This window comes from Nelumbo lutea, chromosome 2 (assembly GCF_056320005.1).
Source record: "Nelumbo lutea isolate HS-2025 chromosome 2, American lotus-T2T, whole genome shotgun sequence".
NCBI lineage: Eukaryota > Viridiplantae > Streptophyta > Magnoliopsida > Proteales > Nelumbonaceae > Nelumbo > Nelumbo lutea.
This window is the reverse complement of record NC_142685.1, coordinates 24522504-24594315: the sequence shown is the minus strand read 5'-3', so window position 1 is coordinate 24594315 and position 71812 is coordinate 24522504. Positions and strand designations below refer to the sequence as shown.

Below are 71812 nucleotides of genomic sequence, written 5' to 3'. Positions count from 1 at the left end.
AACAATGGATATGGCACTAAATAGAATGAAATGGTGAAACAGGATTTATGTGGCTGACCCCATATAGTTGGGATAAGGCAAAGATGATGATGATGATGCTAGACACATACATTCAATTGCTATTAATACAATTTTAATCTACATATACACTCCTGTTGGACAGCATGTCATATCTGGAAGTCTTCTTTCACTTCTATTAGTTAAAATGTATACACATCTTGTTTGAAACCACTCCAAAATAAGATAAAATTTTGTCAGTTAAGACACACCCATGTATCCCCGTACAGCTATAACTTTTCATCTAAGATGTGTATAAGCATGTCTTGTACTTCCGGGTAGGGGTACAAATGGATTGGATCATGATTTGATCCAATCCTATTTTGTCGGATTTGGATATCCTCTATCGGATTTTTGGATCGGATCAGATAATGGGATCGAATTCGAGTCACCCCCTATCCAACCATATGTGTGAGTGTGTGTTTATATTGCACTTTAATACTTTTTTTATAAAAAAAACATGTATATATATGATGAAAATAGTTGAAAAAATACTTGTATTTTCTGTTTTTCTTTATATAAATTGTTATGTTTTTTCCTTTTAATAATTTATTAAAATTTTCAGAAATCGGATTGGATCATATTCAGATATCCAACAACCATAATGGATTTGGATTCGAATTCAAAGCAATGTTTGTGAGATCCGATCGGATCTATGATTTGTATTGCCAGATCGAATCAGATATACCCCAATTCAAATCCGATCCAATCCGTTTGCATCCCTACTCCGGGGTTCATCTAACCAGAAGAACCCCCACCAAGTTCATATTACCAACATTTTTTTCACTTATATAATTTTTCCTTGCACATTAGCATATTCTAATAATAAGCCCTTCTATATTGCATGCTTACATGAACTAGACTATTTTAGAAGAATGAGTTACAGTACATGGTAAAAAAAGAACTATATGGTCAGATGGTTAGTTTGTTTCTAACACCTCATATAGTGAAAACAACTATGCAGCTTGTTGACTAGAGAATTAGACATTCTTTTTGTCTTTGAGATGTACATATACAAATTTTTTCAGTCTAACCACTTCAAGCACACCTCAACAAGATATTTCTACTTTGACATACCCATCCATAATGAATACCTAATTTTTCCTGAAAATTCCCCATATGCTTCTTCAGCACCTAGACAAACACAATAAGAGTTTAGATGGTTATGGCAAGGAGTTGATTTTGGCTCAAGAAATCTCCTTGACAGGTGACCCATTAGCATGATGGATCTCCATCCACTCTTCTTATGCTTTGTCAAGGAAATGTTCAACCTAAAAGCTTAAGCTATTAGGCGAGGTGCCTGAAATAGGTTTTTATTCAGTAACACGCCCTCTCATGCAAAAGCCTATTGGGCTTGAAGCGTGGACAAGCACAGGCTGACCCGTACCTTGTGCTGAAACTTAATTAATTATAATGGAGATGGCAAGGATTGAACACTAGACCACTTGGTCAAACAGGCTCTGACACCAAGATGAGAATTAGAGACAAGAAAAAATAAAACAAAAGGTTTTAATGGAAGAAAAAAAGGTAGAGAGGTTCAAAAGTTTTTTTCTTTTCCTCACTACAATAAGCCATCTTTTTTTTAGGAAAAGCTTTATTTTTTTTATCGATAAGGAAAAACTTTATTAATAAAAAAGGAGGGGGCATAAACATGACCATCTCTAAACACTAAACTATATTAAAAAAACTCAAGAAGCAAAAGGGGGTGATAACCTTTGTTTGGTTTTAACAACTATCAAACTGCTTCCGATTGATTGTTGGGTATCATCTCCAGATCCTCCTTAGACTTGCAATTCTTTTTCTTCTTCTCCACTGCCACACATTCTTGATTTGGATCATTCTTTTCCTAGGATGTACCTTACTTGATAGGTTTCTCACTATTGTGACCAACGTCTCTCGTAGGAGTGACTGCACAATTAGGATTTTAAGGTTTGTTTGATAAGTTTGAATGCCAAAATAATGAGATTGGTTAAGACCCTTTTGAAGAGTTGCAATAGCTCCAATTACCATGTCATCCCAACCTCTTTGCTTCACAATGGGCCAAACATATTTTGGCCTTCCGTCACCACACTTAGTTGATACCTTCAACAATCCTGTTTCTTCATTTTTTATTAGAGTGTTCTAAAGTACAGCATTTTCTTCTCGAAGACTTTCAAGGTCTTGAATTTCTTTCCCCTTCTTGGGATCCATATCGACATTTTGTTAAGCACCAAAGACACCTTCCTCATGGTTTGTTGTAGGTTGTTCAAAGACATGTGGATTCCTATTGCCTTGACTTCCAACACCCTTGTTTGATTGAAGAAAACCACTATCATCCCTCATCTCTAAATTGACGGAATGTAAATTCTCTTGAGGATCCTTTGGATCTTTTATACCATCCTTTGTAAGAGGAACAACAACATTTTGTGTAGGCTCGCTAACAGCACTAACTAAATTTTGAACCTGGTGTTGTTCCTGCTCAAGTGTTTGAAAGCCAATCTTCTCTAATAAAACACCTTCCAAAGATACTTGTAGAACATCATCACCCTTCTTCGAGGAAAAACCATTTTGGACTTGATCGATTTGTTGCTCAGCAGCACCCCTATCAAGATCAATCTCAATGACACCTCTTGTAGGCAAAACCGCTTGTTCTTTCATTTTGTCAAATTTAGATTGTTTACCAATTTCATATGCAATAGCATCTCTCTTTCCTTCCCTTTTCTACCTGTTTTTTCTTCCACCTACCTTCGTTTTCCTCATGTCCAATTTTGTTACAATGAGTGCAATAAATTTTCATATAAGATCTTCTACCAGTAACCTTCCTTATGACCTTACCCATAGCGACCCAAACTCAATTAGGATGATCTTTTAAAAGATCAACTTTGACATAGATCCTAGAACCCATTGTTCCTGTTAACTTGGCAGTAGTAAGATCAATTCTAAGAACCTTCCCAACCACCTATGCAATAGCCTTGAGAAAATTGTCATTATAAAGATTAATTGGTGAGGAAGATTGATCCAAACAGGAATAATCTACGGTTCCCATCCAAGATAAAAATAAGGGAACCATTTGAAGACACAACAGAAAAAAACTTTGAGTAAAAAGAACACTTTAAGACATAAAAGGAGAAATTCTTCCTCGTCCGCAAACCTAGTTAAGATATGTTATAGGTCGAGTGTTGTTACTATGATAGCATTCGAGAGCTTGAAGGTGCTAATCAAAAAACCTTGATCTCCTCAAACGAAGGCCCTATGTTTTAAGTGCAAGGCATGGGGTCAATTTGCGCCCGAGGTGCAAGGCGAGGCACGCACGCACGCCTTTTTGAAGCAAGGCACAAAAATTAAAAAAAAAAGTGTAAAAAAAATTAAAAAGGCAAAAAAATAAAAAAATATTAAACGTAATATTAATAAAAATATAAACTTAAATTTCAAAATAAATGTTTTAAAAACCTATAATCTAAAATTAAAATACATAAACATAACATCCAAGGCATATTCAAATGAGAATTTAAAATAAAATCAAACATTTTCAAGCATGAAAACCCACAATCTCTTTTTTTTCCTCAATTGCATTACTTTAAGTAGCTAATGTGATGTAAAACATATTACATTCCTGTTTCTATGAGACGCCTTTGTACCACCCCCTCGAGGCAAGTGCAAACAAGTCCATGTTAAGGTCTTAAATTCTTAGTTCTCACACAAAAAATAATCATTTTATAATTTTATAAGTAGATACTTTATTAGGTTGAATGAATGAACGAGGGTTTGGGGGTGGAGCCCCCGGCCCAGCCGCTAGGTTAAAAAAAAAAAGCATCAAATTTTCAAAAGGCGCACACATGGGCTGAGGTGCAAGTCGCACAACTAGGCACCCAGGTGTGCACCTTTTGAAAGGGCTGCGCCTAGGACCTGGGCAAGGTGCTTACCCTAAAATGCGCCCCTTGATCTCCTCAAACGAAGGCCCTATGTTTTAAGTGCAAGGCATGGGGTCAATTTGCGCCCGAGGTGCAAGGCGAGGCACGCACGCACGCCTTTTTGAAGCAAGGCACAAAAATTAAAAAAAAAGTGTAAAAAAAAATTAAAAAGGCAAAAAAATAAAAAAATATTAAACGTAATATTAATAAAAATATAAACTTAAATTTCAAAATAAATGTTTTAAAAACCTATAATCTAAAATTAAAATACATAAACATAACATCCAAGGCATATTCAAATGAGAATTTAAAATAAAATCAAACATTTTCAAGCATGAAAACCCACAATCTCTTTTTTTTCCTCAATTGCATTACTTTAAGTAGCTAATGTGATGTAAAACATATTACATTCCTGTTTCTATGAGACGCCTTTGTACCACCCCCTCGAGGCAAGTGCAAACAAGTCCATGTTAAGGTCTTAAATTCTTAGTTCTCACACAAAAAATAATCATTTTATAATTTTATAAGTAGATACTTTATTAGGTTGAATGAATGAACGAGGGTTTGGGGGTGGAGCCCCCGGCCCAGCCGCTAGGTTAAAAAAAAAAAGCATCAAATTTTCAAAAGGCGCACACATGGGCTGAGGTGCAAGTCGCACAACTAGGCACCCAGGTGTGCACCTTTTGAAAGGGCTGCGCCTAGGACCTGGGCAAGGTGCTTACCCTAAAATGCGCCTAGGCGTGCCTTTTAAATCATTGTGATGGCCTTTTGTGTGGGCACTTGGCTATCAAGACGAACTACAATGACTTCAAAATTCCTTCTTCAATAAAACACATTGCACCCCCCCCTTCAAAGTAGGAGCCCTAGGAGAGACAATCATTTTAGGGATCACCTGGTGGATCTATAGAAGGCAAGGGTTTTTCCATGGAAGCACTAAGGTTCACCAAATTAGGCATCTCTTTGCATGTCTTCTATAGTTTTGATCACTAAAGCTTTCTTTCTTTCTTTTTTATAAAACAAAATTACACACATTGGCGATTGGCCAAAACCCACTTAAGGAAAGAAGTGATTGCGTAGAGGGGTTCGGAAGTAAGAGTAGAGAAGAAGGAAGAAGAACGGTTGAAGGAGAGCACTATACATCTAGAGCTGAATACAACCCTCATCTTTCATTATATTCAACTGAATGTAAAAGGACAATACTAGTATACTACCCTTAGTAGGGTGGCTATTACATTAGAATAAAAAAGTTAAAAGAATGATGGGCCTATGATAGCCCATGACATGTGGCCTTAGTAGGGTGGATGCTACATTGGACAACCATTTATTACCTATGATACCCAGACCCCTGTGCATGCTTAGTGTATCGTATCATACTCAATTACTCATACCCAATATGACATAAGATACTGCATGGAGACCAACTAAAGATACTCTATAGCATTACCTACTAAGAAAAGACACTACAAAGCATTAGCATTTTTATAAAATACCTGCATCTTGAAAATTTAATTAAATTTGGAAAGACATAAGTATTAAGGAAAATACATCCACAAGCACAACACAAACAAGCACTAGAAAACATATCAAAAGGTTCCTTGCCAACACATAAAAGCACCTCATAGTATAAAACAGAATATCATAATTCCCAACTCCAATCAGCTTCAATCTACATTAACAAATGAGAAAAGAGCAACACAATTAATACATTGGTGCCATAACCTCAAGTAACAAAAATGTAAGCTCAAAAACTAAGAAAAACCCAGCCAACAATCAATACTAATATATCCAACATTTTCATTTTTAGGGATTTGGCTGCCAACCTCTATGATCTCTTCCTCTCAATTTTGAGGCCTGACTCTCCCATGCAATTGAAGGCTAAGGTCAAACCTGGTCTGAAATATTGGCTCAAAGTTGAGTTAAATATGTGCTTGAGCTTATATAATATGTAGAAAAAAGGTTCCATGTTGAGGTCAAGTACAGAGCTTCCCTAAACAACCTACCCCATTTCTGCATGGGAAGGGGCAATGTGGCAGATATAGACCATCCATCACATAGGAGAGCCTCTGGATTGACCAGGAGTGAACAATCCAATTCCAATCCACATCATCCCTATGCCCCACCTTATATTGATGGATTCCTCAACAAATATTAGTTGTTTAAAGTTATATTTTGAAAATAAAACTTTATCCAAAGGAAAGGTTTATAATTGACACATGGAAGATTCCAATCTAGTTTGGGAAAATTTACTAAACAACCTGACTAGCAGACCTGCTCCCATAGTTTATAGGAAAAATTACTTCTTGTTACCAAGGTTCAAAGTATCAATATATTCATCACGATAGTCCTTTTTTTTTTCCTTTTTTGGTCTGACAACTTACAGACCTACAGCACAGCATCATTACTCTTATTTAAACCTTAACCATAACCAGTTCAAAGTATTCAAGGTATCGGTGACCCTGAAAACCAATATATATTGTATCATTGATACTTTGAACCTTGGTTGCTACATAATTGTAGGTTGGGGACAACTCACTGCCTGAAAATTTGAAAATGTCCTATAACTGCCTCATTCTGAACAGCCATCAAGCACATCAAAAGACACAAGTTCAATCTCTTAAACTGACCAAACTACCCATGTGTAAGTAACTATACTCCTAGTTTGGCTTCAGCCTGAAAGAAAGAAATAATCTATTCTAAGTTCAAAGTGTACACACAGCACAGGAGTTGGAAAGAGGCATCTTTATTACAATAGAAACAAATGAAGTGTTTAATAACCCATTACCTATTGTAAGGGCTCAAGAGGGAAATTTGAGAAAAACACAGGTGCACATGGTTAGCAGAAGCAACCTTGGAAAGGGCAGTGGCTACACCATTAATTTGTGATAAACATGATGAATTGTAACCTCCAATGGCTGATCAAGAAACTAATTTCTATTTTCTTTGATAAATAAATTGATTTATTAATGTAATAAGTAGAGCACTGATACAAGAAACTAATTTCTATTAGGAAATAGAATGCACTCTTGAGTACTTCTGTTAATTGCAGGTTCAGGAAAACCCAAGTACTGCAAGCTTCAAGGCAAAAACTCATTATGTCAAAAAGATAGAAGGCACAAGTGATGATATTGATGATATATTAGTCTATTGTTGTCCAATGTTCTGCATAAAAGCTAAGCCCTTATTTGATTGCCATGGAGTTGATCCAGAAAAACATGAGACAGTGTCGGAAAACGAACAACTTATTGGGGAAAGCTTGAATTTTCCAGATCAACTTTGAGAAAGGGGCATTATGAATTTTGGATTTGCACCTGGTTTCTAATGGTGACTGAGCTACAGCATCTCTTTTGTTTGGGGTAAATAAAGATGAAGATGTGGGAACTCTAATTGCTTTTATGAAATGGACATGTTGGCCAATTCAAGAGACAAATCTTTCATTTCCTAATTTATTAATGGATTAATCAGAAGGTATCTGCAAGATGCAATTCTGAAACTCTAAGGTAGCAATTTTTGAAGACAAATTCAAAGATTGGAACAACAATCCCATGAATGGCAATGATTATGCTAGTAAAGTTGATATATGAGAAATAGTTTTCTTTTTAGCAAACAAGCCAGTTGGTCATCTAGAATCTCCTTGGACAAATTGTAATGATGTTAATTATTTTCCTTGAGTCTTGAAGCATCTTTTTCAAGGTGAAGTTATATGTCCTAATGACTGTTTTAGTTATCTTTAACGACAAGCTTCAAGAGGAGCACAAGTATCTCAAAAGACAACTTCAATTGTTTGCTATACATCTAATAACCATTGGAGTTTGTGTCATTAAGCACATTACAATAAAACAAATGTGTGTACAACCACTAACCAGAATATGGGTAACCAACATGGAGTAACATAATTGCACATGGCCAATTAAGTCAGCTCAATGCACATAAAGTTCCCTCAATCAAAAGAAGATGGATATTGACACTTTCCTCATGAAGATAAGCAAATAGAATTACCAAATTTATTTTCCATGATAGTAAGTTGAACATATAGAAGGAACAAAACATCTAAGGTTATAATTTCAATAGAAGACCATAATTTGATGTGCACATCTAAACTCAAAATTTGAGAGTACAACCTTGTTGGATTAGGCTAGATAGCTTATCTTTTCTAATGGGATAACTATTACATATGCAAGACTAAGCACTAAGATATCATAATAACACAATATAATTGTAATAGATACAGAGGGACTTGATCAAATTGGTACTGAGTTATGTGCTCTCTTCATTCCAAACCAATTTGATTCCTCACAAACTAAACAATATGAGATTTGGAATATTATACCATTTGGAACAAATGCTGCAATTAGCAACCAGAAAACTCACCTTGTTTGGGTGAACATCATCAAAAACATGTGCTTGTCCTGCATAAAATATAGTCATTTGCCGACTAGTAGAGGTTAATCCATGTCGACTGGCCAACACAACAAACAAATAAAAGATACATCAGTTTTCCTTAAGATTCCAAGTAGAGCAGATTGAAAATGGAGAACATAATAGCAAATAAATTGCAATATAACTTTACCTAGGTGGATTCGAAGATTCAGGGTCAGCAGTTTGAGGTCCAGAATTCAGTCTGTTGCAGCTCAGAGACACTCCAGATGAGTTCCTCTCAGTGGTTCCACTATTGGCATTAATGGCACTCAAAATTCCATTCCCTTTAATGCCTGTTCTAGAGCCTTCATCAGCAGCTGGTTGAGAAATTAGTGATGGACCTGCATTGGCCTCTCTGTATCTGTTTGAAGAGACCTTATCCACAAAGGATACATATTGCCCCATAGGCGGAGGGTATTGTATCACGGGCCCCACACTCATCATCATAGATCTTTCCCACTTGGAACCAACAGAATCAGGTCTATTGCAAATAGGCTGTTGCAATAAGACTGGAGAATTAGAAGATGGCCTTGGAGGTTGCATACCAAAGAACAGATCCTCATCATGAGACCTTCTTGGTTTCTCTCCCCCAGCTCCATTTCGGAATATCTGGATACAGATGCCTCAATTGTTAATGACAGAATATGAATGGACCACCATATTTTAGCCATGTTTGGCTTAAATGGAGCCAGAGAGGAACAACATGAGCAAAAATATTCCACAAACCTTCAAGAAGTGAGAACCTTCAAGGGAGTCTTGTCCTAGTTGAGGCATTCTATCCTTTGTTGACCCCATAAACATAGAATCTGAATTACTCCTCTTTCTTCCTGAGAATCTATTATTCATCTCGGCCGCAGAGAAATCACTCCTCGAGCCATAAAACGGAACCCCCTCAAAATGGTTACCCACCTGCCTTTCTACCAAGAACGAAAACACAAAACCAAACTCCAATTTCACTACATCAAACCTCTATCCAGGAAATATATATTCTTAACAGTTTATAGTTTCAACAAGACAACCAGTCAATTTCAACAATATTTGTGTCCATGAACCCGAAATTACAGAGGAACCCAAAAAACAAATAAGACAGATAATCTGAAATGACCAGTAAGACATTAAAAGGGTAAAAAACAGCACATTTTGGAGTAATTTGTTGGTTTGGAATCAAACATTAAAAAGAAAAAAAAAAAGAGTAAAGAAAATTTCATAGGGAAAAGGATATCTAGAGGACAGAAGTTGCACTTTACAATCTTCTCTCTCGCTACCTTCAAACTAAAGATGAAGTTGTACTTTATAAGTTCCTTTTAGACCAAATACAGCAGGTGAAGAAGAAACAACAGACACATTTTGGAGTTTCGACCCACCAGAGATCACTTAAAAGAATCCAAGCAGGAAACAAAGTAGGTCTCAAAAGAGAAAAGTGAAATATGCATATCCAGGCAGAGAGAGAGAGAGAGAGAGCTACCAAACCCATTAACGGCATAACTACCCCATTAACAGAATAAGGCAAGTTAAATGTAAAAGTGAGCCAAACAATTAAAGAAGGGAAGAAGATGAAGAACTCATCAACTCCTACAAAATCCATCAAATTCAAAAGTACCCACTAAAGAAAAATAGTAATACGAAAAATGACTAAATTTAAAGGTTGAATATAAAAGTAGGAACTAACCGGAACCCAGATCAGAAGTGGCAGAGACCCGGCCATGTCCACCAGAAGAAGCTCCAACAGAGACAGAAGCCGAGGCAGACGCCTCTGATGGACGGCTTTCCCCACCAAAACCGACACTCTTCACCGCTATAGGAGGAGGCGAATCGGAAGCACAGCTCATGCCTAGAAAATCATGGAAAATTGGTTTTTCTTCCTTGCTGTTGCTGCTGTTGTTCTTGCTGCAACTGATGTTGTTATTAGCCATCATCAGTACAGCCATTTCATCAGGAAATCATGCTTGGGAGCTCGTACCAAAATCCGCCACTCCCCCTCCCTCAAAATAATAATCAAAATAATTTACTAACAAATTAAAATAAAAAAGAAAGGAGAAAAGAGGAAGCTCGGATTCCAGAAAAGATAAAGCAGTGCGTGTGTGAGAAAGTGAAAGAGAGAGAGAGAGAGAGAGAGAGAGAGAGAGAGAGAGATTTATGTATATATAGAGTGAGAGAGGTGAGAGAGAAGAGCATTAAAAAGCAAAAGTTGGGTTTCTTCACTTTCTCTGTTTCATTTCATGGGTTCTGTGTTCTGTTTTGTTCTGTTCTGCTCTGCTTGTGTAGTTTGTTTTGTGGCATTTTTGTGTTCTTGGCTTGTTGCAGAGAGAGAATACGAGGGGTTTTTTTTTAACTGTTAATGTTAATTAAATTATTAATATTGAATGCGGGACCCATGAGAGTTAAACACGTGCGGACGTTAACAAATGCCACGTGATAGCTGGGAATCGTTTGGGTTGGTTGGTTGGTTTTGGTGAGTAGTGCACCGCTCCAGTCTGGTGGTTTTTGGTTCTGGCCTTGCTTCTGGGTGTGACTTGTGAGTAGAGAAACTGGAGAAAGAATTTTTCTTTCGGAGCCATAGCATTGATTCGCCAAGTACAAATGGTAATTGGTAACTGCTGTTTTGCCCCCTCTTCAGTCTTCACGTTCCCCTTTTCCCGCCTCAGCCTTCTTATTGTCTACAAACGGGTCGGATTGTCTCCACTTTCGACCCGTACATTGCTTCAGATCCGTGCCTCCTCTTGTCCATCTGTATGGTCAGTCTAGGATTAAAGTCTATACTTCATACTGGATCTGACCCCAAATCAACTTTTTATGAACCTAACAACAATCTGACCCGAGTAATGTAACCCGAATTTGATCTATTCATAACCCCCCACCCCCACCACACACACACACTCCTTCAACATTCTCTTACAACTCGACCCTAAATTTTTTTTTTTATTCTACCAAAAAACCCTAGCTTTTTTAATACCTCTCAGGTACCTCAATTATTTGACATTTTTTAACTTTTCTCCTGTCAACTTTAGAGAATGTTTGGTAGTGTGGTGTCTCTGAATCATAGTTTATTAACTGTTTTCTACTGGGGTGTGATTAAAATCAAAGATTAAAATATTGATATGGTACGTATTAAAATGGTATTGATGTATTCAAATATGTTTGGATATATCAATATAAAGAATTTGTTTAATATCTAAAACTTTAAAACTAAGGCTCAGTTTGGAAGGAGTATAAATGCAAATATATAGAGTGCAAAATCTTATATTTTGTGTTATTTTATATGTATCTTGTATTATATATATATATATCTGCATTTGTACTCTTTTCAAACTGAGCCTAATGAATAGGACCCTCTAATACCGAAAAACTAAAGAAAATATGTAATATTGTTATTTTGGAGAATACAAAGAATTACCAAACACCACTTAGTAACTATAATAGAAGTGATTCACATGTACTATTGTTATTTTTAATGACAAAACTTGCCTTGATCAATTACTCTACCCTATCACTAAGTTCTCTCTCTCTCTGAAGGCAGGGACAGAGCAGGGATGCACATAAGACCCACTGCCGATAGAGCAGAAAGACTAAACGGTCAGTGGGTTTGAGTTGATCTATTTCCCTGCTCCATATCCATATTTGATGGATTTGGATCTCCATAAGGAATCGCATTTTTAAAATAAACCCAACCCTCAACTTGGAGGATGGAGCCAATGGAAACTTCAGATCGAACCTGTCTCATACCCTACTACCTCACATGGCAAAGTGGTGGAAGCGCAATCAGTGGATAGCTAGCTGCAACATATATACATATCAACGTCCAGATGGAATCTACATGAAAAAGCAGAATTTCTGCTTGGGAGGTGGGATGATAACATGGGCAGTGTCCTTGCCAAATGGGGAAACACAAAGAAATAATTTGATCAGAGAATGATTGTAGACCGACCCACAACCCCTTAAACTAAGCCGGAGCACCAAAAGAAACAAAGATGCTATAATACCCAAGTACAGACCAGGATCAAGATCATGGGGGATCATGATGGCTCCTTTAAATCCTAAAACGACATGATGCTCTCCAACTAAGAATCCAACTACAGGGTTGAGTAGGAGGCCACTGGTTATATATATTATACCTTGATCCACCTTATTTTCTATCTAATCCTTTTAAAATCAAATAGCACTTTTGAGTTCAAGCTCTACACTAGTCACTAGGCTTTGTTTGGATAATTTTCTTCTTTTACAATTTTGGGCTGTCAAAGAATAAGATTGAGCCGAAAAGTGTTTTGAATGTTTGGTAAGAGTTTAAAATGCTTTTAAAAAACATAACAATCTGAAGCCAAAACCCACATTTATGCCCCAATGCACAATGCTTAGAATTTGGGCTTCAAAACCAACTAATGGTGGCTCAGTTGATAAGTTATCTAACAGAAATCTAGGATGTAGGATCAAATCCACGGCCACCAGGGTCGGGGGTTATGGGTTTTGGAGGATGGGCAGACCCCATTGTGTAACCCCATGAAGTGGCAACCTAAATTTATTACTAAAAAAAGAAATACTTATCAAGAGAAGAGGATAATAATAATAATAATAATAATAATAATAATAATAATAATAATAATAATAATAATAGGCATTTAGCATTCAAACATTGAGATAAAAGATTTCAATCTAACATCATTCTTTTTTGGTGTAAGACTCTTATCCTTACTTTTAAATCTTATCTTCTTGACTAGAGCCTTTTAACTTTTGGGGGTTTGAAATAGAATAATGATACCAATAATATCATAGTTTGAAATGAAAATTTTAATTTGGATTTTCCTTTGCAGGAATATTCCAAAGCAAAATATCCAGCTTGTGGGCCAATTTCTAGGTCCATCATGTGTGAAACTCTAGTGGCAATTGGTGGGTCCATCTCTTCCACGTGGCAACTTCAGCAATAACCTTTCTATCACATGTCAAAAGAATCATTCTCTAGTCTTCCCTATTTAAAAATGGTAAAATAACAATTTTCAAGGGCCAACCAGTGGTGCAATAGAAGGGCAATACAAAAGGAATCACAGTGCTGCAATAGGCAAGTATATTGAGTCAAACTAAATGATTTCATTCCAGTTTTGCCAACACTGTTATTTGTGTTGTTTTTAATGTTCAGATTATGAGAACCTTATAGAGTGGCCATGTCTACAATTCACCTACTCAATCAGCTGTATGAACAAACAAACATCTATTGATTTTCTTGTCCATCTATTTGATCAAATAACCTTCTTTGCTTCTGTTTCTCTACATGTTTTGGGAGTCACCCATTGAATGGATTGATCAGGAGCTATCTGGTTTCTTGTCTGTTTCTGGTTTCTAGGTTTATAAAGTTGCCAACCAGGCAGCCTGAAATTGAATCCTAACCTATACCATTACTTGGGTAAAGAACATTGCAACAAATGAAACTAGAATTTGGAATTCCATTAATTTGTAAAGTCAGAGAGGAAAGGGATCAATTTTCAAGGCTTTGGGTACCTAATTGAGGGTTATGCACTCCAGTCCATGACTTATCTCTCGGGTTGTACTCTGTAGAAGGCTAGACTAGATGGCTTAAGTGATCAAATTAATTAGAGCCAGAACTGTGTGTAGTCATGATGACCAAATCATCTTGGAAAATGAATTGGTTCTTCAATAAAAAACGAATTATATTATAATTCGTTTTTTTGTATTTTATTTAATTCGGAAAAAACTCCAATAATTAAGAAATGGGTCATGTTGTGGCATAGTCAGAAGTCAGGAAAACTTGGTTTGTGTTTGGTTTTGTTTATATTTATTGGGTAAACGGTGCCATATAGGCACCCCATCTAAATCATATGTGCCTATTTCTCGTTTCAAGAAGCTTCATTTTGGAATTTTCTGAAATGGGTAGGCATTTATTGGCACTTTGCTGATGTGGTGCCTAATGACGCTTATGTATCATAAATGATCTCATTAATTACTCTTTTCAGTTTTGTGGTCACATAAATACAAACATTTGTTCAATAAACATAAAGGAAACCAAATACCCTTTTGGTTGTAAGTATTTTAGGTCTATTTGGCCGACGGGACATTCAGATTGCAGTCGTTTGATTGGGCAGAATGGGATGCCCATTCTAGTTCCCATTTATGGTCTCTCCCTTGGGAATGAGAATTTCATTCCATCCAGGATACGGCGATGCCAACCCTTCTTGAGGATCATACATATTTTACGCCAATTCTCATTCTTGTCTAAACCAAATGAGAGGAATGGATATTTTCAGTTCAATTTTAGGGATTTCAATTCTGATTCCAATTCTGATCATCTGATGGACAGATGGTAAATCAAAAGGACCCTTAGTTTTGGAAGTATGAATCTAGAAGACCAATCTATTTAGAAAATGGTGTGAAAAATTAGAAGGAAAGTTATTTTATTGACCATTAGTATTAGGGGTGTTCATGGTCCAGTTTGGCGTGGTTTAGAGTAGATCTTAGAGCAAACCAATAAATTGTGGTTTGAGAAATTCCCAAGCCAAAGAAAACTGTTTTGGCATAGAAACCAAACTAAGTCAAACCATTGTATTATGGTTTGGTGTGGTTTTTGATGTGGTATTGGGACTTTGGACCATTCTATGATTCTATTGGGCTTTTAATTCAATTAGAAAGCCCAAATAACATCCCTAAAAATTAAAACTTAAATCTTTTATTTTATTATAAAATAAAATAGTTTTATTATATATTTATAATTTTATACATTCAATTTAGATATATTATATTATATTTAATATTTATATATATATATATATATATATATATAATTTTGGTTTATAGTTTATGGTTTGGTTTGCTCTATAAAATCCAACAAATCAAACCAAAACTGTAAACCGCAATTTAGTAAAATATCAAACCGAATCAAACCATTTTTTAAGTGTAGGTTGAAGCAAACTGCAAATTCGATTTGGTGGTTTGGTTTTGCAGTTTGAACCATTTAATTAACACCCCTAATTAGTATTGGTTATTTTGAAAAATTTTCTTTTCGACATGCATTTTACATACAATGATACAACCAAATAAAGAAATAGATTTTCAAAAAAAACAAAAAAGAAAGAAAGAAAGAAAGAATGGAACTATAATAGATGTACTACATTCTAAATTTCAAAGTGGGAAGAAACAACGGATTCTTCTATTCTATTTAAGTAACTTTGATGCATTAACATCATCACCATCTAAAGCCTTTATCCCTATTATATGAGGTTGACTCTATAAATCTTGTATTATCATTCTATTCTATTTACTCACATATTCATTATTAAATTATGAACACTTAAACCATTTATTACTATTTCTATTCATATCCTTTTTGGTCCATCTATTCAAGATCCACCATGAGGGTTTGGTAAAGGTTTTCATGCCCACAACCAACATGATATAAGACAAGTTCACGCTAATGGAGTTCTTAAACTATTTCTTGTCTTATCATTCTACTTTGTTTATTCTCATATTTATTATTAAATTATAAACACTTAATTTACTATTTTAACCCATGTCCTTTTTTTGTCTGTCTATTCAAGATCTACCATGAGGGTTTGGTAAAGGTTTTAATGCCGACCACCAACTTGACATAACTCTCTTCTCATAACTGGACTTAGGACCAGCATTATAAAACACTCACACCAATGGAGTTCTTGCTTATCTCAAAGAAATTCTTGTCACCATGATATTAAAAAAGCTTTTGAGTTGGGCTTCAAAAACCATAGGAGAACATCACACAAGGACTGGAGAGTATATATGTAATTATCACAATGTTTTACAAAAATTATAATCATGAACATCATTATCCAAGTCTTATTCCAACCATATAGGATTTGCCATATGAGTCATGTTTCGCCAATTGCTACTCCGTTTTGTTTAAAGCCATATCCATTGTTAAATTATAGGGCCTTTTGAAAATTTTATGAAGATCAAAATTAAACAAGTAGTTGCACTAGTTTGCTCTTTATACTTCTTTTTCTTTGTGTCATGTCATTCTTTGTTTGTTTTCTTTGTATTAGATTCAATGTGTGTATGTATGTGTGTGTAGCTATGTATATATCATTTTCAGAGCCTATTTGAGAGGGTATATGCATTGATTGAAGGGCTTTGAAAGAGCTACCAAAACTGAGGTTTCATTTGACAAGTCCTTTTGAAAAGATGTTCTAGCAACCCAAATGGCCAAAATATGTATTGAGATTTTAGAGTCTTGTCTTTAAAGAGAAAGACAGTTGGACAAGCTACTTGGTCTACTAGGCTTTTAATAACACATTTAGAGGCTATTTATCATGCAGAAAGACTAGAAAACTTCATTTGAAGCTTCTTGAAATTCGGCATTTTTAGTCTTTTTAGGTTTTTTCGTGTATACATTTTCTTATCCTACCAACTTTGGGTTATCAAATGGAAAATGACCAATTTTCAGTCTTCTAAGCTTTCTAAGGCTCTGTTTGATTTCACTTCTAAGAAGTACTTATTCTCATAAGTACTTAAAAAGAAGTGCTAGGACCACATTAAGTGGGAAAAAAAACACCTATACCTATTTAGTAAAAAAGTCAGGTATAAGTGATTATTTTCATAAAAAGTACTTAACAAATAAGCACATTGAAAGTGGCTTTTTTTTAATAAGTGCTTCTTTAAAAGTATGAGACGTTCTAGCCCCTTAAAACATTTCAGAATCCCCAAAGTACCCCTGCGAATGGAGAAAACCCGTCTTCTCCATTCGCCTGGTTCGAATAGGGCAGCGGCAACTAGGACGGAAGAGGCGATTGGCAACGACGTTAGCAGCATTTAATCGGCTGGTGGGTGAGTCGTTTTTTTTCTAGATGCATTTATCTTCGTTCCTATTTGACTCTTGTTCGTTTTTAATTTTTTTTTTTTTTTTTATATGAGATGTTTCTTGCTTGGCTTGTCTCAAATCTGAAGTCTTGGATGGAAATCCTACCTAAAACTCATGGCAATGATAGGTAAGGCCCCCCAATCCTATTACTTTGGGCGTTTCAACTTTCTTAAATTTTCTTGTGCATTTTAGTGATATATATATATATTGATTTTCAGTGATATGAAATGAAAAATGGTGCATGTTGTATGTATGTTTGGCTCTATGATTGTTTGTAGGAATATCTAGATTTTTTTCTCATTTTTGTTGAATATTACACAAATAATATGTAATTATTTGAATTCATTTTGTTATGTTATTGCATATTTTGAATTTTGCTTCATTTTTTTGAAATTTTAATGTGAACAAAATATGTTCTTGCATATTGTTGTTGAATATTACACACATTTTTATGTTTGTTGATTTTTAATATGAATATTGTGATTACATTCTTATTGATTTTTGTGATGTATTTTACATTTTTTTATTAAACCGAAATTTCATTTATCTTTTAATGACATGGAAAATTATTATCCTACTTTTGTTTAGTTTCTCCTTTAAAATATGATGTGTTGTATATTTTTTATTAACTTAAAATTTCAGTTATTTCCTTATTAGTAATATGAATTAGAATTATTATCCTATTTTTTCGTAAATAAAAGCATTGTTTATAAGTGAGGGCTAAAATTGTTATTTATGCCAACATAAGCAGTTGTGGGAAAATCAGTTCATCAAACATCCTCATCCCAATAAGAACTTAAAAAACATAAAAGTGATTTGACAAGTGGGTCACCAAATAGTCTTAAGTGGTTATTACAATTAAATACTTGTGCAACAAATACTTATTTTAACACCCACTTATTCATCAAACATAGACTAAAGCCTAGAAGACTGCCAAAAAAAAACTTGTCAAATATGGCCAACCTGTTTGAGTTAGCAAACGGAAAATAACCAATTTTTGGTCTTCTAAACTTGCTAAAGCCCAGAAGATTGACAAAAAGAATTGTCAAATGAAGCCTAATTTCATAAAATATCCGATTTTTCATTTCAACATATTTTTTATTTTTCTGGATTTTCACCAAACACAACTTATTGAATTTCTATGTAGAACCTACCTTGAAACGCCGGAAAGAGATCGGCTTCGATCAGGGCAAATCCGAGCTTACACTTTCCCAACAGCCTCTTGCATCCGAAACATCTCCCCACAAAATAAAACACATAAATAGAGAGATATTTCCAATACAAAACCGTAAATACTGCTCGAACGAGCGTTGCCCTCACGGAAGCCGAACTCCGCCAGAAGCCGTTGCAAAACAACCCTCCCCGAACTGGGCAGTCGTTATCCTCCTTACAACACCATGCATTGGTGTGTATTCCCCTCCGTCCCCATCTTCCAAACCCAACATTTCATTCTCTATCTTCCTCCTCACCTCGTTTCCTATTTCCTGTCTTCCTGAAATACCGGATTACTCGAAACAATGCCCCTTTAGAATATGGCAAAACCGTAACTTGGTAGGGGTATTTTTGTCCGTGTAGGAGGAGGAGATCACTGCTCAGTTCAAAAGCCAAAGGCAGCATACCAGATACCAGATAGATGCCGCCAGAGCCAAGATGAAGATGCATGTGTACGGGTGCGGGCCCCTCTTCCTATACACCAATGAGTGGGTCCCACAGGAGAAACTTCTCTCCACCTTCCGGCCAAAACTAAAAGCTTAAAAATTCAAAATGGCATCCGCCTCCTGTGCATCCCTGTCCACACTGTCCAGATTATCTAATCTAACACTCTTGGTGGGTCTATCTGAATTCTGATGGTGGGTACCTTCCTACTCTACAAAACAAATGAAAGTGGGCCCCCAGGCCCGTCTCCTGGGGTGGGCCATCCTACACTTTTTTCCCCCATGGGCCAGCCGTCTTTGTAATGGAGTTACAAAATCAAAATCGAAACAAACGACAGTAGGCCCCAGGCCCATCTACCGACTTTCTAACTCCAATGGGCTTCGATTTGTTTGTAGCGCTTGCAAATCAGAGTCCAAACAAATAACAGCGGGCCCCTGGGTCCTGACCCGTCTGGTGGCGTTCAGGCTCTGGCATCCAAGGCCCCGCCAGGCCTGTGACGGAGTTGCGAATCTACTGGGCTGCCTGCTGGCAAATGAAAACATGTGAAACAAGGGCCCATTTGTGAGATTTTAACAAAAGCAGCTTTAGTGGAAGCGGCTCTGAACAGCTCAAAAGTTGAGGCGAAGCTTCTGCCTTCCCATTAAAGCTGAAAAGAATCCAGGAATTGAAGAATGAAGACTGATTTTTTTCCTATCATCACCAACATTGCTCAACTACTTTACGTACATTGAAAATCATGAAAGCCCAGAACTGTACTCTGTAGACCGTGGTGCTAATAATAATCATCTCAGCTCACTACTTTGCTGTATTACAGGCTCTAGTAGGTCTACACTACGAGTCTGGATCACCTGCCAACAAATCACCTTCCAACCCTCTACCAACATAATTTCATATATATGGCGGGTCCCACTTTTATAGTGGATCCCAGTCTCATGGTGAGATGTGAGATGTGAGATCAAGATCAAGTTGGTAGAGGGTTGAAACATGTTTTATTGGCACAAAATCCCAATTCATACACTACACACAAGAAAATATAAATTACTTAAATTACCCTTGAGGTTTTTTGACAAATACTTAAGGGTCAGTTTGGAAGGAGTAAAAATACAAATATATACAGTATAAATACATATAAAATAATATAAAATATAGTATTTTATACTCCACAAATTTGTATCTATACTCTTTCCAAACTGAGCCTAAAGTATTCCTAAGGTTTCAAAACCTATTAAAATACCCTTTACAAAGTTAAAACATCCATGTAACATCACGTGACACTTTTAATTTTTAGAGCACAATGAGAACCTCAAACTCCTCCGGTGCCTTTTCCGGCCTCCAGCCTTCATCCCTCTTGAAATATTGTCCATCCTTTTTTTTTTTTTTTTTTCTGGTGAAAGAAATATTGTCCATCCAATGTATCCCCTTCCATTCTTTTCTTGTCCAATTCTTATCAAGATTGTCTACTTAATTAGTTTTCTTGTGAATCATGAAATGTGAGAAAATGTAAATGGATAGCCGTTAAAATGGTTAGTTTGAATTCATAATATTAGAAGATTGTGTGGTAGGGTTGGAGTCTTCTACGTTAACGTAATAATCGAAGATTTATGGTTGTTGTTGTGGATTATATATTTTGAATTAGTAGTAATAATAATGACGGGAGGTTTCCTCTTTTTCGGAACCTCAAACAAGGACCAAAGCATCTGTACGTATTGGTGCATATGGATATGGTCGATATTCTACTATTTTTCTTATTTTTTATTTTTTATTTTATAAGCATTAAAAGGATACGTTATGATGAGGGGTGATTTGGCCGAACATAATGCATGGACACGTGGAGGCGTTGATTGGGCTTTTGATGAGGGCAGATTTGGCCCTCTAGTGAAATTGCGACACGTGGCACCTTGTGACAACTAGGCAAATTCTTAGGCAACAACTTATCAAGTTGGTGTCCCACCCGGGCACCAGTCTGGCCGGCCTGGCGCGGCCTGGCGTGGACTACGCGCGGCCTGGCGTGGCCTGCGCGTGACCTGCGTGCGACCTGGCGCGGCCTGCGCGACCTGGCCAGATCAGCCTGGCACATGATCCGACCTGGCCGACCTGGCCGACCTGGCAACCCACAAGACGCCCACCGATGAACCATAACGGCATACCCCGTGAGCTCGGTAGCTCACCAAAGAGCTAGGTAGCTCTCCAAGGAGCTCGCCACTAAGGAGCCAAGCAACTTGGCAAAGCTCGCCACAAGCAGCTCGGCATAGCCCAAGGAGCTCGGCATAGCTCCCCCGGGCAGCTCGCCACTTGTAGGGTAGCTCGGTACAGAAGAGTAGTTTGGCATATCGTAGGAAGATCTCCTGCCTGACAACCTAGCCCAGACATCGACCCGCCGACTGACACAGGTGTCGACCTGACAACCTGGCCCAGACACCGACCCGCCGACTAACACAAGCACCGACCTAACAACCTGGCCCAGACACCGACCTGCCGACTGACACAAGCGCCGACCTGACAACCTGGCCTAGGGGCCAACCTGGCCACCTGACACAAGCGCTAGCCTGATAACCTCGAGGAGTTCACCACCGTACCCTAGTTCTGACGGGATATGACAAGTCTTACTGTTTGAAGGTTTTCACCCACCTAACCCACGAGGGCACCACTATATAAGGACTCCAACCCCCAAAGCCAGGGGATAGGAAAGAAAAGGATGGTAACCCCTGCTCTCTAGCTCTCTCATTTCTCCCCAAGCTCTCTGTAATCAGAATGCTAACTTAGGCATCGGAGAGTCCCTACCGAGAAAATACCCCTGGGTCCTCTAATTCAGTTCTCACAGGTCCCTCAGCTCCCGTCGCCTACAAAGGAGAGGAAATCACCTCACGCAAAGGGTAGTCGGGTTGCGCTGCACCAGGGAGCTCCACCATCCTCTAAGTTGTAGGCCGCCTAGGAGCAGGTCAAATGACGAGTCCACTAGGGAGCTTGCCACCAGGCAGTTCACCACCAAGCAGTTCGCCACCAAGTAGCTCTCCACCGGACAGTTCTCCACCAGGGAGTTCGCCACCAAGCAGTTCGTCACCAAGCAGTTCTCCACCAGGGAGTTCGCCACCAAGTAGTTCATCACCAAGGCACGTCACCACCGGGTCAAATAATGAGGTACTTAGCCAAAAAAAAATTATACATCACAAAAAATTGGTACGTGACCAAAAACAGTTACATCAATTGGCGTCGCCTGTGGGAACACGCTACAAAAAGCTAAGTTCTCATCCTACAAAAGCTAAGTTCTCATCTTACCAAAGCTAAGTCCTCACTTTTTAGAAATTGAAGCTATCGCTTTATAGTTTACATTTTTTTATGAACTCAAAGACTATGTAGGGAGCTAACAGACTAAGTAGCTCTACCAACCTTACTTTCAATTCATATAATGCCTCATCAGTCCTCTCCGCAAGGTCCCCCCTATAAAGATGAGCTCTTCATGGCTTCCGCGGGAGTTGGCGGCCAACAGACTACATAGGCACCCTTACCAGTCGAGCCTTCCAAGGCTCCCGTGTGAGCTGGCGGCCTAAAGTTAGTAGTGCTGCCCCCGAAGGTCGAGCTCCTAGTAGCTTCTTGTAGGAGTGGGTGACCAGCATTACGAAGCTGATGTAGCACAATCATAGCTCGACACCTCACAGGCAAAGCCTACGGGCCACATTAATGCTTAAGACCTGATCGCCTCTCCGGCATGGGCAAAGTCAAAAAATAGTAGACTACGAGTCACTCCCAAAGCCTACGAGCCACATTATTGTTTAAGACCCGGTCGCCTCTCCAGCACAGGCAAAGTCAAAAAAGAGTAGACTACGAGTCACTCCCAAAGCCTATGGGCCACATTACTGCTTAAGACCCGGTTGCCTCTCCGGCACGGGCAAAAGTCAAAGAAGAGTAGACTACGAGTCACTCCCAAAGCCTACGGGCCACATTACTGCTTAAGACCTGGTCGCCTCTCCAGCACGGGCAAAACTCAAAGAAGAGTAGACTACGAGTCACTCCCAAAGCCTACGGGCCACACTATTGCTAAATATCTAGTCGCTTCCTCAACAGGAGCAAAATCAGCAAAAGTGAACTATAAGTTGCCTCAGAGCCTAAGGGCTACACTACTGAACTGGCGGAGACCCCCTCACCTTACTGGCATCTCACCACATACAGGCAGCTCCCGAAGCCTAAGGAATTGGATCAGCACTTACCAACTCGTCGACTAACGGGCCAAAATAAATCCACTCCCTTCGCTGAGTTACTCTCAGCTCGAGAGTGGGGGGCAATTGATGAGGGCAGATTTGGCCCTCAAGTGAAATTGCAACACGTGGCACCTTGTGACAACTAGGCAAACACCCAGGAAACAACTTACCAAGTTGGTGTCCCACCCGGGCATCGGTCTAGCTGGCTTGGCACGACATGCACACGGCCTACGGGCGGCCTGCACGCGGCCTGGCGCGGCTTGCGCGCAACCTAGCTCGGCCTGCGCGACCTGGCCGGATCAGCCTGGCACATGATTCAACCTGGCCGACCTGGCAACCCACAAGACACCCACCAATGAACCATAACGGCATACCCCGCAAGCTCGGTAACTCACCAAGGAGCTCGCCAAGGAGCTCGGTAGCTCACCAAAGAGCTCGCCAAGGAGCTAGGTAGCTCTCTAAGGAGCTCGCCACCAAGGAGCCAGGCAGCTCGGCAAAGCTCGCCACAAGCAGCTCGGCATAACTCCCCCGGGCAGCTCGCCACTTGTAGGGCAGCTCGGTACAGAAGAGTAGTTTGGCGTATTGTAGGAAGATCTCCTACCTGACAACCTGGCCCAGACACCAACCTGCCGACTGACACAGGCGCCGACCTGACAACCTGGCCCAGACACCGACCAGCCGAATGACACAGGCGTCGACCTGACAACCTGGCCCAGACATCGACCCGCCAACTGACACAAGCGCCGACCTGACAACCTGGCCCAGGCGCCGACCTGGCCGCCTGACACAAGCGCCAGCCTAACAACCTCGAGGAGTTCACCACCGTACCCCGGTTCTGACGGGATATGATGAGTCTTACCGTTTGAAGGCTTTTCACCCACCTAACCCGCGAGGACACCACTATATAAGGACTCCAACCCCCAAAGCCAGGGGATAGGAAAGAAAAGGATGGTAACCCCTGCTCTCTAGCTCTCTCATTTCTCCCCAAGCTCTCTGTAATCATAATGTTAACTTAGGCATCGAAGAGTCCCCGCCAGGAAAATACCCCAGGTCCTCTGATTCAGTTCTCGCAGGTCCCTCAGCTCCCGCCGCCTACAAAGGAGAGGAAATCACCTCACGCAAAGGGTAGTCGGGTTGCGCTGCACCAAGGAGCTCCACCATCATCTAAGTTGCAGGCCGCCTAGGAGCAGGTCAAATGACAAGTCCACCAGGGAGCTCGCCACCAAACAGTTCACCACCAGGTAGTTCACCACCAGGGAGCTCGCCATCAGGGAGTTCGCCACCAAGCAGTTCGCCACAAGGGAGTTCGCCACCAAGCAGTTCGCCACCAAGTAGCTCTCCACCAGGGAGCTCCCCACCGAACAGTTCTCCACTAGGGAGTTCGCCACCAAGTAGTTCGTCGCCAAGTAGCTCTCTACCAAGGAGCTCGCCACCAGGCAGTTCTCCACCAGGGAGTTCGCCACCAAGTAGCTCATCACCAAGGCACGTCACCACCAGGTCAAATAATGAGGTACTTAGCCAAAAAAAAATTATACATCACAAAAAATTGGCACGTGACCAGAAACGGTTACATTAGCTTTGACTCAACACTTTCTGCCACTTCAACAGGATAGGTCACCTTGGCCAGGACGGAGGTCCGAGTGGCTCATGGTGCCTCAAACTGCCAAAGTGACACATAGCCAACTTCTAAAAGCTAGCCAGTTGTCTCCAAGTTTCACGGGATCACGTCCCACGTTCTTAGGTCTTATCCTCATCCCAACTGGATCGGACGAACACGATAAGCCTTATTATCTAGCACGAAGTCCACCTCCTGGTGCAGAACGAACTCCTAACAGCGTGGGCCGAGGATCTCAGAGGTGTTTCGTGAGGCCCACAACAACTCATCTATATAAAGGCACCTGCCCTAGTGATACAAGGTACACATGATTTAGTGCATTCTAGTTCTCTTACTCTTAAGCTTTCAGCTCGCATACGCTAAAATACTAACTTAAGCATCGAAGCACCCACACCGGGTCCTCTGAGCCCTACTTCCTTGCAATTCGACCGACTAGCTAAGCAACCAAAGTCTGAGCTACCCTCTAGCTAGGAGCAACTAAGTCCCTACCCTAATCACTTTCTCTCAGCATATTACTAATGGCATCATCCAACAACACCGGAAAGAGCATTGAGATCAGCGTCACTGGGGGGTAGGACCCACCAACATTCAACCCAGAAATCCCCTTAGTGACCATCGGTTCGTTCACCATCCCCCTCACCATTCTGGGGGTTTCGACAGTCTAGAGCCAGGTGTTTGTTACCCAGTCAGTCTAGAGCCTCATGTGAGTGTTGGCATCCTAGTCGTTGAACAATCTGTGGTTCCTCCTAGGATAGAAGCACAACAGTTCCATGAGCTCGTGCAGGGTGTTCGGGTCATGCAGCTTTAGATGCAGTAGATCCACCAGTTACAGCAGTACTAGCAATGTTATTACTACAAGCAACACTTCCCTCCCCTTCAACAGAATTAGACCCAGAACCGGCATAACGTACACTGATCTCCTCCCTGGGGCATAGGGTCGTCTCAAGTCCCAACTCCTTGCGGCCCAACCCCACCTCGGGATCCAGAAGCAGGTCGACGTCCGTCACCACCTCAGCTGGTGGTGGATGAAAGGAATCAGTCACAACGCAGTCAACAGAGCAAGACCGATCAACAGCAGCGATCGCGTTACGAGCACCAAGAACCTCAGGTCAGTAATCAACAACTCAGGGTAAGAGGCGAGGACCTTGTTTGGGACCCCTCTGCTCCCCACAACAGCCAACGCCCTCTTCGTGAGAATGTCAACAACAAAGACTAGCCTCCTCCTCCTCATGGCAGTGTCCGAGATCAGGAGAACATTCGGACTGAAACACCGGCCAACATTGAAGTCAACAACACCAACCAAGAAGCGGTAAAGAAGTGAAGTCATCGCAAAGCACGCTGCACCTTGGGAAAGAGCACTGTTCCCCCAACGACCATAGAAGAGAGACAATGGGAAGAAGTGAGCTCAATAGTTGCACAACCGGCTCCCATTTTGTTGAGCCGGCCTTCCCCTCTAGCATCGGAGATCCTTTCAGCCCCGAGGCCAAAAGGTTTCAAGACCTCGACCCTGGAGATCTACAAAGGAAAGACGAATCCCAATGACCATGTTGATAGCTTCCAGTCCCTGATGCTGCTCGTAGGAGCCGACAGAGCTAGTTTGTGCATGGCCTTTTCTATAACTTTGAAGGAAGAAGCGAGACTGTGGTACCGGACTTTGCCTCCAAGATTGATTAAGAGCTGGAAGCAGTTCGCCGACCTCTTCATAGCTCACTTCACCACCAGCAAGATTTGCCCGAAGTCGATGACGAGCCTCCTCAACATAACCAAAATGAAAAGGAGACGCTGAGAAACTACATCAAGAGGTTTAACTCAGAAAGGTTGCATATTCCAAATCTCGACCCCACCGTGTAGCTCGCCGCAGCCAAAAGAGGAGTACGCCAACATGATCTGCATTGGCACCTTTAACTGAACCCCCCAAGTACTATGGGGGAGATCCTTGAGGAGGCTGATAAGTTCATCAAAGCGGAAGAGGCTCTAGGACTTATCGGTGCAAGTGCAAGTTTATGAGTAAAGCTGTGCAACAGTGCAAGTGCTCGACAAAAGGTAGCCAGAGAGAGACAACATAAAGGGCCAGAACAGCGGCCCAGTAAATCTTGCCCCTCAAATCAAAGGCCATGCCCTTCCCACTTTCCACTCACCAAAAGGTCTGGGACTGGAAGGGTTGAGCTGAAGATAAGCTTTGATTCAGCTTTTCTGAGGTGGGCTCTACATGCCCATATTGGCTGTCATTAGTCATTTGAAGGGCTGTCCACTTCAGCCTCTATGATAGCTTATCTCGCCCCGGAGTGCTTCATAGCAGCTGCACCAGCTTAGCTAATCTTCAACTCAACCCTCACAAGCTGACACTAACAAGTCAGAGAAGTTAGATAATCTTGGCAAGATGGTCAACGTAAGCTATACAATAAGAGCCCTTCAATTAGCTGGTCGACAGCTGATTTGGCTCTTGAGACTTTTCACCAAACCTAACTACCCAAACGGGCACTCAACATTAAAAACAACTTCCATGAAATCTAGTTGCATGTGCAATAAAGCAATATTTATAAGATAAAGTTCAAATTTCGCAAATTTTGATGGATCGAACAAGAATTCGGATTGGCTTTTAATTGTAGACCAGGCAGAATTGACCATGTTGTTGGGTGGCAAGCTTACTCGGTTCTAGTTGTTAAGATAAGCTTAAGGACGGAGCCAAGTATATTGGTGGGGGTCCTTGGCCCCCCAAACTTTCTGTTCTTATGCTTTTGATATTTGTGATTTTATCTGCTTTAATTTTGATAGTTCTTGGATCTGTTTCTGTTCTTATACTTTTGATATTTGTGATCTCCCCTATCCAGAAGAGATCCAATCAAAAGGAATTGGAAATTGCAACAGATTTCTTTAGTAAAGACAATGTGATTGGTACCAGCAGATTGAGCACTGTTTTCAAGGGTGAAGTTGTTTGGTAGACACTGGTTCACTCCGAATATAAAATAGTGGGTCCTGCAAGAAAAAAGTCAATTAAAATTTTGTAATATTCATGCATTTATGCCTTATTTGTATCAATTTGAGCCTCAAATATCGATGCAACTTTGGTATTAATACAATTTGCCCTAGTGTATTCATGCATATCATAATCATTTCCTTGTATTCATACATTTTCATAATGCATCCTAATATATATCTTAAAATCTCCTTTTAGATGCTCTTTAAAATAAACCCCCTATCCAAATAATTTTTTTCAAAGATCTTAAAGCTTATAATATATAAACTGGGTCCCACTAAGGTTCCACATGTTTCTCTTCACTGCACCCCAAATTGGTAATATAGTGTCAGAGCTGTTTGTGCAGATTTTTAATCACTTAATCAGGTGAGATGTATTTAATTGTGAATCCAGACCCTGTTTGCAAGGACACATAATGATTGAACAGAGGGCATCTTACTACAGTTATGAGCCAGAGCAACCTCATTATGGCCTGGCTCATTTAAGTATAAGTATTGCAGAGCAATCATCAGCAAAGAACAAATTAAAGAAAAAGACTACTAGTAAAAGAAGATAAAGAATTGGACAGATAGAAATTCGCTACCCTTGATTTCTTATGGCTTGCAGCTTGAGTTTTTCCTTGGATCCAAGAAGAAAATAAGCTGGCTTGCTGATCATAGGACTAAACAGAAACAATAAATCCAGAAAGTGGAAAAAAGAATTTACCAGTGAATGGAAAACCATTCAAAAGAACAATGATCCTTAGATCTGAATGGGTGCAGATCTCCTACACTTTCGTGTTTATTTATTCTTTTGGTAATAAAATAAAAAGATTTTATTAAAACAAAAAGAGAAGATACAAGGAGAGTGACTAGAAGTCAAGAGAGAGCGATAAACAAGGCAAGAAAACAGATCCCACAAAAGATCCACACTATAGTCGAGCTCGCTCACTGCTTACAAAAACAAAGGAATTTCCATTTGGAAAGGGGAATAAGGAAGGGAATAGCACGCGTGCAATAGATCTAGCTCCTCCATTATTACATTGATTGTTCCAAATTTACCAAAAAGAAATCCACACTACAAACCCAAAAGGAACAAACCTGAGAAATCCACAATCCGAAACACGAGGAAATGAAGAACTCGCTAAAACAAACCTGCACCACAAGACAAACAACCAAGCCCGAACATAGACTAAAAAAAGAATTAAAACTTCAACCCAATTCCACCCTTGAATGTGCCACCCTTACTACTATGACCCAAAGCAACAACAAGGGAAAAAAACACCCCAAGACACAACTAAGCCCTCCTTACTTCTTTGATGTTCACTTGAATTTTAACATCTTGTTTGGTCCAACCCCAATAAGACCCCCTTCAGTTTCAGCAATTAGGTAATTTTCCATCTGACACTTTTCACCAATTGAGGCACAATCTTGATTGGAACAGCAATATCCACCTCTTTTGTTCCCATGAAATTGAAAGAAAATGTCAACTTATACAGCCATATTTACAAACAACTCAGAAGAAATAAGAAATCATCTCAAGACAGGGTAGATCTTCTGTATGCTTTTTCTCTATAACCCTGTGCGGTGGCAACAGGAGCAGCGCCAGCGAAGAAGAAAGGTAAAGAGGATTGTTTTGTTTCTTTCTTCTTTACCTCCACCCTTAGACCACTAAAATCCAAACTTGTTAGGTTCCCCTTTTCTCTTTTCTTAACAAATGCTAAAGAGTTTATTCTCTTTCACTGACTTCTATTGGATCTCATAATCGTTCAAACATCATAAAGTTCTATAAGATATCCGCCTAAGGGTGGTCCAAAGTGGCAGGACTTATCTCGTCCCCCCCCCTCCCCCCACCCCATCACACACACATATATAATCATTCTGAGTGAAAAAAGTAAGGACAATCACATAGTCATTTAAAGAGCCCTTTCTTTTCTGACCCCAAACACTAAAACATCTATTATTTCATGTTCCATTAACTCTTCTTTTTATATCCTCCACTAAGATGTTTGCACTCTCAACAGCATTATTAGATGAGCACCTAAGCTTTCTGAGTTTCCTTGGATCTTTACAAGTTTTCAGAATGTCAGACATTGCTTGGGCTCTCCGCATTATTGATGATCTGAACTCATGTGACCCATCTGTTCCTTCTTTATATCTGTCTGGCAATTTCTTTGAATGTGGAATAGAAGCCATTCGAGCAGAAATCCTTCGTGCTATCTCTGTCATTCCTGATTTCTTTAGTTCTTCAACCAGCTTCCGATAAGTAAGGTACTGAGGCACAATCCCTCTGCGGATCATGTCCTCAAACTCCTCACCTGCCTCCTCAAATCTATGTAATCTGCAAAGCAAATGGACCAACATGGTGCTTGTGGCAAGGTCTGAATCAAACCCCCTGACCATCATTTCCTTCCTAACTTGAACAGCCAAATCCAATCTCCCCTGTTCACACAACATCTTGATCAATAGATGGTAAGTGAGACGATCTGGCACATAGCCTGATTCAGTCATCTTAGTGTACAGGTTCATTCCCTCTTCAATCTTTCCAAATCTTGAGAAATGCCGGAAAAAGTAATTGTAAGTAGTTGGGGTCGGGACAAATCCCCTTCCAATCATCATTTTCAATGTCTTACTTGCCCTGACAAGATCTCCTGCCTTGCAGTAACCCTTGACCAGAGAATTGTAAGTTGAGACAGTGGGACCTGAATCTGAAATTGAGAGTCGTTCCATCATTGCCAATGCTTCTTTAAACCTCCCAGCTTCACTCAAAGCATCAATAATTGGGTTACAGACAATGCCATTGGGCTCAATCCCTTCTCTCCTCATTTCTCCAATTAATTCAATTGCCTGGTCAACTCTAAGCATCCGGCAGTACCCTTCAATAATGGTACCATAAGTTACAACAGTTGGAGCCACATTCTCTTTTCTCATCACTTCCCATAATCGTTCAGCCTGCTTAAGCTTTCTTGACCGAAACCATCCATTAAGGAGAATATTGTAAACCCTTATTGTTGGAATCCACCCAGGTTCCAGTTGCTTCCTTTGATCAAGATACGCTGAAGCAATCCTGGCATGTCCTTCCTTGCAAAGGGAATCTAACAATACATCAAACAAGTCCAAATTCAAATCCAACCTATGGACTGTGTCAGATTTATGTGCAAATTCAAAAGTTCGAATAGAGGCCTGGGGCATATCTGCACGAGCATAGCGTCTCATGAGTATTGCAAAGGTATCACTAGAGATCAATGATGGGTTCATGTTAGAGTTAAGACAGTCAAGCATCAGAGACCAGACTAAATCGAATTCTCTTGCCTTTGCAAGGATATCAATCATGGAGTTGAAGACAGGAGTAGTGGAGCAATAGGAGGGCTGATGCTCAGCCCAGCGAAAGAGAGTGTAGAGTGGTTTAGGGGAATAATCTAAGTGGTTGAATATTGCCTCTAACAAAATTGGACTTGGTTTGATGCCAGTTTGGTTTAAAGCAGCTTCGAAAGTTGGACCAGCAGAGAGGTTAGGGTCCCTAAGCAGGTTGCAGATGGTGGCACAGTCCTTTTGGAAAAGGTTCGAGTCAGGGTTTTCTCTTTGATGATCTGTCTGCTCTTGTGGTTGGCAGTGCTGTTGGAAGGAGGTGGATGGTGGCTGCAACAAGGGCTGTGTTTTGGCGTGTTGTGATTGTACAGGCCAATTCATGGGGGGATTTAGAGGAACAGAGATCCATGATTGGTCGTAGAGAAGCCTATAAGTAGTGGAGAAGTTGAGGTTTCTTCTGGTTCGAAGGACGGTAAGAGCAGTAAGACCCAACATTAATCCCTACAAAGCAGCAAACTAGCTCACTAGTGCATCAAGTTTCGTTCTTATTTCCTCTTAGGTTTTGGTTTCTTCCCTCGTAAAGCAAGTAGAGAAGGTAAAAGGATAACAACGTTACCCAATGCTTGGTCCGTTATCTGCAATTTGGTTGAGCATGAGCATGGAAATCTCCTCCTACTCGTATAACCAACCAACATTCGCATGCTTTATGGACAAGATTAGCACCATATCCGCCACCAGATGGCATTACTCCTTGACATGACAAACACCACATAGTACGCCCATAAGACTTCAGATTGAATCCATCGTTCAATCATTTCTTCAAGCATGTCCTATGCCCTCTTCATCCATGTCTCCAAGCTTGTCCAATGCCTTTCGTATATATTAGCTAAAGCAAGAATAACATTTGATCAGCAGCTATCTGCATCTCAAACGTCGTATGAGAAGGACTTGTGGGAGGTACTCTGTAATTGTAATCTGTATTCAACGTGTGAGAACTGTAACATCATGGCTGCAACTACTCTGTATTCAACGTTTGGCAGCAGCAACCGACAAGCAACGAGTCCGACGACGACTCGACGAGCCCACGACGTTTGTTTAGTTCACTTTAAACCTGCAGCTCAAGGGATTAGGTTTACTGAATAAGGGAATAGAGACAGAGGGTCAGGGAAGAAGTTCGTTGTTCTTTGTTATCGGATATACAAATTCGATTACCTAAGGCTATGTTTGGTTTGAAAGAAAACATTGGGAAAGGAAGCGAACGATAGGAAAACCTATACAATAATACAACCTTCCTACCTTCTTTCAAACCCAACACAGCCTAACTGATCATGTCTTCAAACGGATATCCGAACCCGGTATAACATATCGAATCGAAACAGATTGATATCCGATCCATTTGCACCCAATTCGGCATAGCTAGCCAGCTAGGGCTAAAAAAAGGATTTGATGGATATTGGTAGACCCAAGTTCGAATCGTTTATATTCGAATCAGATTGTATCAATCGTACATACAGCAAAATTCAAATGGGATCGAAAGGGATTGATATCAGATGCGACGCAATCTGGCTGTCCCCTAGCTAGAGATGATTTGGCTTCCGGTAGACGATGGACGTGGTGGATTTGCACAGAGAGAATCAGAGAATCTGGGGGTGCTTGTCCGGTGAGGTCTCTCCGATGCTTAAGTTAGTAACTTGCGAGCTGGAGGTAATTAAGAAAGCTAGATAGCTAGTGAGCAGTGATTATGCATACATTTGCCCTCAAAGGGTTGGGGTCTTTATATACTGGAGTCCTCGTGGGTTTTTCGGAGTGGTTTTGGGATTCTTGCCGTAATGAGGCCCGTTGCCAAATTAATAGGAGATAACGTCACCAGCCGATAAGGCATTTCGCTGCCATTCGAATCGATCGGAGGAGATAAGGCCAGCTGTCACGAGGTGTGATCCCGTGAAACGTGGAATACGATGACGAGATCTTTGAGGTTATCATGTGGAGGTCGATCAATATTATTCGAACTAATGCCACATGGTTCAACTTGTTATGAACGCCGAGGTGGCTGGTAACCGAAGTGATCTTAATGCAATCGTGCCCTGAAGTGAACTTGTCCCCAGGTGGATTTGCTTCCGAGGTGGGCCTACCCCGAGGTGGTTCAGTTATCCGAGCTTGGTCCATCACTGACTTAGGTACATCGGGATGAGCTGTCATTCTGTCAGTTAGGTCGTATCCACGTGTCCCTCTATTATTAGGTCAAGCCAAATCACCCTACATCAATATCCGATCCCATTACATCCCATTCAGCATAGGCTGCATCTGCATAGCTAGAGCTACAAACGGATCGGATGGATATAAGTAGATCCAAGTTCGAAACGTTATATTCGGATCAGATTGTATCCATCGGACTCAAATCGATATTTGATTATATTGGATATTAAATTGTATAAATGAATTGGACTATAAGCAATCAAAATATATTAATAAAATATGCTAAAAATGACTTTAATATTATAGTTTATGAATACAATAAACTAAAAATTATTTGTATAAACCTATGGCAATTAGGGTGTCCATGAAAAACCAAAAAAATCGAACTGAATCGAGAAAACTAAACCACAAAATGCGGTTAACCGAATCAATCGGTTCAATTTCGGTTCTTAATTTTTGAAAAACCGAAGGACATTCGATTTTTGATTAACCTATAAAAAAACCGACGGTTAACCAAACTGACCGGTATATATATTTATATATATAAAATAATATGTCACATATTTTCTATGTATTTTATATAAATATATATTCATTATATATAAATATATAAATATATACTTATATTATATTTATAATGATCTATTTACAGATATATTATATATTTTTTAGATATTTATAATATATTATATATCATTTATTATTTATAATATAATATAATACATATATTTATATAATATATTATAAATATAAAAAACCAAAAAACCAAACTGGTCAAAAACCAAAGCCGATGGACCGATTAACCTGTGGTACCGGTTCAATTTTGGTTTGGCGAAACGAAAAAACCAATACCACGATTCGGTTTACAAAAAGGGGCCATGGTTCGGTTAACCGAACCGTTGACACCCATAATGGCAATTTAATGAAAATACATCCAAGCCAACTTTACTCATACTAATAATATAAATATTATATTAAAAACGGGCCTATAACTTGCCACCTGTCCACTCCGACAGGGCAACTTTTTTTGTTTGAAGGCAAATTTTGGATTTTTCAACCCGTATAGGTACGTGTATAGATATGGTATTGGATACACCCAGAATAGTCCAAACTCAACCCAAAACACTTTAGGTTAACAATATAACCGAAAAGCTGGTGCAAGTAGGTCATCTGTAACCTAACTGGTGCTTAAATAACTATCTAATGTCACAGAGTGGACTCTATCAGAGAGCTTCAGAAGATTAGCCGCTTCACTATACTGAAATAACAAAAGGCCATACAGACTCCAGGCTTACCCAGTAATAACTAATAAGATCTCTTCCATTTAGGAATCCTCTGCAAAGGAAAAGGCAATTTATTGACAAGAAGCAAACCACACACTTAGGCTATGTTTGGTTTTGATTGTTTTCTCGAAGTATATGGACAAATCAAATTAATTGTCTACAATGGAATGTTCCCAAGTCCCATCCCTTGCTCTTCCAGGTAAAATGTGTGGATAATGCCATCATGATTCACCCAATGAGGAAAAGGATTACGACCCAAAAGTACAAAATCTCCAATCATGAATGAGCTATCAGTTCATTTTATCAATGTCCAAGCTAGAAGATTCTACTCCAGTATTTTCCTTTACAGGACTGCCGGCTCCATGCACCTAGACAAAAAGAGTATAATCCAATAGTTCTACAGGATTTTCCTCTCCAGTCCCGACTGTAGAGTTTCAGTGCATCTTATCAATGCCTGGGATAAAATAGTCAACTTTGGTCTCTGCACTGTATAAGGTATAAAAATTCTTTTCCCCACCAGATATTCACTTTATCTCACGAAATGTAGATTGCCAAAATTAATTTGTTAAAAAAAAGGACTAAAACTTGATGGAATACTTTAAACTCCAACAACCAGTGGTCTATCCCCACAAAAAAAATCCAGAAAGTGGTTTCTTTTACCAAGTAATGCTAGCCATCAAAATTCAGAATTTAATTAAAGAGAATGATTTGCAGAACCACATGGTCTGTGGTTCTAGAGCTGTTCATATGAACAGAGTATGATGTGGCAAATATATGATGTCCTTTTGGTCCCATCAGCTAAGCTGCAAGATGGAAATTCATGGTCAGATATGTTTCCTAGGTGTAATTAGGAAAGAGTGAACAGATTCAATTAGTTCATAATTTACTGTAAATGATATAAATGTCATCATTTACCATTTGCGTCATAATCAATAAGATATAATTAAAGATTGAAAATTAATATTGATTATATCCATTACAAATGAAACTCTACATGTATAAACTTTCCTCCGTAACAAGTAATGAATGCAAAAATGGCTCTCTTCCAAAGCTCCTCTCTAAATCCACAGAAGTATAGCTGATAATAATGGTAGTAGCCCTTGCTGATTCCTTGAGCAGATTGACACTTCACTTGATCCTACATGAAAAAACATAAGAAATTCAGTGATTCAGTGAGTAGAGAATCAATTATTTATCTGCCAGCTTTCAGTATAGAAAATAATGTTTTGAACTATATCTCCTAAAACAATAGTAATAGTAATATTATATATACCATTTTTCACGGAAACATTAGAACTGGGGCTTATACCATTTGTCGACAAATCATTAGAACTGGGACTTGGAGGTGGACTGCCAAGGCGTAGCCCAAGGGAGGAACAATCTGCTCCAAAATAGCCTACCAAAAGAAAAGAAAAGAAAAAGAACAATTTGACTTGATGAAAATGTATGATACATTTAAAAACATCACGTAATGTTATCTAAATAAGAAGGCAAGAGAAGTGTCTGGTGCTAGGATTTGACTCTTCAAATAAAATATGTACAAGATCCTAAATATTCTACCAATTTAGTGTAAAAAAGTCCTACGTATAATCAATCTATTAGTTGTTTTGAGACAAAAGTGCAGTATCTGAACCTTTTTTGACTTGATGTTGTTCAGTAAAATAGAACTATTCTGTAATCAACATTTTGTCACTAGTACATTTAGTTTAACGGAAAAACTAGGAAAAAACCTTACATTGTTTGAAACAGGCTAAGGCTGTCATATTCAACAAGTTAGCTGATCCTTCATTGCAAATGCACATGTGCCCAGTTCCATTTGTTATACACCTCCCATCGCCACACCAAATCAAGGCGCAAGCTACAAAATGTAAAATACAATTCTTTTTTATAAGAAGGAACAAAAGAATACAAAAAAATCAAGGCACTACTATATTTTCTTTTTAAACTTGCAAGACATAAATTGTAGAACCATTTAACAAGTAATATGCCACTACATCAATGAATGAATATTCTAATTCATTCGAGTAAATTAGAAAACAGAAATAGCATATGAAAGACTTAACACAAATTCATTCTGGAATCACAGAATGAACATCAAATTGTAAATATTGCAACTTGATCTCTGTAATGTTGTACCCCATATATCCCAATGCTGTAGCACTCCACCAGTGACAGGTCATAACACTAAATTGCTCGCTGTGCAACATTTAAAGCTTGAAGCACATTCCATGGTACTTGGTACCAAAAACTGTGTTTTCGTACCATAGAATTGTTGGTAATTTCAATAAACACTATGTTTGAGCCCGAGCTTCAAAATTATCTAATTGTGTATTTAGGCAATATATTCCATAACTAGAAGGCAAATTAAATGAAAATATGCTTGTGTGTGATGAAATTACGGTCCAAAATATGTGGTTCCCACACAGATGTAGGAGAAGAAGGTGGTGGTGGCGGAGGAGATGGGCCGCTGCTGTCACATGTAAAGTCAATTGTACCTGCAAATTTTCCCAAGATTACACCATCAATTTCTTTCTCCCAGTGAAACAAAATTAACTAGAAAATCAGATTTATGTTGTTAATTCTTAGCTGAACAAACCAATGTAAGATTCAAGAAGCAATAAGGAAATACGTCTTAATAGGAAAGTTTTATCCCTTTTTTGACAACTTGGGCATTGAAGTCATCTATGAACCTACTGAGATAGTGTGATGTGATGGTATCGTCCAAATTGATGGTGCCTTCTTGTATCAACACAGATGGGTCTCTCCAGGCAGCACGGGAAGCATTGCCTGTATTATAAGGACTGTCAAAGAAAGCTTGTTTGTTCTTTTGCAAACAACCAGACACAGTTCAGGCTATCTCTGTCTTGGTAAATGAAGGGAATAAGTAGGATCTAACCAAAGCCAAAACATGGAAATTAAGAAAAGGCCTTAAACCCAGACTCAAGTTAGCAATTGATTGCATCAATAAAATAGATACCAGCCCACATGAAGCTTGGTGTAACAACACTCCAGAGATTGAAGGCCTAACAAACTTTTTTGGCTCTGCTACCATACATGAATAATTGAATACATACCAAGGGAATCCAATAAAGCTAGCAATCTTTTATCTAAGCTTTTCAATGATGTAAATAATCTTTTTTGTTTACGATCTTTTATCTAAGCTAGCAATCTTTTTTTTTTTCCCGGATGAGCCCTCCAAAGTACTGCAGATGTTGCCTGACATAAAGTTTTCAGCTTTGCCCCAAAAAAAAGAAGACTCAAGAATAGGGACCCAAGTTTGTAGCTCAGTTGGAAAGTGTTATTTTATCAATATCCACATACCACAAATGTAAGGTCTTATATATATTGAACATTTGAATCCAGTCTGCATTTTCTTCTACACCTTGAAACTCAAAACAGTGGAGAAAGGACAGCTCCAATGCTGATAATGCTAATAAATGGGTTTTGTAGTCAAATTATCTTCGAATGAAGCTGGTGCAGGGTCTTCTTGTAATTATAGCCCTTGCCTAAAAAGCCAAATAAGGATTTGGTGCTGAAGAACTGTGATTGGCCGAGGCAGCGAGAGATGCTAACTGGGCCAATCAGAGGTGTTCATCACCCTGTCTTCAACAGCTGATGCGGTAGAACTCTCCGAAGTCTTATGCAGTACAGAACTCAGAAGGACCTAATCCATGGGCAGATGGGCTGACGGTGTGTGAACAGTGAAGCCAATTGACCTTCCAACCAAGTTGTCTTTCTTTCACATTTGCAAGTTTTTGAGGTGTTAGACGAACTGCTAAACTCAAAAACTTCACACCTTAGTTGTTAGGTAAAGCCAACATGCAATAAATATCCCTCGCAACAATTTGGACGGACCAAACCAAGTCCGGTCTCGTGTGCCAAAGAACTGTTGTTTGATTTTGTGTAGCGTGTGCCAAAGGAAAATTTTGAAACGGTTTAACAATTAATCTTGCCTAAAGACTGATTCAGTCTCAATTAATGGATTGATTGTGTTTTGCTTGAGAGAGAGAGAGAGAGAGAGAGAGAGAGAGAGAGAGACTCACAGTTGGGGATGATGCAGGAAGGAAAGGACATGGGTCCAATCTGGAGCTTCTTCCATCCAGGATTACACTCACAGTCGAAACCAAGTAAGGTACCATTCGAAGCCTTGCAAACTCCTTCTCCACAGTTTACTAAAGCGCAGGAGATATCTGCTTTTTTTAAGTGCACAATAATCAAACAACACCCAGAAGATCAGCATCATTAAACACACAAAATGAAGTTGTAATCTCCACATCACCCAGTAGTGCACAAAAAGAAATTAAACATTGTTAAGGAGGAATTACCAATCACAGAGTCCTGCAAGTCGGCTCTGTAAGCCCCAAAGAACGAAACGAAGAGAAGAAGCTGGAGGAGATAGAGACCCAGGTAGCCCATGTTGGAAAATCTTCTAGGACTTTTAGTTTGAACCCAGAAATTAAAAGAAGGAGAAGAAGAAGAAGAAGAAGAAGACGGACTTGCGTTGTGTTGTTCTTGTTGGGACTTACAAAGTGACCAACTGGGTCGGTCGTTGAGATTTGTTAGATGCATTTATGGAAGAGTTAATGTATAACAAACAGGATTCGTCATCCACGTCGGTGTTAGTAGAGACAAAAAACGGTAAAAAGTTGTAGTCCGGACTCCTGGAGAAGAGAACCGACGGTTGTTTTACCAAGAACGACGCCATCAATCTCTCTCCCTGTTCCTCTTTGTCAAAGGTTAGGCCGTTGGTTATGTCAATATTAGACTGATTGGATTATGGCACAGGACGCATTTCCCACGCTAACCTGAGCTTTTCAGGGGATTCGTTTCGTGTGATTCCCATTTTCTCATTTATGAGGCCAATTTCCCACGACAGAAAAAAGCTCATAAGCCCAACCAGATGAAATGGGTATTTAGTAACATTTGAGCCCCGTTAGAAGTTGCCACTTGTCACAAAGTTACAAAAAAAAATTGATGTATACTTTCAAAAAAGAAAATTATTGAGGGATACAGTATTTAACAGGGGTGGTTTTTAGAAGGATATTTAATGCCTGATCTTCCAATCCAGGTTAACAATCTTGATTTGTAAGATGGTCAATTTGTTAGCCAAATGAACATTTATCTAAGTACATTTGAATGCAATGATATAAAAATTTTTTGTAATATTTAAAATACTGGAGGTCTATTACCCAAACCCCTAATTTTTATAAAATAATAAATTAAAAATCAAAAAATAAAAGCGGAGAGCAACGGTCATATCAATATGCATTGGAAATATCGATATTTTAATTCTAGCCTAGGCTATACGTCATTTTTCATTTGACTTGAAAATAATGAAAATTTAGTGAACATTTAAGAGCTATTTGGAAACAGTTGAAGTGCCGACTTGCTTTATCTTTTAGTGGATAAGTTGTAAGCTCATTAATGGATGAAGTTCACGTTGGGTTGATGAGAGCTCAAGTAATCAAGTTAATCAGTTCATGAATGAAGTGACCAACTGACTATTGAGGTCAAGCTCAAGTTGGGTCGCTCTATTGCTCATGCAGTTTAGTATATCCTTCGTCTCAACCAATAAAGATAAAGAAATTGGGATGTTTATTATATAAACATTTATTCATTAAAACCAAAACACAAAGCAATAAGTCATTATTCAGTACAAGTATCAGCCATCATCAAACGGCCCTTTACATACATTACAGAGGAAATCACAATGGCCATCGATTTAAAGTCAAGTCAAACAGAAGAACAGTTTTAGAAATACTTGAAACATCATATGTGATCACATGCTGACAGCAACTAATGGCATAATAAATGAGGAATGATTTTTGTCAAGCCATAACAATCAACTGGGGTGGCTATTTGGTATATAGATTTCAGAAGTTCTTACCTAATGAGGAATGATTTTTGTCAAGCCATAACAATCAACTGGGGTGGCTATTTGGTATATAGATTTCAAAAGTTCTTACCTTTGTTTCTATTATTTTTCATTTGCCTCCGTTTGAGAGTGTTTATTTTTAAACTAACACCACACCAATAACCACTTACATGTGTTGGGGAAATAAGCCCAAATAAGTGTTTTTTTTTTTCAGGAAATAAGTCCATTTTGCAGAAACTAAAAAAATTTGGCTGTTTTTCAAGGAATTTGTTTTAAATGTAACTTATTGCGTTTCTTGTCTTGGCCCACCATGTAATTTTCAAAATACCTAACAGCATTTAAAAAAGAAAAACACTCATAACAGTGCTTATTAAGATAATCACTTATTTATCCAATAAAAACTCCCAAAAAGGGGCTTTTATCTTTTAAATGCATTTCCTCTTGCTAGGACTCTTTATACAATCGGATGCCTATTCCTACTTAAAAGAATCTCAATCTAGTAAGCACACAATCAATTTACAACACGTCAACACCTCCTCTCTTTTGTTTTCTTATTGTGACTAATCAGATGGCAAAAATATGGAAGAGCTTTAGCAAAGGTCAATGTCAAATGTCCGAGCGTGGAAAAAGGTGCATCCACTACCAATTCTTCCCCTTTAATAAAAGAAAAAAAAAAAAAAAAAAGAAGAATCAGAATCAGATCCTTACTTTTAGGGCGTGAAACAGTGAAAAGGATGAAATGAATCCCATTACCAGTAAATCAATATCAATTAATAAAGTTTGGAACACGATTAATTACATCAAAACTTTCTCCATTTCCCTTCTTTCTCTTTCCGGGAGACCAATACATGAGTAGTTTAGAGATACAATAGAACAACACATTTATATCTTTTCAATGAAAAAATCAGAGTACCAACACCAAAGATACTGGAAGAATCAAGAGGAAGGAGCAATCAACCAAGATCGACATTTACTGGTTTTATGCTGATCCAAATTCAGAAAACCACTTCTCATGTTTTTCAATGTCAGCTGCAGATACACTGGGTTGGACTTTGGTTATAGCTTCTTCAAAGTCACACATAGCAACTGGGTCCTTTGAGATTTCTTCCTTGGACATGTTCTTGATCTCATCTCGTGTCTTACCTGCAATCTTGCGCCTCATGCCATTTAAGGAAGCATCCCGGCAAACATTGGTGAGATCATCTCCACTGTACCCCTCTGTTCGACGGGCCACTTCATCAATATTTACATCCGGAGCCACCTTATCAGATCAGAGAGAGAGAGAGAGAGCAAATAAGAAAGAGTTATCTATTATAACACATCTTGAAACAGAATCAAGATTGATAAAAAGTACTAAATCATGAACTCTATTATAAGCATTAACTCTCCCCTGAGAAGCATTTTGCAAACAGCAATAACTCGCCAAAGAATCTCATGAATATCAGTTTGACAATTTGATGGTGCCTTAAATGGCAAGGTACATGGTTTACAAGTTGCTAGTTGTTACTCCGAGCCTGAGACAGAGATAAACTTGGGTTTGTCAAAATCCCACTCTCCACACTACATTTTGTGAAGCTCCACAATCCCAACTACTAATTTGCTTTAGTGAACCAAAATATTGGAATAAACCCCAATAGTTACTGTTTTGAATCATGAAAATGTTGCTAAACCACAAAGATGGCGGGTTATCTATCATACGTCTTCCTTCTAAAAAAATTGTGAAATTCTTTTGGAATAATACCTCAGAAAGAAACAGGAGAGGACCAAAAGTCTCAAGGCAACAACTAGGCAATAAGGTGCCCATGGAGGGTTGCCTCGCTTCATCACCAAGGTATTTTTTAGTCTTTACACAGTGCTCTTGGATATTTTTATATTCTTAACTTTTTGATATATAATAATAAAATTGAGATTATTAAACTAAATTATTCAATTTGAGTACAGGTTTGATTTCAAAAATTAGCTCATGGTTCAGTTAACCAAATCGTGAGCACCCCTAATCACAACACTTTCTTGCAACCCTACACTAAAACATAGAAATGCTAACAATCAATTGAAAAACCAAATAACCAAAGGAGTGTAATGTCTTTCTCCTACCCTAAATGAGACAAAACAACCTGCTAACATATGAAAAAATAGAGACTACCTCTAAGGTCTACTACCTTACTATGACAATCAAGAACTGCCAAGGTAGACTAATATATGTATGATGTGTTCACATCGTCACAATACTTTCTTGTGACTCTAATAAAACACTAACCTATAATCAATTAAGACCCCATTCATTTGGCAGTAAATTACTTACCTAAGCAAATGCATTTAGCCAGTTAAGTGTTACCTGGTAAAATGTTAACAGGGTAAGTACATTTACACATGTTCTTTTGCCTGATGGGTAAATGAGCAAATTTCCTAAAGGGTCCTTTTTTTGGGGTTCTGGCAGGGACATTCTAGTCCAACACAGTTTGGCCAATTTTCCCCTTCCATGGGTGAGTAACTTACCCACCTAGGTAGGTTGCCAAAAACTTACCAAGGTAAAGTTTTGTATCCATGGGACCCACACTTGACTAGTAAAAGAACGTGGGCATTGACCAACTCCCCTCCCCCCCCCCCCAAACAAACGGGGCCTAAAAGAAAAACCAAATCACCCGATGAGTGCATGCCTAGGTGATTTGATTCTAATGAGTTCATGTGGTCACAACACTTTCTTGTGGCCCTCCAATAAGTCGTGGACATGCTAATAATCAAATTTAAAACCAAATCACCTTGTAAGTTCATGCCTAGGTGATTTGGTTTCAATTAGTTCACATGGTCACACCACTTTTTTGCAACCCTCCAATAAAGCATAGGTATTCTATCAATTAAATGGAAGACGAAATTACCCAACGAATGCATGCTTGTTGTTTCTACCCCAAGTGATGCATGAACTACCCGCTATCATACGATAAAATGGAGATTACATCTAGGATCAAATACCTTACTAGGAATTAGGGGTGTCAATTGACCGGTTTTGGTTTGGATCCAATCCAATCCAAACCTCATCAAATCGGATCTGGACGGTCCATTATAATTATTGGATTGGGCCAATCCAAAATAAATTGGTTCATATTCTTATTGGTTTGAATTAGACCTAAACCAAATTAATCCTTGTCCAATTTGAAATCAATCAAAACTGAAAACAGCATAAAATCACTTTTATGAAAGTAATTTTACGAAAACATTTTTATAAAAGCACTTTTATGAAAAGTATTTTATGAAAGCACTTTTACAAAAGTACTTTTACAAAAGTACTTTTACAAAAGTACTTTTATGAAAGCACTTTTACAGTAGTTTTATAAAAGCACTTTTACAAAATCACTTTAATAAAAAAACTTTTACAAAAGTACTTTTACAAAAGTACTTTTACGAAAGCAATTTTACAAAAGTACTTCTATAAAAGTACTTTTACACAAGCACTTTTATGAAATCACTTTTACAAAAAACTTTTACGGAAGTACTTTTATGAAAGCACTAAGAACTTTTATAAAAGCACTTTTATGGAAGCACTTTTAGAAAATCACTTTTATGAAAGAACTTTTGTGAAAGCACTTTTACAAAAGTATTTTTACTAAACATGCAGATCTTAGGCTCAAGCCTAGCCCAACCCAAGGTTAAGCGCAAGTTTATCAACCCAGGCCCAACCCAAACTTAACCCAACACAATTCAGGTTCGGCTCGGGCTCAAGCTGGGTTGGACTGGGTTAGTCGGGCTTGGGCGGGTTAGCTGGGTTTGAAAGAATTATGTTATATATTTACAAAGCCATCTTTTATTAGGCTTTATGACCCAATTTAAGAGTAAAATTGTTTGAAAGCATGTACAAATTTCATTTACAAAATAAAAATGTATATATGCATACTTTATACATATACACATGTATATATAATTAGAAAAAAAAAAGATATTTTTTATTTAAGTAATAATACATATATTTATGTATTTGTTTGGGTGGGCTCAGGTTGGATTGAGCCAGGCTTTGGTCGAGAGCTCAGGTTACCCAAGGCCTCAGCCAAAGCCCAACCCAAGTTCGGGTCAGGCCCAAGTTTTCTAGCCCAAACCCAGCCTACAGCCTGGAAACGTAGGCCCAATCAATGCAAAAACTCAAGTTCCATGTTGCATCCCTATGGACAAGATAACTTTTATCTGCACAATTGAGAGATCACTTGGCAGTAGGGAACACAAGCAAATGAGATACATGGGAGAAAGCACTAAAAAAACATCTAATGCTACAACAAATTGCAAATATTTCCCTAGTAAAAATTAACTTGAATAATTTCTTCACTAGAAACTTGAATATTTAACAAGAACTAGGGTCTAAGAATAAAGCAAAAAATTTAGACACCAAAGGTGGTAACCATAAAAAATTGCACCAATTGAAAAGATAAACAATAGTGAGAAAGGCAGGAGCAACACCTCTGAATTTGAAAGGCTACATGTTGGTTCTATTATCATAAACATGTTTTTTTCTGATTTCTAACCTGATTAAAGTGCCATTATATTACAATTTGGCCAAACAACCAAATCTCACCAGATATTATATTTTAAGTTCACCACTACATCAAATATCCTTTTTTTATGAATCAATCTGAAGATTCTGCACATCATCCACAATAGGTGGTCTAACTTCTTCTGAAAGAAATGCACTATTTTTTTTTGTAAGTGAAAGAAATGCACTATTATTTCCATTCCTTTTTTTTCTGTTTGTAAATCATGTTTGAAAACATCAGCTTGGTTGAGTTGCAGTTCTTTTAAAGGTGACTGAACTGAGGTTTCATTTTTCAAATATTAATAGTTTTGGAGTGACAAAAACAAAGTTAAAAAAAAATTTATAGTTAGATGAACCACAACAAAACACAAGTTAGAAAATAGATTACCTCAACACCTCTTAGGTTAATCCGTATAAGTTCCTTACGACTCTCAAAATTTGGAAGAGGAATATATATTCGCTTTTCCAGCCTTCTCCTGCACTCCATTAACATAAAATTCAGACCAAACACAATAGAATACATAATACCAAAATTTAAAATGATTACAAACTGCTGATTTGCAAGGTAAGGTAAGCATGCTGATATTGGATTGCAGTGGAAATTATAAGGACTATCACCAGGGGAACCTTCAAATCAGTAGAAGGATATCTCACCTAAGTGCCTCATCTATGTCCCAAGGAAAGTTGGTAGCGGCCAAGACCATAACTATTTTGCGACTACCATCTTCAGAAGTGGAGCTGTTATTAACACCATCCACCTGTACTAGAAGTTCAGACTTGACTCTTCTAGATGATTCATGCTCTCCTGAGGCCCTGAAAGAATCAAGTTGTCAGAAGAAACTCCAAGGACTTTAAGTAACTTATAGCATATCTACTGAAAAAAAACACTATTAATTCCAGTTATAGAAAAAAACAAAAACAGAAAACTCTATGTCATATAAGCATGTACACATATCACAAGAGCATTTTAAGGTATGAAATCAGAGATCCATGCAAATGCCTATTTATAAACAACAACTGAAAAATCCTTCAGACTACTATAGCTTCTACAAAGGGCAATTGGAATAAAGAGATCTCTAACCCCCACAAGATAAAGTAAAATTATGACTTACCCTCTGGCATTACAAAGAGAATCAATCTCGTCAATGAAAATTGTACTTGGTGCATAAGCCCTTGCAAGATCAAACAAACATCGTACCATGCGTTCACTCTCACCACGCCATTTAGAAGCTAAAGTAGCAGAAGAGACATTGAAAAATGTTGTTCCACACTCAGTAGCAACTGCCTTTGCCAAAAGTGTCTTTCCAGTACCAGGTGGGCCAAACATAAGAATGCCCTTCCAAGGTCTCCTAATACCCTGCAAAGTAAATAGAAAAGTATCTTTGGTTAAGGTTCACCACACCTGTACCAGAAGAAAGGATTGCAGTTTCGTGAGCAGACAGGTGGGGTTAGAGGAGCTGGATGCTACACAACTCAACTCTTCCTCCCTCTCAACTCTTTTGAAAGTTCATAGCCCCTCTATAACTTTAGTTGATATTACCAAGTTAAAACAGATCCAAGAATCTTACTAATATTTATTCAGCTATGATGGATTTGTAATACCTGGAAGTATTCGGGCATCCACAGGGGAAGGACAACAGCTTCCTCCAAAAGTCTTTTGGCTTCACTCAATCCCGCAACATCATCCCATCTCACTCCAGGGGTGCTATCTAAAACATCTCTTTCAAGCATTGCAGCTAAGTCAGGATCAGGCCCCTCATACTGCCCCCTTTTTGGCTTTCCTTCTTCAGCATCACCATTCTAATAACATTTGCAAATACATATTAGGAGCCACAATGCAAATGACCTGAAGGAGAATCTGGAATGCAACATATAGAGAAAATGCACAAAAATTAATGCAAGGTAAAGGCACAAAATGCATGTTGAAATAGAGAACCTACAAGGTAATTCTTCACGCACTAACACCAACCAAACACTTAGGTTTAGGGCTGCAAGTCAGGTTGCCCGACTTAAAGAATCTCAACCATCAGGTTTGAGTTAGGGTTTGGGTCCATTGAAAATTGAACAAAATTCCAACCCAACCCGACCCAAGTTGCACCTCAACTTAGGTTGTACCTTTTTTCTTTTCAATGAGCAACAGAAGAAAATCTTACTGAGTCAAGCAGACATGAGCTTTTATGATTTTTTATATAATTTTGTATTTTTAGATCATATGGGTATTTTGGCCATTTTATGTCATTTATGGGAAAAGAATAGTATTTTGATTCACCTAGTTGTGGTTTAATTGTGCTTAGACCTTCAAGTCATTGGTTAATATCAGAGGTTATTTTCTTTGAGTCAAAGTACTAGTAGGAACCTATGCGATGCACGGGCTTTGTTAAAGAGAAATTGAAGTAACAGTAGCCAATACAAAATTCTCAATTGTGCAAATCGGTCCTAATCTAGGAATGTCAGTGGATCAGGTTCGAGGTGGGGACCATGCTCTCCATCATCAACCCCAATTTCAAAGTAACTGCCCACCTCGACCTCAATCCCTTTCAGAGAGGAAAATGAACCCCATATTTGATCCCCAATGTGGAGATAGGTTCCCCATTGAGGACTTGAGTCTCCGAATTCCTTTTTAATTTTAATTAAAGGTTTGCTTTGGCAAAATGATTTACTAAATAAGAAAAAAATCCATTAATCTAATTTGGTTTAACACTTCAAATAATACTTTAAAATATTTAATATATGTATATATTTTCAAATTTTAAAATATAAATAACATTTTAGAAATATTTAATATATAACAATATTGGGGTCAGGTCAAGCCGTGTCAAGGTGGAGACTTCACTCGATGGCCATCCCTATCTTTGTACCTATCCCCATCCTTTCCAGAAAAATCTCCATAATGGGGAAAGGGAAAATCATCATCCCTATCCAAGCCCAAGCATTATGTTTTAGGTTATGTCTAGGTGGCCTATTATTTACCCATCAATGCAGAATTGTTAATTAATTAAAATCCATTGAAGTTAAACAAATAGATAATTAATCTATAATACATGAAGCAATAACTAATCCAAGTATTTTACTCAAGTTAACTAAAATTAATTAAAGCTTATCATAGTAAATAATAAATTAATTATTAATGACGTAACAGTCTATTTATATACAAATATATTAATTGTCGAAATTATTACAATTGGGACCCATATAATTAGGGTATATGGGTATAACATAATTAGGAACTTTATATTCCAATTGTAAATTTGTAGTTAACATAAGATAAATAATTAATTAATTTAAGTAATTTACCTAATAATCTGGTTTTATTAAAGCAAATATAAATTAATATGATATATATATATATATATATATTAACTTAAACTAAATTACATTAACTTTAAATTTAACTAAATTAAATATACTTTCCAAAACATAATTAATTAGCTTCCTATATATTAGATATCTTTGATAATTGCTCAATTAGTTTAAGTAATTTACCCATTTATTTTTAGAGGAAAGTAATTTACCCATTAATCTATTTTGTAAAATAAACTAATTTAATATATAATGGTTTATCTCATACAATCTGTACTTTTATCTAAAAAGGAAAGTTTTTGGAGAAAAGAAGAGACTACTTTGGGAAGCAAAAAGTTTATTGAATAGATACTTCTTAGGTGGCTGATTCCGAAATTAAAAAAAAAAAAGTTAGAAAATAACAAAATTTAATGGGAATTGAAGAAGATGGAGAAGGAATATTGAGCTGGAGAATGCATTTCTACATTGTAAAATAAAATGTAAATATATTTCATGATTCCAGCATAGTTTACTTTTTTTATTAATACATATCCATCTTTTGAACTACCCAATTTATAAGCTAATGAAAGCAATATTATACTTCAAGATTAAACTACCACTTCTCTTTTCAATGACTAATGACCAATAGACGTTCTTTGAAACCAAAATTACTCATAAATACCGTTTTTTTTTTTTTTTTTTGAGTTTGAGATTGAATGATGATCTTAGTAGAAACAGTAATGGGTAGGAATTATATTTCGTGTAGAAGTTTTGGATGGTCCATTGCATCTTCATTTGTACGGTTTATAAACACAAACACACTTTCTCCCCACGTAATACTAAAATGTTTATCATTGTAGTGATCATGGAAGAGAGTTGTGTTGAGCTCTTCTTCAGCTGCATCAAATTCTTGTCTCTGATCACTCCATCAAAGGAGATCAAAACCTAATGACCAGCTCACATTTTCCTCTTTTCAAGACCCCTTCTCGATCCAATGAGATCAGAACCCACAACCAACTCCCGTTTTCCTTCTTTTTCTATAAGTCTCCTCTGTAAAAAAATCCAAAAGTAAAATATTGAACATGGAAATTTAAAATATTGATGTACACATTTAGACACAGCATTTTCAAACCATCGTTGACCTGGACAGTTGGACTGTTTGGCCCGGGAACTGTCTAGGCAACCGGCTCCATTTCACCCTTAACCCAGCCCTTGACCAAAAACCATTGATTCTGTCAATGACCCGCTGACCCATGCAGTCAAACTGTAGACCCATTCAACAGTTTTTGGCCATTTTTTATTTTAACTATTTTTTTTATTTTTAAGTTGGAATGGTCTGTCCATTTAAACTGAACAGTTGAACCGCTGACCCAGAAACCAATGGATAGAATGGTTCTGGTTCCGGGTCGGGTTTTAAAACCTTGTTTAGACGTGTGTGTGTGTGTGTGTGTCTCCAAAATTTTGAAAATAATGAACAATTAAAATAGCTAAAAAACCAATGTAGATGACTCTATCTTAACACCCCCCGGGTTGTATGACTCTTTTTCTATTTTAATGAAATTTTTTATTCTGATTCTTCAAAAAAAAAGGCTCTATGTGTTTAGATGAGACGCATTTGAAGTTAACAATTTTCTAGGAGTGGAGTTCACCACACGTATTTTTTAGTTAGTAACTCCTATTTTTTAGTTGGTAGATAGAGACTTGAATTTTGAAGGTGGGCTTACCCATTCTCACTTTCCTAATTTCTTGGGCAAAAAAATTGGAGATTGCCAAGCTAGGTGGCAACTCCATGGGCTTCTAGAGGGAATCTTGCACCCCCTCTAGAATTGCTCCCTTGGGGTAATGGAGCACAAAGAGGCCATCTAACGTGGCATAACATTAATTTAGTATATATATATATAGATAGGAATTATAGATAATTTAGGAGAAAGTGGGGGATAGTGGTGCCACTTGGCTAGATTAGATTAGATTTTGGTAGAGAGAGATTATGGGAATAGTTTTAGGAAGGGATATCCAAAGGGATAAACATAGATGAAAGAGGGATGGGCCTATTATGCTGAGATGTCAAAATGAGAGAAGGGAGTGATGAGGTGGCTCAACAGGGGGGTTCTGTTTTTTGGGCTTTCAGTGGGTTCGCTGCTTCTGCTGATGCTTCAGAAGCTCAAGTTAGGACTCTCTTGGCTGGCTTGAGAATAGCCAAATCGACCCAAGTCTTATCCCTTATTGCTACTATGTTACCCTATATATGGTACAGATACCAAGTTAGCATTTAAGTATCTGAATACAGCATTCTCTTTGAAGCATCCAAGTAAAATAGATGGCATATCTACATATGACCCTGGAAGAAAATTACCTGTTCACAGAAGAAAATAGTAAAAATTTTTCTCTTGGACCAACCCATGCATTTCAGTAACTTCAGGATAGGCTTTTCCCAGTTTCAGAAATCTCAGTGGAGGCTTAAGAAATTTACCCAAATATGAACTGCATAATTTGCAATGATAATGCTACTTGGAAACATGCAGATAAATGGAACTGCACATATGTCAACAAAAAAAGGATTCCAATTTCTAACTCAGAAACTCTAGTGAAGATATTAAAAAAGCCAAACCTACCTACACAACTTGGTTCTACTATTCATGAATCCTTTAAATATAACCAGCAGTAAGATTCTAAGAAAGAAGAGGTAATGCATATTGTGTTGTACATAAATTAAATCATTTCATTATGTTATATTAATACATAGATTAAACCCAAAGCACACCAGTGGACGGAGATATGGCAGAAAATAATTCACAATAAAACTCACCACCGAATCTGCCTTGCCAGAGTTAGATTTGCCTGAAGAGTTCCCCTTCTTCCCAGGAAGTCCAGAAGCAGTGGATGAACGGACTCCAGATTTACTTGAAGCATTAGTCTTTGCTCCACGACCAGTAGTTCCTGCCCTTGTTGAACCACGAGCCCAAGTTGCATCTTGTGATGACTTCCTTGTGCCCACTTGACCAGACCTCGTAGGCCTTCTGCTTCCTGGGTCTCGGCTTGGCGGCCTCCAAACATCTGGATCATCCATTGGAGCACCTGAAGAAGTAGGATACTCATCTAGTGGTTGGAAGACAAACGATGATTTAGCCTGTATAGGAGGCGATGAAGAGCGTGCGGTCCCAGGAACCTCCTTGAAGGCCCTTCTCTCTGCATCCAACTGTTTTACAATATCTATTTCTTCGGAAAGATTCTTCTTTACGTTCATCCATTTTGCTCTTAGCAAAGGATCATCAAGTGTGCTCAGGTGCCTGCCAAATAGACAAAGTCGAAGATTTTAACCAATTTAAGGTCCATAGGAGTTGTCGAGTTGAGAATTCTAAAATTAACAAGGAAACTGGCTCGCCCTCCCGAATCCCGAATCCTTCCCAATTGAGCTCTCAAAAACAGAAGTAAGAGACCAACATCGGCTAAAACTCAAAAGGTAGAAGATTAAACAACTGAGACCTAGAAGCTCACAATCTTAAGCAAGTAAGAATCATAAATAAGAGGGAAAGGAAATGACAGAGATAGAAAGATTAGAAATGGGAGAAATTACTTGTTGATCTGAGCAATGGCACCGTCGAAGAAGATAATGGACGTATCATAGAGGCCTTCAAGGGCATATTCCTTGGCCAATTTGAGATGATCTTGCAAGCCCGCAAGCGTTCCCACCATCATCCAAATCTAGGGTTCAGCTATTTGATTTCAAAACCTATAACTCTTTTTTCTTTTCGGAATAATTAGGGTTAGAGAAATCCAAAATTCTTCCCAATGGCAGAGAAAACTGGCTTCTGACTTTGTGTGAAAGAAATCCTCCCTCTGCTCCCGCTAGCCGCTAGCTATCTCCTGCTGCTGCTGCTGCCGCCTGGAACAGTGGAGAGATGACGGCGACGTTTAAACGTTGAGGAGTGACGAGTCTGCTCTTACCAAATTGCCCTTGCATTTTATGTAACTTACTCGGGAATCTTGATTTAGTAATGGTATAATGCATATAATCTTTCAGTTTCTTGTTTCTACCCGTTTTGATTTGATCTAGGCAGGTGAAGATTCGAATACGACGATCTAGATTGAATCGCAGTAGTGGCTTCGACACCCTTTACTCCATTAGATCAATTGAGTTATTAGTTAATGGTACAATCTCCGCGTAGAATATCGTATTACGGGTCCCACCTAGAGATTATCAAAAGCCAAGAGAACAGGCACGTACCCATTCTAGTCTAGACTCTAATCTAGACAGAACGCCGTCGCTCTACCATACCTCGCCGGAATATTCCTTGTTCCCAACAACATTTTGACAAAGCCAGCCTCCAACATCCTGGCTTTTGCTCTGCCCGCATTGCGCCGTCCGCTCCTGGTTTTCGCTACTTCCCGCCAAATAAGATTTAAAACTTTTAAAACCAAATGGGAGAGGGGGAGAGAGAGGAGAAAAACCGAAGAACGAAAAGCTACAAAATGCAAAATAGCCAAAGGAGAAGAAACTCAGAAATGTGGGTGCTGTATAGATGGATACCCATCTGAATTCAAGATCGATATCGGGATTCTCAGGCTGGTACAAAGATCAGACGGCGGAGATATTAACCTCTCCAACTGAACCCAATTTGTACTCTCAACAGATCGCGGGACCTAGCAGTTATCCCATGGCGAGAAGATGAGTTCCTCCAACAAACTTTTGATACACTGGCTTAGTAGAAAAAACCAATGCTTTGAAACCCAGGTCAGATTCTGAACTGCTTAGCAATCTCGAGTGATGCAGAATTGATTGATAGCCTCCTAAGGCCATTACATTAACCACCATCAAGGAAGCTTTATCTCATTACCCCACCAAATGCTATTTTGCATTTTCTTTTTTTTTTTTTGAGGGACGACTAGATCGTAAATGGAGCTGATTGATCCTGTCAGAGCCAGCCACTAGCCATGTTTAGGTAAATTTCTGTTCCGAAGAATTACCATTTGAAGAACGAACCGAAAATTCTGAAGCACGAAGCTAATTTTTAGCTTCTAAGAATCGATTTACAGAATGAGTTTTGAGCTCAAAACAAGCACAAAGTTCTTCTCACGTCCAATGCGAAATGATATACCGTGTGCTTGTGCAGGTGTGGATCATAAAAAAATAATAAATTTGTTAATGTGGCTCGACATACAAAATGGCTTCACTTCACATACAACATCCAAAAATCACAAACCTTCATACATGAGAGCGCCAAAACTGTGTCAACACCTTTTCAAAGATAGAACCACGACCAAGCAATTTGCCTAAGTAATCACCAAAAGTCCAAAAGCTTAAATGCTGACAACTTTTGTTTGTCTGCTGGTTCTTATTATTATGTAAATTACAACTCTTGAATTCCGTTGAAATCCGCCGTTACAATATTTTTTAATCCTTATACTATAATAATTATTTAGACAATTGGAATAAAACACTGTTCATCTTTTCCGATCTCATGATATACAAACAGTAGCGGCGGTAGCTGTTGCAGCGGCAGCGGACTTCCGAAGTACTCCCTCTCCCTCCCCCGATCTCTCTTCTTCCCCTTCCCCTTTCTCTCCTCTCCTTTCTTCTTCACGATTTTCTCTGTTTTCCGCTCCTTACAGATGGAGAAAGAGAGAGAGTAAACTAATAATCTGAAACCCTCCTTAATTGTGGTTTTGAAACTTTGGACGTCTTAAATGGTCTATAATCTGGAACCCTCCTTGATTGTATCAATGAAGCACCAATGGAAGCATTCCAATTATGGAATAAAAACCAAACAAAATGGTTCAAACCATTTTCAGGATCTCTGGGTTTAAAACCTTCTCCTCTTTAATTTGCAATGTTCACCTCTACTAGTCTTATGCTTGCTTGTGCATGGCTTGCGATCCGATAACTAATAAAGTAAAGCTTCTTCATGAATCTATGATGTTGTGCTTCATCTGTATATATGTTGGGTTTGCATTATCTTCGAAAATTCCACGTACCTACATTGATCTCAGATTGATCCAAGAAGATGTCAAATTCCGCCTGAATGAAAGATGAAACTAGACTTTGTGTCTTTTCTCTCCATGTAATAAATGCATCTCCTTTGACCTTGAAATGCCAATTTATAGTTGTCTTTAACTACGTCGAACAAATGGGCGAGACAATAGATTTGCTTTTCCGTGTTTTCCATATCTTGGAGTTTAACTCAATGGGATTTCATGATTTTCCTTGTAGAGAAGGTTGTTCTTCTTAAGCTTAAAAGCACAGACTAGATGACATTAGCTTTTAGGGCCTCCTTTCACCTGGCTTACTCGATTGAAATGGAACAAATTTCTCTTTTTGTTACATGCAAAAGTTTGGAGGGGGAATCAAACAACTGGGTTCTGCTTGTTTGGAATATTAATGGAATCCAGTTTTCTGTTCGTTTCACAGGGTCCCATGTTTATCTGGGATGTGTACAACACCAATAGAGGTCACATGTTCTCAATTGATAGAAGTGAGATTTTTCCTCCGATGATGGTGAAGGCCCTTCTCTACGTACCCTGGAGCAGATGCAAATGGTCTCACCAAGAATATGACCATACCCAGCTGGGGTGACCTATTAAACATCTATAACTAAACCAATGTCAAGGAAGCATCTGTAGCGACTGATCTCCAGTGCCTAGAGATAATTGCTTCTCAACTGCTCTGCTCACTTTTCTTAATTTCTTGAGCAACTACATGAGCTGCTCTATTTCTGATGAAGAGACTTGATCTATCAAAACAGAAACTGCCAAGGAATACCAGAAGATTATAGCTTTGATTGCTGATTAAGAATCCGACTCAGAAAACCTTCTCCCATTTGAAACTTTCCGTCATTTTAATGGCAGCCAAAATAGAGTTTTTACTAGCTACATGTCCAAAATAGTTGTTGCTTGCAATAATTCAAGCCAATCAAGTTGTTGCTTTCCTTGGACAGGACATACTTCTCACACGCATATGACACAGACGTGGCCATTTCTCCATTACTCGTTAAGGCTAAAATGCATCTCTCCAGTAATTAAGCACAGGAATTGATGTCATGGTCCCTATTATTGTCTGCATCTCTCCACATATTATTATTAGTTTACTCTCTTTCTCTCTCTCCATCTTCAAGTAACGGAAAATAGAGGAAATCGAGAAGAAAAGGGGAAGGGGAAGAAGAGAACAGTGTTTTACTAGTTAGATGTCCGTCGCTGCTGCAACGGCTACAGTTCATGTATCGTGAGATCAAAAAAGATGAACAGTGTTTTACTAGCTAGATGTCCGTCGCTGCTGTTCCTGTACCGTGAGGTTGGGGAAGATGAAGTGTTTTTCTTCCAATGTCTAAATAATTATTACAATGATAATATAATATAGTGATTAAAAGATATTACAACGGACTTTACCGGAAGAGAGTCTTTGTCTCATGGTCATAATACAGAGGGTCTTTATCACAAATCCCATAGTACAGGGGGTCTTTGTAATTTATAATCTGATTGCCCCAACCAAGGGATGATTCACTTGTCAATTGGATAAGTTGGTCACCTGGTAGACATGGTTGCAAGGTTTATCCAGTATATGACTCGAGGACTCGAGCAATAAAGACCAAAATGGGATGCGCCCCCACCCCGGGCCAAAAAAAAAAAAAAGCAGCAATAAAGACTATACTTTATAAACAGAGAATGATATCTTGTGAGAATTTGATACCAAGAGTTTCTTCATGAATCTAGTAAGTATCCATTTTATAAATAGGCCTCTAAGAGGCGTTTCCTCTCAATGTCATACATAAAACAATATTCATTTTCCAATTAAAATTTCCCCGTATCCTCCAACCTGCTCCACAACCCAAAAGAAAATTATCCAAGGTAAGAATCCACGACTTAGGCGTGTGAACAGCCAAGCAACAATTTGTTCCTGAGACTTGTAAAATATTGCTCTGAGAAATCACTGCACCATCCCATCTCTCACCAGCTCTTCCAACCCTCTACGGAGCCTCCCTGCAGCAACTTCACAGTCAGCCTCTACCAACCCTCCAAAGGAAATCCGAATATAACCTCGTCCACCGCTTGCACTTCCAGGAATCACAACCACCCCATGCCTACTCGCAAGCCAGCGTACTACATCAAAGTCATCTAGGTATTTCTCAGGAAGCTTTGCCCATAGGTAGATTGCACCCTCCCCACCTTTGACCGAATCCTTTCCAAGTGGTGATAGTGCATCAAGGAGGAGCGCTCTGTTCTTGACAAGGTCCTTCACTTGGTTCCTAACCCACTCAGGCCCAGTTTCCAAGGAATAAAGAGCCAGACGCTGGGAGATTATAGAAGCGCAAATAGGTATATTGTCTTGGACCTTGAGGAGTTGAGCTGCAAGACCCTCCACCTCTGATGGGTATGCTATCTGCAAGCACACACAGAATCACTAGATGGCCTAGCCATAAAATCTATTTTTGAATATACTATTTACAGTAAAGGTAGAAGGTTAGAATATCGATTTTAGCAACAAATGTTATGCTCAGAGTCCAGTCACCAATTTACAAATATGAATAACAAAGCAAGGCCACACTTGTGAATCAGAAATTTTGAAGTTCACTCTGTTGAAGGGGTTTAAAATTTGAAGTGGGTCAATATAAAATTATTCAGAATTCCTTGTGGTGTACGTTTAGTGGTAGAGTTTCTCTTATTATATATCCATCTGCCTTAATGGTTCACCTCCAATAGAGTTTCTCTGATTATATCCCCCCCCCCCATAGTCTTCCTGACTCACCTATTTTATTTGCACTTGTTCATGAACCTGACATATTTTAAACCATGTTGTGTTATCTTATCAAAGAAACCATTTATCTTACAGATACAGAGGCTTATCTTACAAGGCAAACAATTAAAGAGTGTTATTTTTTCTTTGCACCCATAGATCATGTGTGCACATGATTTTCTTGTGTATTCGTATTTGTGTTGGGGGGGAGGGTTCGCATTAGAAACCTTCTCCACACGACACATTCAGCAGTGTGTGGTTTCATAATTTGCTATGTGTTACATATTCATATGATTTGAACCCATAATGTTATAGGCCCCACCATGGGGATTTACTAGGCCAGAAATCAGGTTGAAAATGAGAGTAGTTAGTTGTGGGTGCATAAATTTGGTGGCTGAGAAAAGCTCAGAAGAAACTGCATAGATCAGATGCCTGAAAGTCATTTGGACATGCTGACATTCAGTACAGACCTTCTCTTAGGTGGGACCCATACAATGGTTCCCAATCCTCTGATACCACAACTACGAGTCATGTGTGCCTAGACCAAAGATTATAATGAAATAATAATAAGCTTGATCATATCATAAATGTTAGCTACACATTGAGTGATTTCACGTATTAAAGATGCTGCACAATGAACATGTGCAGATTCAATGGAAGTTTTGAATGGACACTTGAGGTGCACCTTTCCTTCATAAGCCTGCTATGAATTATCAGTGTGGCATTAGGGCTCAGTATTATTTTCCCATTAAAGCAAACAAGGAGTGATCTTTAATCTCTAGATCATAAAGAAATAATCTGCAAGGGCATGGTAATTACACAATACCCAAACCTAGAGACCAAAATTCCACCCAACCAGGTGTCCATAAACTTTCTCCTGCTTGAAAGAAAGTTCAAATTGTTTACTTTGTTTTCTGAGAAAAGCAAACTCATGAAGTCTCAATTTTAAAACCAAAAGTTTACTTACATATCCCACTCGCCATCCCATCATCCCATAGGCTTTTGAGAAGGAAAACACATTAATTATGTGATCACCCTCTATGCATGTATGCTTCAAACCATCATACATAAAATACCTACAGACAAAGTACTGAGACTCTCAGTATTGAATTATACATTCAATAATAGACTTGCAAGATAAATAGAATGTAGTAATTAAGAAGTAATGCCCTCCTAACATTTCACTGACAACGTTACAGAATATGAACTCTTTTCAGAATGTCATTTCATGGATGATTGGTAGACAAAGACACAAAGAAAACTCATCTGCACAAGCCTGATAGATAAATGAGAAACAGCAAGAAATTTATTCAGAAGATAAAATACATTTTTGCTAGTTTTAGAAGTCAACTTTGTTCTTCGTTTTGCGTGTTTAACCTTTCTTTACACTTTTTGTCCACATTCTATAGGCATACCATTGTTCAGCAAACCACTAAATTTCTCCATTCAATCCCACAATTCAGAGATGCCCATAAAGCCTATGGCCTAAAGACTACATTCTGCACTTTCTGGGAAATTGTAACTTCAAATAAACAGCACATAAAACATGGACATTCTACAATTTTGCATCAGAATGAATATGATTAATAGTAGAACTATCATTTCGCCGAGTAATTTAGGGATAAAGTATGTGCTACTTACTCGTATGTATTATCTACAATAAGCCAGGAACCAGCACTTTTGCAGAGATCTGAAATCCTCTAGTTAAAACGAAGAAAAGAACTAGTTAGATACAGAGCAATAGAAATTGAAATGAAGAATAAATACTCCAACATCACCAGACCTCTGCTCATATCAATAAGTTATTTTTCTATTGTCTTACCTTTTTTACTTCTTGGGGGGGAAGGGTGGAGGAAGAGATAGATACCTTGAGAACAGGCTCTGGAATGTATGTTCCGGATGGGTTTCCAGGGTTGACAACAGTAACAAGCTTCGGCACTGGTTTACTCTCTGACAGAATCTTTTCTAACCAGTCTATGGAAATCTCCATGTATTTACAGAAAATAATGTATTAGAACACTTATTTAAAACAAAAAAGGGGGAGAACTAATTGAATTACATGCTTCCGTGCCCCACAGGTGTTGGACATAACACTAATTTAGTTATGATAGAATACCATACAAAATAAATGTTACTCAACCATAACAATCAAGTTAATGCAGAAGAAAGAATTATACAAACTTAAAATAAAAATTTCAATAATTTATGACAAAGACCTGGAATGAAACAGAGGGGAGAAGGAAAAGAAAAACTAGTGGTATAGGTTCAGGAAGCTACAAATTACATTACAGATTAGAAGTGCCTTGCAGGCCTGCACCCCAAATGGCATTGCCAATTTATTATATCAATTTGAAATTACATCAATTTTATGATTTTCTTCATACACGTTCATTTTGGATATTTGATATTAAGGGAAGCCTAGGGTCTGAATATGCAGAAAATTCCATGCACAAATACATAGACATGTATCTGCATTCAAATAGTCAGGTCCCACCATTTCAAGGGTTTCATTTAAAGAAACCAAGATTAAAGTATTTCACAATCCCTATGCAGAAATATGCAGTCACATGTCTGGCATGCAAAGAATATGGGCTCTCACCTAAGAATCTACATTTCCAGAGTTTAGAGTAAAGTTGGATGACCTCAACCATTCACTATATAAGTTCCAGAAAGATTTTACATTAATTTAATCAGAACTGATCCAAGCATGCATATTTTGGCCCAGCGCATTCACTGGCAAGTTCTGAGTCTACTGACCAAGTGGATACAAAGTCAAATTTTGTGCTTAACCACTGACAATTGTGCTCAAGTACTCAGGCACATGTCAGTTGATGTATTTACAAATTTACTAATGTCTATAAATGTATTAGCGATAAGGCTCTAGAACCAGTATGTCAACCCAAAACCATTAAACCAAAGTGTCCAATTTAGACATAGAAAACCTTATTAACAAGTTTCAACTCTCTGAAAAGAAAAGAGAAAACAACTCTAACTGAATGTGATATTTCAGAACATAGAAATACTTGTTTCCAACTTCTAATTTGGTGCTGAATGACTAGAACTGGAAGGTCAGAAATATTGTAATTAGCTCATAATAAAGGAATAACATATAGTACCTGCATCTGGCTGGAGTGTATCAGGATTACTGGGACCTACTAGTATGTCAGTAACTCCTGTCATCTGGAAGGACATGTATGCATTGAAATAGTATGGTGCAAACATCACTACAGAATCCCCAGCATCACAGAGTGTAAGAACAAGATTTACAAAAGCCTGTAGATAAGACAAGTTACAAAACTCTTAGACAGCTTGAGCAAGATTCAAAAATGTTGTCCACAAGATAAATGGTAAAAATCTTAGAAATCTTGAAAATTTGAATTTAATTAGTACTTAACCACCTAAGACGCACCACTTTATCACAAAACCAATAGCATCATCCCTAAAATACATAGTTAAGAATAATCCTGATACCCATAACAGAATACATTTGACAGAAATCTGATAATATATCTGACAAAAAATAATTTTTGGAGCTAGACTCTTCTTTATTAACTAATCCAATAAAATTTATTTTGGTCATTAACCAAACAGAGGATTTGTACAGTTGATTCTTCTTTGTTAACTAATCCAATAATATGTTCATCATACCTGATTTGCCCCAGCTGTAACCATCACAGAGGATTTGTACAGTTTATTCTCCTGACCTAACTGCAACAGGGAGAGGAAAGCAACCGTACATATGTTAAATCAAAGATTATACATGACCATATGAAACGACAATTGATTTCAGACCATTCCCATGATTAACATGAAGTCATCAATCATGATACAAGAAGATGCCTGAGATAGGGAAGACACCAGTGCAGTTAATTTCTGTTTTTTTTTTTTCAGATAATGGATGGGAGTAGGAAAGATAATTTGTTAGGGTGCTTTTGTTTCCATGTAAAAAGAAGCAAAGGTGTAGCAAGTCCAACAAGGTGGTTCTGGGGTAGGGGTCAAGCTCTCTCAGTCATGATCCGGGTGCTCCTTATAATCAGCCCTCTATGCGCAGTTGTGGTGGTACCGACCAGAAGACTGTCGTTGGCACAAATGAGGAGAAAATCAGGTGCAAGTTAGGCCTGCACCCAGGTGTGATGGTTGATGAAGATTTGGAGCAGAACAATTGTGCTGGCCTGGAGCCTATTCCTGACTCCTGAGGTAATCTGGTTTTGTATCTTCTGACTCTGGGATTGGGGATTCTTCTCTAGGGAAGCTTGGGGATGAAGTTTCTGGTGAACAGTTTTTTGAAGTGGTTGTGGGAACGATTGGTGTCGATATTGGTAGGAGGAAGGCGGAGGTCGAAGAGAACGCCTGTGATAGTGATGCCAAACAAAGTAGGAAGTTAAGAGTTTCAAGTAGATCACATCTGGTTCACATAACAAAGATTTTCTCGTGCCTTAAAGATGGTCTGGTTATGTCATATCCTACTAACAGATTTAAAAGAATCTACAAAAGAAAAAGTTCAAAGGCGGTGGATAAGTCTATGTTGGGATCTGGGGAGGAGAGCTTGGTGGACTGGAAAATGTTGAGTTGCAAGTTGTCTAGTAAGTCGACTATGTACGTTCAAGAGGACAAGGTGGTGGTGTCAAGTCTGGCCAAGGACAGTAGGGATGGCAATGAAGATAGGAGAAGATGATTAGGCAATGTCTGTTAATACTAACATCATGGAAAGAAGGGTTGATGTGGAAAATTTGGTTGACAGGGAAGTCCAAGTTGGCAAGATGTTGGGTTTGTTCTTCTTGGGTGGGGAGAAGTTCACCAGGAAGGCCTTGCTGGCTTGGGAGAATAAAAAAAGAATGGAAAGCGCTTCTTGTGATAATGAAAGCATTACTGATGAAGCTTTGGAGTTTGTTGAGGAGTAAGCTTTTGAGCTCAGCAGTAGATTGTTAGGGAGAAGAGGGGTTTTGTTTGTCCAAAATGGAAGGTTTTCATGGTGCTTCTTTCTCTCGGGTGATATCTTATCACCTTCCAATTGTATTCTTTTTTTATTTTTAATAAAGTTTTATTTTACTATCAAAAAGAAATGCTTTGCCCATAAAGAGGAGAAAATATAAATAAATTTACATACAGAGAACTTTTCCACCTCTTCTACAAAGAAATAAAAAGAACCTTAGGCTGCGTTTAGAATTGTTAGAATACTCGAATCAGGGGTATTTTGGTCATTTTGGTTTATCTGTTTGAGAGTGAAAGGTCTATTTTATCTAAGTTTAAGTTATGTGTCCCATCTCTTATGAGGGACAATATGGTCTTTCTTGTAACTCTATTATTTGGACTAAATACAAGTGGGTCGGCTAGGGAGAGGTGATTTTTTCCTCTCTTCTAGTCTGGCCGAACTCTTCTCTTCTTCTTTTTTCTCTTTCCTTTCTTCTTCTCTACTTCAACCTAGAATCGAATAGGGTTTACTTACATGGTATCAGAGCAGTAAAGTCTTGTTCTCTTTTTTTTTTCTCATTCTTTCTTGCTGCTGTCTTCTTTCTGGGTTCGCCGCCAACTATTACAGCCATCTTCATTCTACGGCTGACCTGAGTGGAAGTTCGACAAGGGGCTGAAAAGGAGCTGTCGTTTTGTGGTCCTGGAGGTGAGAATGCCTCCGGTCGTTGTGGTGGTGGTCGTTGAAGTGGTGTACTAAACACCCTCTATTCAGTGTACGAAGAGGGCTGTATGTGGACAGGTATGAACACTGCTGTCTTTTGCCCAAGTAAAGGACTGTGAATGGTGTTTTGCTTCAAAATTTGTTTGTTGTGGAGGTTTGGAGTGACTGATATGCATATCAGTCGTGTTCTTCTTCGTTTTACCTCATATGTGTGCAGAAAGAAGAGTTGTCGACTGCCGAAGTTCACGACAGCAGTGGTGTGGTGGTGGTAGTGTCGTGTTGATTGGTGTATCTATGATTCTGAATATTTAAAAGTGAACTCTTAGACCTTGTGTGTAAACAGTTCTGCAATGTGTAGAACAAGTGTTTGATGTAATGACTGAGTGACTTCGGCCCTTGTATTTTGGTGGGTGAATGATTCTGTGGTGTGCAGTACAGGTGTTTGATGTGATGTCTGAGTGATTTCAATCTTAGTATTTGATGTGCAATGTGCATTTGAAGAAGTTGGAGTTGGTGGTGTTGTAAGTAAGATAAGTCTTGTGAAAGTGTGTGAGGTTGTGTTGCATATTTGAAGGTGAAATAATTAAGATGGCTTCGATTGAAGATGGGAATGACAATAAAACAGGTGTCATGCTTTCTCCAGACTACCTAAGTGTTCAAATGGCATCCATCAAGCTGAATGGTGAGAATTATGTACCATGGGCAAAATCTGTGGAGGTGTTCTTAAAGGCCAAGAGGAAGGTAAAACATGTGAGAGAGGAGAAACCCTCTGACTCTTTGGGGTTCAGTGACTGGGAACAGGAAGATGCACAAATAATGACATGGCTATGGAACAGCATAGAATGAAAGATTAGTGTGAACTTCATGTTCCTAGATACAGCTAAAGAAATCTAGGATCATGCTAAGAAGCTATACTCCGAACAAGACAATACAACTAGGGTGTATCAGTTGTATCAAGAATACTTTAATCTGAAACAAGGAAATCAAAGCTTGGAAGAATACTATGCAAGTCTGAGGAATATCCGAAATGAGCTCAATGTGTATCATCCTCTAACACCGGATGTTCAGATCCAACAACAGCAACGTGAACAACTTGATGTGACAAGGTTTCTTATGGGTTTGAAGGCTGAGTATGAGTCTGTCAGAGCACAAATAATGGGGGCATCTGCTCTTCCCTCAATTGAAGAAGTTTTTGTCTGTCTTAAGAAGACATCTATTTAGTCTATAGAGCATTCTTCTCTCTCGGACAGATCTGGTTTGGTGGTGACTAAAGGGGGTGGCCGTGGAAATAGAAGTGGTGGTGGTAGTAGTGGGCTTCCAGAAAACCGTGGTGGTCACATGTTTAACCGCGCTGGTGACCGGAGTGGAGGCCGAGACTCAAAGGGAGGTCATGGTAAAGGAAGAAGTCATGTCCAGAGAAAGTGTACACACTGTGGTTTAGAGGGACACAGTTAATTTCTGCTATGATTTACGTGGTCCACCCAACACTTGGGCTAATCATGCTATGACTAAGGGTAGTGGTACAATTACTAAAAGCCAGCAAACTGACCCCCCCCTCCACATCTATTGGTGCTTCTGGAAAGAAAATGGTGAGTGTACCACGTGCAGTATATGAGCAGTTCCTTCAGACATCTCAACAGAACACCACTACCCTTGCCCATTCAGGTATGGCTTGCTTAGCTTCCAAAGCCTCACACTGGATCATTGACTCCGGAGCCTCGGACCATATGTCTGGGACTCCTGATGTATTTTCTTCCCTTTCTCGCTCCTCCACATCTCAAACAGTTACTCTTGCTAATGGTTCTACATCTCCCATCTGTGGTGTTGGTGATGTTGATCTCTCCTCCTTGTCTTTATCATCTGTTTTATATGTTCCCAAGTTCCCCTTTAACCTTATGTCTGTTAGTAGATTAATCAAGTCTCTTAATTGTTCTGTAACATTTTATCCTTCTTCTTGTGTGTTTCAGGATCTCAAGACGAGGAGGAAGATTGGTGGAGGGCATGAAACAGGTGGATTGTATTACCTTGATGGTGGTGGCCCTCCAGTAGCTTTCAGTCGTCTCTTACTCCTCTTCAATGGCACTGCAGACTTGGCCATCCTTCTCTCAAGGCTCTGAAGTTGTTGGCCCCTTCCTTGAGCCATCTTTCATCTTTAGATTGTGAGTCATGTCAATTGGGAAAATATCATAGAGTCTCATTTAGTCCAAGAGTTGATAGTCGTGTCTCAAGTCCTTTTTCTTTGATTCATTCTGATGTATGGGGTCCAATCAAAGTGATGTTATACAATGGCCATAAGTATTTTGTAATTTTTGTTGATGACTTTTCAAGGATGACATGGATTTATCTTATGAAAGACCGTAGTGAATTGTTCTCTATTTTTCAAAAATTTTATGCTGAAATACGCACTCAATTTGGTGTTCATATTAAAATCATTCGCTTTGATAATGCCGAAGAGTACAACTCATCACCATTTCAGCAATACCTAGAGCACCATGGGATAATTCATCAAACTTCTTGTGCCTACACCCCACAACAGAACGGTGTAGCTGAACGAAAAAATCGACATCTCCTTGAAACTGTTCGGTCCTTGATGATCAATATGAATGTCCCAAAGCATTTTTGGAGTGATGTTGTCCTCACATCCTGTTTTCTGATCAATCAGATGCCCATGTCCATCCTTGGAAGTCAATCCCCCTTCTTGGTGTTGTTTCCCACCTTGTCTCCATTTCCTCTCACCCCAAGAGTCTTTGGCTGTGTTTGTTTTGTTCAACACTTGGGGCCTGGTTTAGACAAGTTAGATGCACAAGCCACTAGGTGTATTTTCCTTGGCTACTCGAGGACTCTGAAAAGGTATAAGTGCTATAACCCTAAATTCCATAAGTCAATTGTGTGCTTTGATGTCACCTTCTTTGAATCAGTCCCGTTTTTCTCAGATGTTGTGGGTTCTTCTCCTTCCTCCGTAATTCCTCTTCCCGTCCCTGTTGCGGATCCCCTTCTCGTGGCTCCTATTCCTACTACAGATTCACATCTCATGCCAATTACTACTGAGAGACCGCCAATCACACAAGTGTATACCCGCAGAAGTGCATCGGACCCTCCTCCAATTCGGCCCTCGTCAACAGATCCTACTACTACTTCTTCTCCCTTAGATCTTGATCTTCCTATTGCTCTGCGGAAAGGTAAACGTACTTGTACTTCTCATCCTATTTCCAACTATGTTTCAACTACTCACATTCCTGCTTCTCATCGCAACTTTATATCATTACTCTCATCTGTTTCCATTCCCAAGACTGTCCAGAAAGCCCTTACCTCCCCAGGGTGGCGGGAAGCCATGGAAGAGGAACTCTCTGCTCTACAACACAATCACACGTGGGAACTCATTGCTCTTCCTCCTGGTAAGTATGTTGTTGGGTGTAAGTGGATCTACACAGTGAAGTATCTTCCTGATGGCAGTGTGGAGCGATTGAAGGCTAGGTTAGTGACCAAGGGCTATTCTCAGCTGTATGGTGTGGACTATATGGAGACATTTTCTCCTATGGCTAAGATTGGTTCAGTTCGGGTGTTGATTTCATTAGCTGCTATGTATGATTGGCCTCTTGTACAACTTAACATCAAAAATGCCTTCCTACATGGTGATCTCATTGAGGAAGTGTATATGGAGCAACCACTAGGGTTTGTTGCTCAGGGGGAGGATGGTAAGGTTTGTAGACACAAAAAGGGAATTTATGGACTGAAACAATCTCCACGTGCTTGGTTTGGCAGGTTCAATGAAGTGGTGAAAGCCTTTGGGATGAAACTGTGTCAGGTAGACCATTTTGTGTTCAGCCATGACTCAAAATATGGGAAAATCTTGCTAGTAGTGTATGTGGATGATATTGTCATAATAGGGAGTGACAATAACAGAATCGACAGGTTAAAGAAATTCTTACAGGACCACTTCAATACGAAAGATTTGGGTAAGTTGAAGTATTTCCTGGGAATAGAAGTTGCAAGGTCAAAACATGGAATTAACTTATGTCAGAGAAAATATGTTCTTGACCTACTTGAAGAAACAGGGTTGTTAGGTGCTAAACCGACAGAGACTCCTATGGAACTCAATGCCAAGTTGAGTGTTGATGCAGGTGAAGAGTTTGATGATCCTGGAAGATACAGGAGGTTGGTGGGAAAGTTGAACTACCTAACCATTACTCGACCAGATATATCATTTGTTGTGAATATGATGAGTCAATTTATGCAACATCCTTGGGTTCCTCATTGGGAAGCTGTTCTGAGGATTGTTAGGTACCTAAAGGGTGCTCCAGGTCGTGGTTTGCTATACCGAAGTGGAGGGACCCTTGAGATAGTAGGGTACACAAATGCTGATTGAGCCGGTTCTATATCAGACAAGAGATCAACTACAGGGTATTGTACCTTCCTTGGTGGCGATCTTGTAACTTGGAAGAGCAAAAAACAAACAGTGGTGGCAAGGAGTAGTGCAAAAATTGAATACAAGGCTATAGCTCATACCACATGTGAACTAGTATGGTTGAAGAACTTGCTACAAGAGATGGAATTCTCAGTTGATAAGCCCATGAAACTATTCTATGATAACGAAGCTGCTATTCGCATCTCTTCCAACCCAGTCTTCCATGAGAGAACTAAGCATATTGAAGTTGATTGTCACTTCGTAAGAGAGAAAGTGATAAGTGGAGTGACAACCACATCTCATGTGAGCTCAGGAAATCAGTGGGCAGATCTCTTTACAAAGGGATTGTCTCGGGGCAGAGTAGATTATATTTGTAACAAGATGGGACTATATGACATATACTCTCCAGCTTGAGGGGGAGTGTTAGAATACTCGAATCAGGGGTATTTTGGTCATTTTGGTTTATCTGTTTGAGAGTGAAAGGTCTATTTTATCTAAGTTTAAGTTATCTGTCCCATCTCTTATGAGGGACAATATGGTCTTTCTTGTAACTCTATTATTTGGAATAAATACAAGTGGGTCGGCTAGGGAGAGGTGATTTTTTCCTCTCTTCTAGTCTGAACGAACTCTTCTTCTTCTTCTTCTTCTTCTTCTTCTTCTTCTTCTTCTTCTTTCCTTTCTTCATCTCTACTTCAACCTAGAACAGAATAGGGTTTACTTACAAGAATCAGTGTAAAACGTCATCAATGTATTTTTACACTGATGACGTTTTACACTGAACCAGAAAGTGATCGTTGCTTTTTTGAAAATAATAATGGGTGGAAGAGTGTAAAGTTTTACATCAATAAAAACGATGTAGTTTTAACATTGATTATCGATGTAAAACTTTAGAGTTGATAAGGTTTTACATCGATTATCGACGTAAAACTACACTCCATCCAAACACACGCAAAATTGAACCAGAGTGTAGTTTTACGTCAATAATAATTGCACCATCTTTCCAAACACATACAAAACCAAACCAATGTAAAATTTACATCGCATCCAAATGCAGCCTTAGGGAAAAAAAATATTCCAATAGACCAATACTTTGTAAAATCTTCCCAGTTTTCCAAGTACAATACTACATATTTCTTTTCAGATTCAAACCTTTGCATTCCTATATGTGTGGATACTCAAATGCTTCAAATTCTAAATTAAAAGGAATACCTTTTTAATCAATGCCTCCCTGAGTTCTGGAAGACCTTCATCACCACCATAACGACTGATTGAAGGCTCCCATACAATTTCTTTGACCTTTTCCAATGCCTGCTTAGGTGGTTGCCAATAAACTACCCCCTACATAATAATGCCACCAAAAGAGCAAGCCCAAATTATTGAAGCATTATACTGAACAAACAATATACTTTGCAAGGATACAGGACCATTCAATAGGGTCTCAAATTGTCAGATCAACACATGACAATCAGCAAAATATGATTAAACTTGATAATTTGAGACGAACTCTGTGAACCTTTAAGTAACATATATGTTAACTAGATAAGCAATTTGTCCATACAGCACTTCCCTTCACCATAAAAATGTATACAATGATTCTTGATTATGTTAAAATTTCAAGTTCCAAGCACAAATAGCAGGGGGCAGGGGTCAATTTGTCCAAATTGTCCAAATTCCTCTTTCTTGATATGATTGCATTATTTCTTATAATTTAAGCTGAATTGTGTAATGCTCACAGTGTTTTAAAAGTGCAAGGGCCAGGGGTCAATTTGCACCTGAGGCACAAGGCACAAGGCGCAAGGCGCAAGGCGCAAGGCGCAAGGCGAGGCACACACCTTTTTAAGCAAGGCACAAAAATTAAAAAAGAAACTAAAAATGCAAAAAAAAATCAAAAAATTATTAAACATGATATTAATAAAAATATAAACTTTAATTTTAAAATAAATATTTTAAAAAACCTATTATCTAATATTAAAATACATAAACATAACATGTAAAGCATATTCAAATGAGAATATAAAAATAAAATCAAAGATATAAAACATTTTCAAGCATATAACTCACAATCTCTTTTTTTATCAATTGCATTACTTCAAGTAGCTAATGTGATGTAACACAATATTACATTCTTAATTCTACAAGCTGCCTTACCATGCCCCTCGAGGCAAGCCCAAACAAGTCCGCATTAGGTCTTAAATTCTTAGTTCTCACACAAAAAATAATGATTTTATAGTTTTAATTTGCTTTTTAAGAAGACATTTTATTAGGATGAATGAATGAACAACATTACCAAATAGGGGTTCTAATACTTCCACTTCATTCCAAGTCCTTGGCAGAGCAAGCAACCCTATGGCATCCATTAACTTTGTCTACTGAAAGAATTTTAGGAAGTTGATGGATATAATTCCACAAATAAGGTCTCACATAAAATGATTGGGAACCCAGAAAGTAGTATGGGCAAAAACTGATAGAGTGGTTGGCAATGGCAATAACAAGCACTCCTACGGTCATCCCATGAACTCAGACCATCACAGAATATAACAGAAGATAGCAATTCCAAATAAACTACCACCAATTACAAATCGTACTAAAAACGAAATTAATGAGGGCCACGTGAGACAGCGCAATTAAAACAAACCTGAGCCAATGAGATCGAACCTTTGGCACCCCGAATCAGCTCTTGTATCTGGAGAGTGGAGAAACAATAAATCATTCCTCGTCATCGTAAACCACTAAAAATTGAGAGAGAGATAGAGAGAGAGAGAGAGAGAGAGAGTCAAATGAAAATAGACTGCAATTGAATTCCCAAATGAAATCTCAAAAACAACAATCAATTGGAAAAATCATTTCTGTGTTTTAGGTTAGCAAAAACCCTAATCGTTCGATACCTGAACCATGACCGGCATATCAGTCTCCAAAGCCCTCTTTGCAAGCTTCGCATACGTCCCCATCTCTCTTCCTTCTCTGTCTCTCTGCTCCTCACTCTCTTTCTCTTTCTTCCTACCAATTAAAGCTACTAAAATGGGCTCCAAGCTTCTATAACCCTAAAAAACAAGCCAACACTGGAAGCGTATCGCCCACCTAAATCAATAAAAAGTGGAATTTCGTAAAAGCCGAGTCACCAAAAGGAGAAAAGCAAATACGCTTTTCAGCCACCCCTCCCGTAAAGTGCTCAGATAAGCTTCAGGGAGACCCGTAGACCTTCACCTACTCAACAACCCCCACCAAGCAGCCATCATATGGGAGGACTAGAAGAGAGGCCCCCAAAAGCATAAAAAAAGACTGAATCAACCTTTCAAGCCCTCTCTTCGTTTATTCACTTTTTTTTTCTCTTCGAATTGTTTTCTTGACTTCTCTACCGCCACCAACTCTCCAGATTACCAGAAGCAGACAGAACGGATAGAGATTAGAAAAGATCAAAGCTCTCTTTTCATATCGTTTATACTAATAAAAGAACACCCACTGCCCTCTATAGATGGAGACAGAGACGTGTTCCTTTTCTCCAATTTCTCCTCACCTTAATTTATATTAAATAAGGAATCGTCAGAGCAGTTGGAGAGAATCTCGAACGTGCGCTAAACGAATATTATATTTAATTATTCATACAACTAACAAAAAGGAAGAAAAAAGAGTTCTTCCTTGTACAACTCGGGCTTTCATCTGAATTAGAGTGAGAATTTATCCAAGAAGAAGACTAAATCAAAACCTGCTCGGGAAGGGAATAGTCAACTCGAATTCAAGCTGACCTACGCAAATCGACATCTATTCTTCAGAATTAGATTTTCCCAGCTTTTGCTAGCAGGTCTGCGATCTGAATTCCAAAATAAAGAGAGGAGAAGCGAAAGGGGGATTTTTCAGTAGAGAATGTGCTATCCTTCGTACTATTGGATCGAGAGATTTATCTTCGAGTGAAATCGAATCAATTCCTTGGCATTTAATCGGAACCTCAGAAATGAAAAATTAGACACTTTTTTCGCTTGGTCAGATAATTCTCCCGCCCCCGGGTGTGAGAGAGAAAGACTTCGAATTGATGAATACCGACAAGCCGAAGGTCGGAGTTGCGTGTGTATTTCTTTTGTGGGCCTCGTCTTTGAAGAATAAAAACGAAATGGGCCTAAAAGAAACAAAAGACCGGAGCGCAGACAGTGGACCACCGAAGAAGCAGGGATGGAATCCCGAAGTTTTTGTACATAGAGGAGTCGAAATAAAATAAATGAAACCGTTAAACCAACCCAATTTCCAAAGCGAAGAAGTAAGACGTTGGCCACTTGGAGTGGGTTTTCGAGATGTCATGCTATTGAATACAGCTCTGGCCGGTAATGAAGTTGGCAAGCTGTCGTGGCCTAGGTAGGATTTTCCGGGATTCAAATTTAGGGAAGGCTCAGTTTGGATTTTGGAAGGAGTAAAAATACAAATATATAGAAGATAAAATTTTGAATTTTGTATCTATTTGTACTGTAGATTGTACAATAAATACTATGATGTATATCAAAAAAATCAAGATATCTATATATATATATGAAAATATTATAAATAATTTAATAAATTATAAAAATACATCAATAAATATTAAATATAATGTCTTAATGAGGTATGCATATATTAGATTAATACATTTCAATAAGTTTTAGGAAGAAATACACTGTAATCTATAAATATATTAGATTAATCAGTTGCATTTTTCATTAATCAGTTACATTTTTCATTAAAAAATCTTATGATTAATTATAATCTATAAATATACTTCTTAAGTATTTTAAGAGATGGGAAAAAGCTCAATTATCTATCCAATCATAAAACATGCATTAGCATGACAACTAAGTGAAAATAAACATTGTACAACTTATTTAAAATATACTATAATATATCCAATCATTGTGATTATAACATAAAAATAAAATTAATTATTATTATTTTAATTCTAAAATATATAAAAAATAAATAAATTTTGAAGAATAAATTTCAATTTGTTTATAG

The 71812-nt window shown here is 38.5% G+C and overlaps 5 protein-coding genes across 9 annotated transcripts in view; all 5 read right to left on the bottom strand.

The window, feature by feature from the left end:
* The window catches only part of LOC148869266 (gibberellin 3-beta-dioxygenase 1-like), a 26006-nt gene extending 7311 nt beyond the window's left edge, over nucleotides 1-18695 (bottom strand). The window contains exons 1-5 of one of the 4 annotated variants that reach the window (XM_088971603.1): nucleotides 18351-18695; nucleotides 10033-10345; nucleotides 9090-9280; nucleotides 8515-8972; nucleotides 8316-8403 (exon numbers count right to left, since the gene is read on the bottom strand). In XM_088971603.1, coding sequence (XP_088827729.1) covers nucleotides 8316-8403; nucleotides 8515-8972; nucleotides 9090-9280; nucleotides 10033-10291 — 996 coding nt within the window. In that variant the 5' untranslated portion in view covers nucleotides 10292-10345; nucleotides 18351-18695. Of the gene's footprint in view, nucleotides 1-8315; nucleotides 8404-8514; nucleotides 8973-9089; nucleotides 9281-10032; nucleotides 10682-18350 lie in introns of those variants that run through there. The other 3 variants (XM_088971604.1, XM_088971602.1, XM_088971606.1) reach the window with 3 other exon arrangements.
* A 9903-nt stretch (nucleotides 18696-28598) lies between these two features.
* Nucleotides 28599-31561, bottom strand: LOC148869265 (Pentatricopeptide repeat (PPR) superfamily protein). Its single transcript, XM_088968624.1, has one exon. It carries the CDS (start codon nucleotides 31420-31422, stop codon nucleotides 29584-29586), a length of 1839 nt encoding a protein of 612 aa, XP_088824750.1. The 5' UTR covers nucleotides 31423-31561; the 3' UTR covers nucleotides 28599-29583.
* Nucleotides 31562-35277: 3716 nt separating this feature from the next.
* On the bottom strand, nucleotides 35278-39290 carry LOC148869264 (uncharacterized). 2 transcript variants are annotated; one of them, XM_088967524.1, is made up of 6 exons: nucleotides 38732-39290; nucleotides 38450-38596; nucleotides 36806-36901; nucleotides 36142-36264; nucleotides 35716-35802; nucleotides 35278-35544 (listed from the first exon to the last, which is right to left on the bottom strand). In XM_088967524.1, the coding sequence occupies exons 1-6, from the start codon at nucleotides 38973-38975 to the stop codon at nucleotides 35465-35467; spliced, it is 777 nt and encodes a 258-aa protein (XP_088823650.1). In that variant the 5' UTR covers nucleotides 38976-39290; the 3' UTR covers nucleotides 35278-35464. The 2 variants fall into 2 exon arrangements, with proteins under 2 accessions (XP_088823650.1, XP_088823649.1); XM_088967523.1 differs by having other exon boundaries at nucleotides 35680-35802; nucleotides 38732-39194.
* Nucleotides 39291-41030: 1740 nt separating this feature from the next.
* Nucleotides 41031-53137, bottom strand: ERH3 (P-loop containing nucleoside triphosphate hydrolases superfamily protein). The gene is made up of 7 exons (XM_088969339.1): nucleotides 51651-53137; nucleotides 50883-51363; nucleotides 46400-46597; nucleotides 45910-46154; nucleotides 45452-45610; nucleotides 45186-45273; nucleotides 41031-41542 (listed from the first exon to the last, which is right to left on the bottom strand). Exons 1-7 carry the CDS (start codon nucleotides 51770-51772, stop codon nucleotides 41261-41263), a joined length of 1575 nt encoding a protein of 524 aa, XP_088825465.1. The 5' UTR covers nucleotides 51773-53137; the 3' UTR covers nucleotides 41031-41260.
* Nucleotides 53138-55763: 2626 nt separating this feature from the next.
* On the bottom strand, nucleotides 55764-71101 carry LOC148869262 (Pyridoxal phosphate (PLP)-dependent transferases superfamily protein). The gene is made up of 9 exons (XM_088969340.1): nucleotides 69724-71101; nucleotides 69474-69521; nucleotides 68048-68176; nucleotides 60450-60509; nucleotides 59918-60074; nucleotides 58669-58775; nucleotides 58443-58501; nucleotides 57769-57877; nucleotides 55764-56447 (listed from the first exon to the last, which is right to left on the bottom strand). The coding sequence occupies exons 1-9, from the start codon at nucleotides 69784-69786 to the stop codon at nucleotides 55995-55997; spliced, it is 1185 nt and encodes a 394-aa protein (XP_088825466.1). The 5' UTR covers nucleotides 69787-71101; the 3' UTR covers nucleotides 55764-55994.
* Nucleotides 71102-71812: the final 711 nt, after the last annotated feature.

Bases quoted from the DNA above. Each gene is read 5' to 3' on its own strand.
- LOC148869265 (XM_088968624.1), bottom strand. From the start codon at position 31,422: ATGTTGGGTCTTACTGCTCTTACCGTCCTTCGAACCAGAAGAAACCTC.
- LOC148869264 (XM_088967523.1), bottom strand. From the start codon at position 38,975: ATGCATCTAACAAATCTCAACGACCGACCCAGTTGGTCACTTTGTAAG. The intron at 38,597-38,731 runs GTAATTCCTCCT...TAAAAAAAGCAG, and splicing joins CTTGCAGGACTCTGTGATTG to ATATCTCCTGCGCTTTAGTA. The intron at 36,265-36,805 runs GTAATTTCATCA...TACATTTTGTAG, and splicing joins GGAACCACATATTTTGGACC to CTTGCGCCTTGATTTGGTGT.
- ERH3 (XM_088969339.1), bottom strand. From the start codon at position 51,772: ATGATGGTGGGAACGCTTGCGGGCTTGCAAGATCATCTCAAATTGGCC. The intron at 51,364-51,650 runs GTAATTTCTCCC...TCTATTTGGCAG, and splicing joins GCCATTGCTCAGATCAACAA to GCACCTGAGCACACTTGATG. The intron at 46,155-46,399 runs GTATTACAAATC...TTTACTTTGCAG, and splicing joins GGATGCCCGAATACTTCCAG to GGTATTAGGAGACCTTGGAA.
- LOC148869262 (XM_088969340.1), bottom strand. From the start codon at position 69,786: ATGGGGACGTATGCGAAGCTTGCAAAGAGGGCTTTGGAGACTGATATG. The intron at 68,177-69,473 runs GTTTGTTTTAAT...ATTATTATGTAG, and splicing joins GTTCGATCTCATTGGCTCAG to GGGGTAGTTTATTGGCAACC. The intron at 60,510-68,047 runs GTATTCCTTTTA...TCCCTGTTGCAG, and splicing joins GGGAGGCATTGATTAAAAAG to TTAGGTCAGGAGAATAAACT.